At 33.3% G+C, this 60,948-nt stretch overlaps 6 protein-coding genes and 2 long non-coding RNA genes across 14 annotated transcripts; 2 read left to right on the forward strand and 6 right to left on the reverse strand.

The window, feature by feature from the left end:
• Nucleotides 1–4,812: 4,812 nt before the first annotated feature.
• Nucleotides 4,813–9,395, reverse strand: LOC105158483 (uncharacterized). Its single transcript, XM_011075268.3, has 2 exons — nt 8,609–9,395; nt 4,813–5,413 (listed from the first exon to the last, which is right to left on the reverse strand). The coding sequence occupies exons 1-2, from the start codon at nt 8,836–8,838 to the stop codon at nt 5,356–5,358; spliced, it is 288 nt and encodes a 95-aa protein (XP_011073570.1). The 5' UTR covers nt 8,839–9,395; the 3' UTR covers nt 4,813–5,355.
• Nucleotides 9,396–12,203: 2,808 nt separating this feature from the next.
• LOC105158539 (uncharacterized) lies at nt 12,204–15,071 on the reverse strand. Its single transcript, XM_088878144.1, has 2 exons — nt 13,919–15,071; nt 12,204–13,834 (listed from the first exon to the last, which is right to left on the reverse strand). Exons 1-2 carry the CDS (start codon nt 15,069–15,071, stop codon nt 12,204–12,206), a joined length of 2,784 nt encoding a protein of 927 aa, XP_088734270.1.
• Nucleotides 15,072–18,691: 3,620 nt separating this feature from the next.
• Nucleotides 18,692–21,964, forward strand: ARPC2B (actin-related protein C2B). 2 transcript variants are annotated; one of them, XM_020692841.2, is made up of 9 exons: nt 18,692–18,833; nt 19,755–19,962; nt 20,102–20,268; nt 20,646–20,723; nt 20,833–20,965; nt 21,052–21,143; nt 21,218–21,274; nt 21,423–21,477; nt 21,634–21,964. In XM_020692841.2, the coding sequence occupies exons 1-9, from the start codon at nt 18,708–18,710 to the stop codon at nt 21,819–21,821; spliced, it is 1,104 nt and encodes a 367-aa protein (XP_020548500.1). In that variant the 5' UTR covers nt 18,692–18,707; the 3' UTR covers nt 21,822–21,964. The 2 variants fall into 2 exon arrangements, with proteins under 2 accessions (XP_020548500.1, XP_088734392.1); XM_088878266.1 differs by having other exon boundaries at nt 21,423–21,486; nt 21,634–21,755.
• Nucleotides 21,965–23,265: 1,301 nt separating this feature from the next.
• LOC148788806 (uncharacterized) lies at nt 23,266–27,039 on the forward strand. The gene is made up of 3 exons (XR_016064457.1): nt 23,266–23,795; nt 24,576–25,719; nt 25,889–27,039. It is a non-coding gene; the product is annotated as an uncharacterized LOC148788806 (long non-coding RNA).
• A 972-nt stretch (nt 27,040–28,011) lies between these two features.
• On the reverse strand, nt 28,012–34,643 carry LSP1 (Eukaryotic initiation factor 4E protein). Its single transcript, XM_011075402.3, has 5 exons — nt 34,320–34,643; nt 29,701–29,869; nt 29,426–29,551; nt 28,501–28,566; nt 28,012–28,420 (listed from the first exon to the last, which is right to left on the reverse strand). The coding sequence occupies exons 1-5, from the start codon at nt 34,511–34,513 to the stop codon at nt 28,373–28,375; spliced, it is 603 nt and encodes a 200-aa protein (XP_011073704.1). The 5' UTR covers nt 34,514–34,643; the 3' UTR covers nt 28,012–28,372.
• Nucleotides 34,644–35,930: 1,287 nt separating this feature from the next.
• LOC148788807 (uncharacterized) lies at nt 35,931–38,212 on the reverse strand. The gene is made up of 2 exons (XR_016064469.1): nt 36,750–38,212; nt 35,931–36,623 (listed from the first exon to the last, which is right to left on the reverse strand). It is a non-coding gene; the product is annotated as an uncharacterized LOC148788807 (long non-coding RNA).
• A 766-nt stretch (nt 38,213–38,978) lies between these two features.
• LOC105158603 (uncharacterized) lies at nt 38,979–43,009 on the reverse strand. Of its 5 annotated transcripts, none has more exons than XM_011075406.3 (4): nt 42,548–43,008; nt 42,307–42,424; nt 39,582–41,423; nt 38,979–39,420 (listed from the first exon to the last, which is right to left on the reverse strand). In XM_011075406.3, the coding sequence occupies exons 3-4, from the start codon at nt 41,280–41,282 to the stop codon at nt 39,241–39,243; spliced, it is 1,881 nt and encodes a 626-aa protein (XP_011073708.1). In that variant the 5' UTR covers nt 41,283–41,423; nt 42,307–42,424; nt 42,548–43,008; the 3' UTR covers nt 38,979–39,240. The 5 variants fall into 5 exon arrangements, with proteins under 5 accessions (XP_011073708.1, XP_088734407.1, XP_011073711.1 ...); XM_088878281.1 differs by having other exon boundaries at nt 42,285–42,424; XM_011075409.3 differs by lacking the exon at nt 42,307–42,424 and having other exon boundaries at nt 39,582–41,416; nt 42,548–43,009.
• A 9,465-nt stretch (nt 43,010–52,474) lies between these two features.
• Nucleotides 52,475–60,028, reverse strand: LOC105158605 (uncharacterized). Of its 2 annotated transcripts, XM_088878977.1 has the most exons (6): nt 60,001–60,028; nt 59,709–59,821; nt 57,469–58,275; nt 57,058–57,243; nt 55,209–55,373; nt 52,475–52,819 (listed from the first exon to the last, which is right to left on the reverse strand). In XM_088878977.1, the coding sequence occupies exons 2-6, from the start codon at nt 59,751–59,753 to the stop codon at nt 52,721–52,723; spliced, it is 1,302 nt and encodes a 433-aa protein (XP_088735103.1). In that variant the 5' UTR covers nt 59,754–59,821; nt 60,001–60,028; the 3' UTR covers nt 52,475–52,720. The 2 variants fall into 2 exon arrangements, with proteins under 2 accessions (XP_088735103.1, XP_088735104.1); XM_088878978.1 differs by lacking the exons at nt 59,709–59,821; nt 60,001–60,028 and adding an exon at nt 58,369–58,498 and having other exon boundaries at nt 52,476–52,819.
• Nucleotides 60,029–60,948: the final 920 nt, after the last annotated feature.

The following is a 60,948-nucleotide window of genomic DNA, read 5'->3' on the forward strand; positions in this document are numbered from 1 at the left end:
AAGTTGAAATTATATAAATTTTTATCTCTTTTCTATTTTTTTTTAATTTTTCATTCAAAAATTTCACATAAATTTTTTTTTTTAAATTGAATTGGAAATAAGTTGAATGCAAGTTGGATGTGGGGCAGATGGAGTTGTGTTTGATTTGGGTGAATAATGTGCAGATGGAATTTGGCAAACGTGGTGGATTAGGGACCCTTCAAAATTCTTGGTTAGTATATGTGGGGCATGTAAATACACTACAACTTTCAAAATATTAATTACAATGATAAATTATAATAAATATTCTGACTATAGTTAAAACTATAATAAATATTGATGATAATAAATATTTTGAGCGTAGCTAAAATTATAATAAATTATAATAAATATTCTGACTATATATAGCTAAAATTAAGCTAAAACTGTAATAAATATTGACTATTAACCAAATAATAACTGGAACAAATATAAACCCTAATCATTCGACATCTTTCTAAAACTACCCGATCTCTTTCCTAGGCTAATTAAATCCAGAGTTGTTTGTCTTATTTCCGGTATCTGGAGGAAGAAATTTAAAATAGGCTAAAATGCATAAAACCCCCTTGTGTTTTAAAAAGTTAGCAAAAAACATCCTCTTGTTTTCAAAATAGGCTAAAAACTCCCTCATGTTTTATTTTAGTTAGCTCACTTGCCCTTTTCTTAAATTAGCATTGACGGCGTTATATTTTTCCCTGTTTGACCGTTATACCCCTTGAATTATTTACAAACTTTTGATTACTACAGTCAAAAAGTAAATCGAAGAGAGAGAAAAAAAAATTACAAAGAGAAGAGAGAAATTACTGTAGTAGAAAAATTAGGATTTTTTGGTTTGAGATTGGAGGGCGAAACCGAAGGGATTTGATCGAAAAACTTGATTTTTGTTTACTCTAAATAGAACAAAAAACATCAGTTTAGGATTCGTAGGTAGAGTTGGGGTTTGTGTTCGAGGAGAAGGTGAAGCTGCATAGAGGCCATTCGTGTTCTTGAAGAATAGTTGTTAAGTTTTTATTTGTTTTGAGAAAAATGTTGTGCTTCTTGTAAGAGTTTTGTGGTTTTTATTTGAAAATATGTAGGATTTTTATTTACATTTGATATAGTTACTTTTTTTACTATTTACTTTTTTTTTGCATATTTTGTTGTTTATTGGTTGTTTAATGTTTTTTTTTTGTATTCTGGTCCCACCTCCAATTTTTCTGCATTTTTCATCTCTCCCTGCCCCCCAATTTTGTTTATTACAGTTTCGGATTGTTTGGTTTTGTATTTTTTTTTATTGCTGCAAATGTTCAGATTTTTCTGGTTAATCATAGAAATATTTACAATTTCTGTAGTAATTCATTGTTAATTTTATGTGTTATGGCTAAGTTAGTTTCTTAATTAATTTACAAAGAATGCTTTTGGGACACCATGCAGACTTTTTGCGTGGTTTGGGTGGAGTTATACAATGGGCACCAACTATTAGGTAAGTTGGGGGGTATGAGGTCTTTTTTCCAGAAGTTGATAAAGAAAGATTATTAAAGTTGGGGGCAATATACACTAAAGTAAGGGGCAAGGGTAGTAATGTAGTAATCTATTATTCACTTCATCAACAAACATTACAGATGTCTATAAAAATTTTAGAAGGGGATGAGGGTATTAGAGAGTTTTTAAGAGACTATAAAGGTTGTAATGTTATATCAATTTACATTGAAGAAAAAATAGGCCCCTTGTTTCCTATAGATGCTAGTGGTAATATTCTTAATTATGAAGAACATGTACTACTGTTATAGCATAATGTTGAGAGTGTAGGAGATGAGGAAGGGATTGAGGCTTAGAATGAGATTGTAGGGGTTGACGAAGGGTTGAAAATGAGGGTGTAGGGGTTGAGGAAAGGGTTAAAGAAGGGCCTGAGGTTGAGAATGAGGGTGTAGGGGTGGAGGAAGGGACGAGAATGAGGGGATAGAGGCTGAGGCTGGGAATGTTGAGGAAGGGGTTGAGGTTGAGAATGAGGGTGCAGGGGCTAAGGCTGGGAATGTTAAGGAAGTAGGGAATGAGACAGGGGTGGAAATTGGGGTTGATGCAGAGGTTCAAACTGAGGTGGTAACTGGGGTTGATGCAGAGGTTCAAACTGGGGTTGAGGGTGAGGCGAGTAGTAAGGGAGATAGTCTGTGGTTTAGTGATTGTGAGATTGAAGAGTTAAAATCTGTTAGGGAGTCTGATGATGAGGGGGATGGGTGTCCAGAGTGGGATGAGAGGATGAATATGGGTGAAGTAGACTTTGCAGTGGGTATAAAGTTTGAGACAAGAGCCAAATTCAGGGATGTGATGAGGGATTGGGACTTGCAACTTGTAAAAATAAGTATAATTGGAAGTTGAGGGCATATTCAGTCGTGAAATCCACAACATTTCAGATAAAGTCTATTAAGGGATAACAAACTTGTGCACATAAAGTTAAAAATAAACAAGCCAATTACAAGTACATTGGTAAAAGACTTTAAAGCTTTGTAAGAAACATTCCAAATGAGTCTCTTCAATCATTAAAGAACAAAGTCAGAAGAGAATTGCAGATTAAAGTTTCAACTTATAAAGTGTATAGAGCCAAAAGATATGCTCTTGAATTGAAAAGAGGTGATGTGAAACAACAATATGCAAAACTTTATGATTACTGTCATACAGTAGTGAAACATAATCCTAGGAGCTTCCTAATAATGAAGTTGAACAAAGAAGTTAATTCACGTATTCTAGAAAGAATGTATTTTTGCCTGAGAGGGATAAGAGATGGTTTCGTTGAGGTGTGTATATCATTAATTGGGTTGGACGGGTGCTTTTTGAAGGACTTATTCAAAGGGCAGTTGTTGCTTGCTATTAGTAGGAATCCAAATGACAACATTTATCCAATTGCTGTTTTATATGTAGAGGTTGAGAAATATGATAGTTGTGAGTGGTTTCTGAACCTTCTGTCAAGGGAAATGGCAATTTTGGTAGTAAAAAACAACAAATATGGGGCCAAGGCAAGGAGGATCCCAACTGCATAGCCAGGATGTGAATCATGGAGCTAAAGGAGGGTAGTACCGGGCCCAAATACTTTCTCCGGGGCTTGCCATTTTCCTTGTAGACAACCCCATTTCCCATCTAATGTACTTCTGTAAGCATGTCCTAAAGGTCTAATAATAAGTGATAATATTATATACACAAAAACATTTGACATAAAAAGTTGTTCTTAATTGTTTCTATTTTAAGTCAAATTATTAACTATTTAATTTAAGTAGACTTTTTAGCTAGAATAACATCTCTATATCTTAGATATACATTTCTAATAGATCAAATTAAAGTATATGAATCCATTTTTCTGAAGAGTGGCCAAGGTTTATATATATATATATATATATATCTGAAGTTGGTCAATATTTTTTTTTAAAAAATATATCTGAGGTAGTCAACGAAATAATCTTTATTTTTTAGTATTTATCTAATATCTATTATACTATTCTATTACTTTAATTTTTAACTCGTGTATTGTATGGACATATAATTTTTGAATTTAAATTATTTAATATTTAATATTAATTATTTAAATTTATGTGAATTAACTAATATTAAGATATTAACTTAATTCACCTTTTATTTACAATTGAAATTGTTAACAAACTGTTTCTTGTGTTACCCATTATATATTAATGTCATAATTGTAATTATATCTTATTTTCTTTGTAACATTTGGATATACCAGAATTTTTTTTTTTACATAATGATAAATATCAAATAAAATAAAGTTGTAAATTACAACTAACTCCTCTAGATTTGGTAGAATATAAATAATCAGCCGTTGTTTGAATACCAACATCTCCCTAATTTTGGTGGTCGTCTAATATTAGCCCAATCTGTTAGTTTTCGTTAAGTTTTGATCAATTTTTTATGGTACACTAACTGAAATGCTTTTGTGGACTACGAACTATAATTTCACTTATTTTTCAATAATTTTTGAATTTTTTTATGGATTAAGTTGAGATATTTTTCTTTTTAACAATTTTTCAAATTTTTCCATTTGTATCGTTTGATTTTTTTCAATTTTTTAAAAAAATAAGAAAAAGAGTACGCAAAGTTGATAATTTCACACCTTTATTCAAGAATTATACAATTTTATCAAACATCAGAAGACGATATTTATAATTTTTTAAAATAACAAGGGGCTATTTATAACTATTTCAAAACCGCAGATGTGTATGATTATGCAGACAGTGAGCTCAAAACGACTTGGATTTTGAGGACGTTGAGATTAGTGATGAGTAGAAGAACGGCTAGAGCAGTGAAAGCGACAATGAAATGCCTCTCCAAGAACATCTTTCCATGGAAATCGAGTTCTGTGGGTAATGAAGTATTCACTGACTGAATGCCTGAAGGAAGAAACAGCACCCTGGAGCAACTTCTTGATTTACAGAAATGGAGCTGCAGGGATTGGAATCTTATAGTCGATACAAACAGCATAGACATGTAAACCCGCAATAGGAAATATAGGTGATGAACGGAAGACATATATACGCTCAAAACCAGTTTGAAAACAGAACTTTGAGACATGGAACACGTTGATCGACGATGCAATAGCACATGCCGTAAATCTGCTTTAGGTAGATTAAGTTACTCTCTCAATATTCTCTTATCAGGAAAGACAATCCCAATAAAGAATTCATGTATGAATATGAGGATCATGTCGTCGTTAGACTGATAATTCTATATCTAAGTTTACAAGCCAGAGATGTTGCTTGATCAAGATTCTATGAAGGTAAACCATAACGTTTAATAACTGGCCGAGGATGATAGATGTAATGGGCATTATATAGCTGGAAAAGAACAGAGAAACGTAAATCTTTACACGTATAGAAACATCAATCTTCTACTGATACAACAAGGAGTTCAAAATCTGTATTTTTTGCTTCAAAAAAAAAAGTTATATGTTCAGAGAAGCAAACTAAGTTTGATACACAAAACTGTCAATTTTGTGCAGATGTGGGAGAAGTGAAGTGAAGATACTTACCTGTGACTTCACTATATCACAATCTCGAGTTATCGTCTGTCTGATTGGTATCAAACGGCAAACACTATGATCGTCGTCATTTGATAAAAAGAAAAACTTCATATTGTATATTGGCAATCATGAGACTCCTGAAACTGTCGACGAGGTCTACTTCTTTGGTTTCTGGTACTGTGCAGTAAATTTGTCTTGCTGAGGATGCTGCATTAGGTGTAGGGATGTCGATCCAAGGAGGAAATTGATCCTGTGAATCTCATTTCCCCATGAAGACATTAACCTCTTACTAATCGACCAAATCCGTTGGTAGGAAATAGTCAAATGAATCTGATCTACATTATTCTACACATGCAAGAATCTGACTCTTCTTCGTCTGAGTCGCTCACGTCACTGCAAGCCAGAAAAAGATGTTACAATGTGTGAGAGGACGATAACAAGTAGAAATATATAAGTTAAAATGCTCTGCAGTCGACAACATTCACCGACCTCCAATAATTTGTCATAAGAGTTCTTTAGGCTAATATAGTTTTCACCTCTATGAAATGTAACTCTCTTTCGATACAGAACATAAACAGGAAAAAAGTTCGTTAAGTAGCGTTTTTATATCTTTTAGTCAATAGAAGAACATAACAAACCTGTCGAAGCAAGATTTAGATTGGAATAAATTATCTGAAAGAATATGGAGAACAGTTTGAATGTGACTATTGGAATCGCAGCTTCAAGTCACGAGCTGGGTGGGCCCAGGAATGATGCTGAGAAGAACTCAAAAACCATTTGAGTAGAATTCCTCTCTAGGAAATAATGTATAAGTTTTGGGAAGGAAGGGAAATCAAGAAACAAGAACAAGGATTCAATAGAGCTAATGACACTGCCGAAGTGTCAATAGAAGAACATAACAAACCTGTCGAAGCAAGATTTAGATTGGAATAAATTATCTGAAAGAATATGGAGAACAGTTTGAATGTGACTATTCGCAGCTTCAAGTCAGGAGCTGGGTGGGCCCAGGAATGATGCTGAGAAGAACTCAAAAACCATTTGAGTAGAATTCCTCTCTAGGAAATAATGTATAAGTTTTGGGAAGAAAGGGAAATCAAGAAACAAGAACAAGGATTCAATAGAGCTAATGACACTGCCGAAGTGATAAAGCAACCATATTTACAGGTATTTCAATTACAAAGAAGATCTGAGAAATTTAATTTGTGCCGAGGATTCATTGGATCTCTTTGGTAGTTAAGGTGAAAGGAGCTAGAAATAATTGGTCTATAGAACTAGAAATAATAATGTTTCCTTTGGCAGAATGAGAATGCCTTGAAAGAATGTTCGCAAGACCCACCATTTTGATTTGTAATCGACAAATGTTGATACATAAAAAAAAGAGACTCTGAGCTTATGCGGTCACAAATTCTAAGGATAAAAACCACACATGCTTCTGAATTACAAACATTATCAAACAAATTTTATGCATGCCTGCAAAGGAAGGATGTTTGGAGCTTGGATTACGCTGATAAAAACACTAAAGAAAGCATTTCCTCTGCTGGTTTTGAAGGAAGATGCAAATGAAGTGTTTATACGAATATAAATACTCCAGGGATTTATTTCTATTTACAACTATAAGTTTCTTTTTCATGATAATCAACTACAATCAAATGAATTTGTAAGTGGAACTTATTTTTGTCCCAAAGGGACACGTAGTGGAATTTAGTTTCAGTTCCTCTCCTTTCCACTTTCCTTACAAATTCAAGGTCCAAACACAACCTTACCAACATTGTTACTCGTTGCAGTATGACGATTAATACTTGGGTGCCAGGCCTTTGGCTGCACCTCCCAATAGCCATGAACTCTTAGGTCCCCACACACCATCCTTCAAAGATTTAACAGAAATTGTACTCAACGATACTTGAAATAATTTTAGAGTTCCCCTTCTCATTTGCGGCTGACGTTCTCACTTGCCAAGTTTCAGGCATTTCCTACAGGAACCTATCAGATGTAATAGGATATTCTCCCATTTTCTATACTCCTTTGTTACAGCATCAAGCTAACTGAAAGTTCATCTAATCCCAGAAGCCAAAGCAAGATCAAATAAAAACATGTTATGATAACATTCAAGGAGCAAGTAGATATCTACTTGCAGCATGGATGTTACACTTTTTTACTGCTGAGTCGAATGTAAAGCTAATTTCTTATTCATATTGGTAGATTGGCTTTTCAACTAATGAGGGAAACTAAGCTGTAGTTTAGACACACAACAAAATTTTAGATAAACGAGCTCCCATACAGTCAAATTTCAAGTAATCAGTTCTTCGAAAATGAACTAAATGCTTTGCCAGACTCCCCCAAAGCCATATCTAGAGTATCAAAATTGTGGATCATTTCCAGAGTGTCAAAATAATAGGGTAGCTAATGTTTCAAAACTCGCAATAACGCATTTTTTCAGCAAAAGAATTGGGACATCAAACTGATGCAACAACCAGCTTTGAGAAGTTCAATCCAAAGTAACCAAATCTTCTCAAATACTTTGGTAATTCTTTCTATTCAACAATGTTTCAGTAAAACCATAGAAAGTACAAATCAGAAATAAAAGGAAACAGTAGAAATAGCAATATTGACAGAAACTGATGCATGAGAGATCAACATAAATTAGTACATCTCTGTATGAGTGTTATGACTAGATAACAATGGGAGAAGGATACTACATCTAGAATGAAAAAGAAACAGTAGCACTGTAGCAAACACACAACCATCGTAACAACTCAAACCGTGCAGATACTTTCTGATACAAGAGATAACTGGACCATATTTTACTGAAACTCTTCAACCTGGATTCTATCATCAAGTTACCCTACGCATGAGAATCTAACAACGGAACATGACTATAATTCAACACAATGCATCTGCTTCAGAGTTACTTAAAGTATGGAAAAATGCTGTTACTCAAGTTTGCAGATATAATGCGAGCATAAGGTGGTATGTAGTGAAAAACATCCTCTGCCCCTTGACCTTTTCATATATTGAAACTCCCCGACAACTGTGGTCACAGTGCTGAAAACTATTGCTGTGCCGCTTGCGATGGGTACAGTTAAGCTAAAATGATATATTATTGTCCAAGACCCTATTGTTGAAATCCATACTTGAAGGTGGGATTTAAAATTAGGACATGCTACAGATCCTATCCTATTCTTCCAAACAGGATTCTTGAAGTTAGTGTTTGTCAGTTACATAAATTTACTAAATGATCTACGGAACAACACTAGAAACCTCAAACAAGATATGATTCAGCAATCAAAAATAGAAAACAAGAGGTGGAGACAATAAAGCAGCCAACAGCTCATCACTTAGCATTCTTGATATCTTCCATATTCAATGATCTCATTGTTCTTCGGATTCTAACTCAGGAAATACACACCTTTCTAAAATCATACGATTAATTCAATCCCGCAGTTGGATTCAACAAGAAAATCAATCATAAATGATCAAGATAAAACTAGTAAATATAACAACTTATACCAACAATTCACAACAACGAGAATCAAATTTCACAGGTAGACCAGAATCACGCAACATCAACAGCAAAAGTATCTCAATTACCTTGGTTGAAACTCCAGGATTTCTGCAAGCTTATCTCCATTCTTATCCAACCACTGCACACTCTTGCGCTTTTCTGAATCTTTTGACAACCCAACATCTTGGAAAGACAACAACGCCTGGGACTCATCATCCCTACCACTCTCCTCAATCACTACAACCGCTGGAGACTTCAAATTGCTGAAACCGTTATTACTTCTGTCGATCTTCACCCCTTTATGGTTCGTATCCATTTACAAAACTACACACTCAAATTTCACAAAAATTCAATGCACAGCCGTCAAGACTGGAGAAAGCGAAGATCTTTCATGGGCATCCACACCCTCACTCAAAACCCATTTATCAAAATCAATAATTTGAAACTAAACCTTGACGAGTCAATGGATATTCTTACAAACCCGGAAAAGGTCAACGCAGGCCTTGACCAGTGCAGCGATCAATATGTAGCCTGGTTGATCATTTACAGGCTCAGAAATTCCTGATAGCTTAATGGGTAGGCATTGAAAACATTATTGATTTAGAAGAAAGGGACCATGAAATTGAAAATTTTCTTCAGCTAAGAAATTAAAGTTCCCTATGAGTATACAAAATCAAGAATGTATAAACATGTATGTAATCTGGGATTCCCCAAAACCCAGTAATTTCATAACAACTTGCTTCAATTGCAATCTGGAACAATTTGAAGCCTGGAGAGAGAAATCAAACCCCTCACATAGAAAGGATTAGATTTTGAGAGAGAGAGAGAGAGAGAGAGAGAGTTCTTTTACTTTTGTCTTCCCGGTGAAGGCTTTTTGTGCAAAAAATTACAGCATTGTTAAAATACTTTGTTGCCATTTTTACGTATTGTTTTTATCGTCCTTGTTAATGAATGCATGGTAATCAAGTCGCCAAAAATGGCCGAAATTTTATGAGAATGACAAAAATCCAACGGCTGAAATTATCAACAGCCATTGGGTATTACTGAAGACGTTTCAATTTCCTCACACTTTCTGCGGTAGTTAGTTAATCTCGTTATCATTGAACATTCCAATATGTGTTGAGTATGTATTACGGAAGCATTTAATGATGTTAGCAATGAAAGCACAGAGGGTATGTGTCTATAATTTAAATATTTATTATATTTATTTAAAAAAATATAATTTATCTCTTGTAATATTCGGAATGAGTAAAATAATTTTTGTAAAAAAATTAAATAAATTATTCTCTATATTTTGAAAAATAAAGTAAATTATTCTCTATCTAAACTATTAATAGGGGATAATTTGTTTTATTTTCCGAACATAGGAGAGTAATTTACTAAAAATAAATTTACAGAATTTTTTTTCCTCATTGTACATATCACACTAGATAAATTGTATTTAACCCTATTCATTTAATTGAATGAAAAAGAAGAAAATTAAATTGACTAATAAAAAAAATTGTTTGTCAAGAGGAAAAGAAAAGTGAAAGGGACAGACAAGTTTGTTTCGAAGATGAGAAATTATATTTTTTTTAAAAAAAAATATTTGTTATGATTCATAAAAAAAAATGTTTGGTTTTAAACTTATTTAAAATATCTTCTAAAATTCTCTTTAAAAATTTATAAAATATTAAATTTTATTTTAAAGTTGAACTTTTAAAGCATGTGAATAAAATATAATTTTTCAAACTTATAAGATATTAATAACGATAATTTTACAATTAATATTATTAAATTATAGGAATTAGTTAACATGTTAAAAATAAGTTGGAAGCCCTTTATTATTTTTTTAAATGAAAACTTGTAACATTTTATACCGTAAAAAAGCTTATTTTTCTCAACTTACCCTAAACATTCTCCAAATCTCGAATTTAATTTTATAGAAAACTTTAAATTTCAAATTACTTCCAATGAATTGATAATATTAAACTTTAATTTCTTTTTAACAAAGTAAATAAAAATCAAAATAAGAAATTGTGTTCATAAATAATATAGTAATTTTTTTTGAAGTAAGAGCAATTAAATATTATTAATTAAAAATAAATTAACTACAATTATTTCTGTCGGATATTAATATATATCTAACATATTATTACAATAATTATACTCTGAAAGATCAAAATTATGAAATATCAAAAAATTATAAAACTTTTTTACAATCTTATAAGAATAAAGGATAAAAATATCAAAATGTCAAGATTACATGAACAAAAACATGCACTCAAGGAGTTGGGGCTCTTTATGCCAGAGGAAACTCGATGCAGGAGCCGGGATCAATCAACACTGACTCAAATCATACCCAATGCAAGGTCTATCCTGAATCAACTAGCTAGAGCATTGAGAGGACCGGTTCATAAGGCGAGAACGCATCGTGTCTCCCATCTTTTAGCTAAGGCATTTATGCAAATCTCGGCTTATCTTGGACTTATGTCGATATGCATCTTCCATCACACTATCATATCATATTTTGATAGAGAAAAGTGCAAGCAACCTCTTATGATATCGCAAATGAGCAAATTATCTCTATACGAAAAAATAAATAGTGCTTACCTCTCTGTATTTTTTAAAGAACAATAATTTACCCTCTATGAGTTTTAAAAAAGCAACAATTTACCTCCCTATATAAGGAGGTAAATTGCTTCATTTTAAAAAGTATAGAGGGATAAATTACTTTTTTCATAGGGGGATAAATTACTTTTCAATATCACAGGGAGATAGATTGCTATTCACTCTATTTTGATGTCATATCAATATATGATCAATGTGTTGTTCTTCTTAAAATTAAGAAAATGTATTTAAACTAAATTATAAAAATCAGACCAAATATATAATACACGCAAAAGTGTGACATCAACTGTATGACAGAAAAATAAGATATTATGATTTTTCTCGAAAAAATATTTATTAATTCACTCGTTGTATTTTTGTCAATAAGTCATTGACACTTAAAATAACATATTTAGGGGTATGAGATTTTTGTTAAAAGAAAGTGAATAGTTAATATCAAATATCAAACGATCAAGTTAAATTAGTAAAAATCAATCATTTCTATTACATTTATTGTTTTAATTTTCATTCTAAGTAATATTCTTTAGTGCAATACACTTATTTTCCAATAATTTATTTAAAAAAAATAAAAGGTGAAGTAATGTAAATATCATGGCTTCACCTGTTTTTTCTGAGTTAATTATTTTCTTATTATAAAAAAAATTTATTTTATTATAATTTTTTTTAAAATAATAACACAAACATGACGAGTCGCGATTTGAAATTGCGACTCGTCATTAAATTAATGCCAAAAAATGCAAAATTCCCCAAGTCGGGAAACAAAACCCCGACTTCAAGTCGGGATTTTGAATCCCGACTCCAAGTCGGGATTCTGAAACCCAACTTGGGAATTCTGCTTTTTTTTTTTCGTTTAAATTATTATTATATAATTTAATTTATATATAATTAATTTTAACAACATAATAAAATCCAAAATTAATAAAATTAACATTGCATTAACTTAAAAAATTACAATTAAGGGTACAAATGTAATAGTTATTTATTTTGTACAATTGTAAAAAATTACATTAAATGTATAAATGTAAAAGTGTATATTTTTGTACAATTGTAAAAAATACAAAAAATATACAATTAATCCTGACTACCCGGTACTGGCACATCCGATTGTGTTGAAGAATTTCTTTGTTGTGCTTGTTGTCGTGCACTCCTTTGCGCCCAATCCATCTCCTTGTGAATACGTGTTGTTTGATTTCGACCAGGGCGCGAAGAGATGCGAATAGTAGGATCGTGGACCAACTCAAATCCCGGTACATCCCAATAATCTTCGGAATGTACAGGTTCAAATGACTTAGAATATGTATTCTTATAACTCATTATATCGTAACAATCCTTCACCATTGATGCAGCATTAATCATGAATACAGCGCATACCTTTTGAGCGTGACTGCAAAGTATACCAAATTGAGTCCATTTGCCGCAAGAACATTCTCGGTTCGCAATTTTGACAACATGGGTGTTGACTCCATGTCCACCGTGACGTCTTATAACAACCGAGGTGGACTGTTGGAACTGATGGTATTTGGTGATGGTATGTTCAACAGAATTTTGATGCCAACGTGTGAACATCTTATATGCAAAATCCGTCCACAGTTGGTTGTTGGTCAACATTACAGTACTTCTTGCTAACCTCTCACGGAAATAATGGACACTTCGCTGAAACGTCATCTCAGCAATTGCTGTCAACGGTAGGCGGCGAGCCCCTTTCAATACTCCATTTATGCATTTCGACATATTTATCGTCAGAATTTCGCATCGCCATCCACCGTCATGTGATGCTGTCCATTTTTCCTTGTCGATCCTATCTAACCACTGAAACGCCTCGAGGGACTGGCTCTTTATCTCCTCCATAATGCGATTGAATTTTCTGATCTGATATTCAGAGCCAACTCTCCAACAAAGATCCTTCAACACAACATTTTTGTATTTACTATTGAAATTGGAACACACATGCCGTAAGCAATATCGGTGCACGCCGTTAGGTGGCATGAAATCTGGACATTCACGTACAGCTCTTGTGATACCAGCATGGCGGTCAGAAATAAGGCAGATACCCCGTCGCCCTCGTATAATGTGTCTGCTCAATTGTCTAAGAAACCACTTCCAAGATAAAAGTGATTCTTCATCGATAATAGCAAAAGCAAGATGAAGTACCTGTTGATTTCCATCCATGGCAGCAGCAATCAACATCTTGTGCTTGTACTTTGTGTATAGATGGGTCCCATCTACACTGATAAGGTTGTGACAATGTTGGAACCCTTCAATACACGGCTTGAACGCCCAAAATACGTACCCTATCACATATGCACCGGTTGATGTGTCGCGGGCTTTATGTTGCCATTCAACAATCGTTCCTGGATTATATTTTTGGAGAGCTCCCAAGTGTTTGGGTAGCTTTTGAACGGAGCTCTCCCATGTGCCATAAATCATCTCACGTGCCATTTTCAAACTGTACCATGCCTTTTGATATGCTATATCGTATCCGGTATGGTCTTTCACAGTCTGGATGACATGCTTGATTCCGTACGACGGGTTGCATTTTACATGTCCTAACAATAAAGAAGCAACATATACTCTATCTAAATTACCGTGTTCGAGGGACATTTGATTCAATATACATGTATGGTCCACTCCGTATTTTGTTATTGTCCACCTTCCCATTTTTGGTTTGTAAATGCCTCGCAGCTCCCATCTACACCGCATAGCTGAAAAAATAAACACGAATCAGTCGAATAATTTTGTATGCTTAGACATATACGACAAATATATATATATATATATATATATACCTTCGGTGGTATGCCTACACAATACTTTCCACTTGGTCTTTGAACTCTCAGGTACCCAGTACTCGCGTCGGGTATATCGTATTGAGTGATCTTTCACCGCCTCGATTAAAGCTTCTTTATTTTTGAAAAGCATTCCCGCATCAAGTCTGCCTTCGTTTTTGTCATAAAATTTTACATACCTTAAGTTCGGTACATCAATGGAATCCACTGGTACCTCCGGGAATGTTTGTTCAAAAAATGGTATGGAGCGGTAAAATGTTTCCTGAGAAGTTCGTTGTGGCGTAACCGGTTGAGAGGATGTTGACGTACCTTGTGCAACATTTTCGGCGACAACATTTATGTCAACATCTTCTATTCCATCCTCAGGTGGAATTGGGTAATCCACTTCATCCGGTTCGGAAGCTGCATCTGATTCATTAGCCAGGCTGTCCGCAATAGGGTCTTCTGGCTCAGCAATGTGTTGTGCAGAAGTTGATATAAAATGGGAGGTGGATGGAGTATGTGAGTGGGTGGGCTCTGTGTAATTAAGTTCAATATTATCGAGCCCTTGTGTGACAGACACCACATTCGGAGTATAACAATCTGTATCATAATTTGATGTGCCTGCACCAAAATCGGGGTTAGAAGTACCTGCATCGAAATTAGAGTTATAGGTACCTGTGAAATTTTCGTAGTTGGAGGATGACGGAAATCCTTGGCTCGATAACATCGCCATGTATTCCCCCCATTGTTGACTCATTTGTGAGTTGTCATCCACCAACTGTCGGGAATCGAAAGCTCCCCAACCTCGGCCAATTTGTGGAGCATCGTCGTGCTGGATTTCCACCATTTCGACAAATATTTCCATTAGTGGAAATCCAGCTGTAGGATCAGTAAAGAATGACAATGTATCGTCATCCTTTATTGGTATCAGTGTTTCCTTAATTCGCCCTAGGTATTGGCACGAATGTTTTGCAGAAACATTCAACGAAAATCGGGAGCTATCAACACCAATTTTTTTGTAGATTTTTGATAAAAATTTATCATAACTGGATGAACGAGGGATCCTCATCGCTGCAATGGGCGTCTGATCATATGTAACAGACCATCCATCGCTCGATAATTCACCACCAAAAAATAGGAAAATCTCAATGCGAGAAGATGAAGAAACCATTTTGTTGCAAGTTTGTACGTAAAAATGAGGAACAAGATATGAATATGTTGTAAGAAAAATCTCAATGCTTGAAACAAGATGACGGAAACAAGGGACGGATGCATATATATAGGCGGGTAGTAATGCATTTATTCAGATAGGTCGCCTACCTGCCTTTAAGAAGGCTGGTATGCGACCTATAAAGGCTGGTACCTACCAGCCTTTAAAGAGACATATATATATATGTACATATATAAATACATATTATATAAATATATATTATACAAATATAATATATATATTATATATAATAATATATAATATATAATAAATATATATATATATATATATAATATTATATTATATAAAATAAATATTTATATTATATAATATATATAATATATATATATATATTAAAGGGGGCTGGCAAAGGGCCAGCCCCCTTTAATGAGGGCTGGCTGGCGCTGCCAGCCCTCCTTTAATGAGGGCTGGCAGCGCCAGCCTTTGACCAAGGCTGGCGCTGCCAGCGGCCAGCCTTAATCAAGGGCTGATCGCTGTCAGCCTTAAAATTAAGGCTGGCCGTGCCAGCCTTTAACTTTTTTTAAATTTTTTTTAATTTTTTTAAAAAAAATTTCCACCACCCTCATCCACCATTATAAATTGGACGGATGAAGGGTGGTGGAAACTCACTTCATCCACCAGCATAAACGATCAGTTTTTTTTCCTCCACCCTCCTTCAATTTTCCCCCACCCTCCTTCAATTTTTTATTTCACACAAATGGATAGACGATCAGTTTACGGTCCTCGTGATAGTACTGTATTATCTCAACAAGCCCAACATAGGTCTGACGATATTCCAGAAGGTGACCTAGACGCCGTACTGATTTCACGGCGTGCGGATGGTAACTTTTGGAGCTACTTTAACCAAAATAATATGTCCGAGCGTGTACAAGAAATCCTACACCAAATAGAATTTTATGGAGTTTACAGGTGCGGACGCCTTCAATTAAATCAACACCTCATCACTGCATTAGTGGAGAGGTGGCGATCGGAGACGCACACTTTTCATTTTCATTTTTGTGGAGGTCATCCGTTCCGTTGATATTCTACGCAATAGTTGAAATGCATCGTCCTGAACGAGTTGTTCGCCAATTCGGGATGAGGCAGAATATACCAGAATCGACGGATATCCGTGATATGAGCCTCCATCAGATTTCCCGTAAAAATCACACGGGCGCAGATTGGTCTCTGCAACATATACAATACATCACTAGATGGCAAAGACGATATGACACGGTTGTACATAGGCCACTCATTTCTAATAGAAGGGAAACAGAACGAGGTTATTGGGAGTGGTACTACAACATAACAAGAAATTTCGTGTCGTCATCTATTGATAGACGTGTGGAAAGCGGGGTACCAACCTGGAGAAGCACCTATGTTGCAAGTTGTGGTACGTTATTATATAATATTACATGTTTTATTTTATATATATTTTTAACAACACAAGGCTAATTATTTTTCTACACTTTTCAGGCAAATGAGGTGAATGCCCTTGAAACTTTATGTCGATCTAGACCACCAAATATCGAAGGATATAGTCAATTGGTGGATAGATTTGAACATGGGTTACATATTATCAAGGAGGCTATAACCCAACAGCCACAAAAAATTGCTTCTCCATCCGATGATGCTCCCACAACATCCCACAGGCAAAGAAAAAGTTCTAGCCGAATGTCAACTGGTTCAGTTGAACGTCATGATATTGGGGTGGATATAGTTGGTCCTTCTACAGTATATCCACCTCAAGATTATTACGTACCCCAACCGCCTCAAGATTATTATATGCCTCAACCATCTCAAGGTGATTGGTTTCAATCGACTCCATATATGTCAAATCAAACACAAGATTTTTCTCTTGACCTTGGTCTTGGTTTTAATCAACCATATACACAAGGATATAATATTTCACCAATTCCATTTCCATCATTTGGTGCATATCGTGACAATGTGGAGTCAAGTTCTGAAACATCAAGTCGGTTTGTTGGTGAAGAAAATGAGGCGCAAAATGAGCCAGTTCAAAATGTGGGCGAGGAAATTAGAAGATCTCGACGTCAACGCCACAGACGACATTGTGGAACGGGTGGACATTTTTTATATTTGTAATTGTATACATTTAATGTAATTTTTTACAATTGTACAAAATAAATAACTATTACATTTGTACCCTTAATTGTAATTTTTTAAGTTAATGCAATGTTAATTTTATTAATTTTGGATTTTAGTATGTTGTTAAAATTAATTATATATAAATTAAATTATATAATAATAATTTAAACGAAAAAAAAAAAAGCAGAATTCCCAAGTCGGGATTCAAAATCCCGACTTGAAGTCGGGGTTTTGTTTCCCGACTTGGGGAATTTTGCATTTTTTGGCATTAATTTAATGACGAGTCGCAATTTCAAATCGCGACTCATCATGTTTATGTTATTATTTTAAAAAAATTATAATAAAAAAATAATTAACTCTGTTTTTTCTGAACTTTGACGTCACCATGTAAGTGGATGGGGCTATGTGTACGAGTGAGTAGTTCACCAGCCATCATAATTTCCTACCAAATGTTATTGTATGAATGAAAATATTAATAATAACAAATATATATATATATATATAAATTTTTAATTTTACCCCTCATTTAACATCTAGGTATAATATTTTTGTACTTATATGAAAAAAATAATAATATTAACCTCACTCCTAATATTATTGCATTTATCTCTTTATAAGTACAAAATATATATGAGAATGTTAAATGAGGAGCACAATAACAAATTTATGTAATTTTTTTATTAACGTCAACATTTATTCTTCAAACCCTAATGAAAAATTATATACACGGAGGAGGTGTAAGTGTAGCTTTAAAAGTTCAGAGAATGGGGTGTAATTACCCCTTTATAATAACAAACTTTGTTTATTTTCTTTCGCTAATTTTGTAATATAAAGTGTTTCAAATTTTTAAATTCCCATTTCGAGCTATATATATATATTGTGATATTGTAACCGACTTCAAATCCATCGCATTTGAAGTCATTTCAAATCTTTTCTACAAATTATTCCAAATTTAGCATTGGTAATTAGCTTATTACTTATGTATCAATGTGTATCGAAAAACTCGGCACAAAACATCTATACAATCCAATGAGCATGATTACGACTAAATACAAATTCCTACCTGAATCAGAATTCGATTAAACTAAAACTAATCAGATATATTTATGATATGATCAATGTACGGCTTAAAGAAAGTAACTATCGTGATATAACTAGTTTAAAAATGTAACAAAAACTTCATGTTGCAGCGTAGATTCAAGTTTCTACGGTAATATTTGAAAAAAAAAACACACACACACATGACCAAGAAATACATATACCAAGAAAATGAATCAGTATACTTTTGTTTGAAGCATTTGATCAGTTCTGCTTTCATGTTAAAGAGAAAGTGAAGAGAGTGACTCTGTGGTTGGTATATTGCTTCTAAGGTTGTCAACAATAATTGCAGCACAAGGACTTGCATTTTACTCAACAGAGAGGGTTCATTCATATCCCTGTCAGTTTCTACTCAAAACACACACTACACATACTGATTAACACAGAGAGATGGCATGCTTTGAGAGGGCATCACCAGCATTGAGGGAAATTCTCTTCAAGATACACGGAGCTGAGAGGCCATTGGAGATAGATCATCATGTGCATGAGTTTGGGTCTGTCCACTTCCATGTTCAGGTACAACTTTAAGCTATCTGTATCTAAAAGTTTAAAATGTTAGAAATGAGAGATAATTTAACAGTTAATATCTTCAAACACGCCCGCTATTTGCAGGCTGAATGCTTTCTGCACGGCCAAGAATGTAGACGTCTTTATGAATGTGTTGGACCTTATATTCCAGATTAAATGTAATTTCCGTCCAATATCTATATTAGCATTTTAGTCTTTTATCTTTTTATAAATAGATCTTGTAACTTTTTCATTTTTTGCGATTTTGGTCCTTCGGTTGCTAGAGTTTGCAAATATTGTCCGAAAAAAAACATGTGCTGGTTAATTTGGGGCTTTTATCCCATTTGGTCAATTTAATGGACCAAAATCACGAAAAGTTAAAAGTCACAGGACCTATTTGCTATCCTAGAAAGATAAAGGACTAAAACGTCAAGATGCAAAAAATACAAGGACCATAAATTTGCTTTCATGCTGACAGAAATTGACCAATGGGAAAAAAAAGGCCCAAATTAAAATACAAGACACATGCTTTTTTTCCCGACAACATTTGCAAACTCCGACAACAAAGAACCAAAATCGAGAGAAATAAAAAAAGTAGGTGACTTATTTGCTACCCTAGGAAGATAAAGAGATAAAGTGCCTAAATGCAAAACATACAGGACGAAAACTGCATTTAAGCCTTATATTCCTCGCAAAGCTTATGTTTCGGCTCTCAACATGTCGTCTGCAAGATAGGCATATTATCAGACAATGTCACACGAGCTAGGAATCAACGAAAACATCTTAACAAATAAAAGATCTGAGTTTGAGATATCATTTCATGATCCAAGTTACGCATACAGTTCTAGCATGCTTCTTTTTACCATTTTCTCATAAGTTAAGCGTTGAAATTTCAAAGATTTTCCAACTTTTACGTTGCATGTCCGACAGAGTTCAGCGTCGGATCAACCCTACACGTACTTATCAATATCAACACCTCTACTATCCCAAGGACACCCGATCTCATCAGAACTTCCACAACACACGCTAGAGATGGTTAGAGGAATTTGCCCTGATGTCGTGGAAATTGTCGAGCCTTCAAGAGAAGGGTATCAACTAACTTTGAAGATCAACCATGCAAGAATTCCACACAGTAAAGGTTAGTAAATTTTTATACCTAAAATAGTTCAACAATGTATTCAAATTCTTTAACAAACGAGGTGATATCTTTGTCGAACAGCAGAATAATTGATAGCTATCATATGATGATTTAGTGTTATTTGCATGTAATTATCCAGCCTCCACAAAGATGATTACAGACATATCCTCAGTTCAAGCAGTAATACTGAGCTCCCAGCTGAAAGAAATTCTAAGGAATGTTGATTCATACGAAATATCTTGTGGGTTATATAAACCAATCAAACTCATATACCATCCACGGGAACCATTCTTTGTCATCAAACAGGTACATTTATGTCAGCAAACATGTGTACTTACTATGAATGATCATCTCATCTAAACGTTTAAACTATTGGAGACAAGAATCATTTAATATTTAATATGCCTAGCACGTCGGTCACGCACAGCCGTTATACTTTTTTTGTCAAGCCTTGCACGTCAAACTTGTTAGGGCTGACTCTAATATCATGTTAAATTACCACCTCAGTACATCAGGACCAGAAACATAAATCATAGATCATTCGAATTTAAGGCAATACGGGTGAAACAATTAATCTGAAACTAGATTAAGGCCTATCTAAATCCAAGTAATATCAAAAACTCCACAGATTCAGGGGAGAATTCTTTCAGTTGCTCACCTAAAGTGGATTAACATCTTGACAGCCAGCAAAAATCACGGCAGTATTTCCAATGCGCTTCAAGGAAAAGGAAGATGTGATTATCGCTACAGCCTTTTTTCAGGTAACTCTAGATATACAAAGGGAAAGATTGAAAAGAAAAAAACAGAAAAACAGTTTTAGTGATAAGTGTCTTGTACCTCTGACTTTGGAGTATAAAAAATATATTCCAGGAACTCATGGATGTCGGAAGCTCAGGAGCATGCACCAAGGCTCCTCATTGCATATGGTCCCCTATTCCGCCTCCAGAATTAAGAGGAGAGCCCATTCAAGACCTTAGCACCAACTGTGGATTCGTCTCCTTTGGTACTAGTTAAACAAGATTTTTACATGATTTCATTCTTTTCAATGTCGAAGTTCCCCTCCACCTCATTCAATAACCATGTTTCCAGATATTACTTCCCGTCATGTGGAAGGCAAGAAACTAGACAAGACGGTGTGGAACTTACTGAACTTCTACGCATTTGTGAAGTACCATGTGAAGGTAGAGGGCACCTTCATAAGCTTTACATTACTAAAATTAGTTGCACGTTTGGAGCTGAACTAAGTCTTAAACAGAGTACGAGGGGTTTTATACAGAGAAGGATGAGAATGCGTCTTGAACGGTTGGTTCAGGTAATCAAGCTAACATCTCAAACTGAAGTATACTAATCGAAACATGGAATAGTTTATATTTCAAGTTGTAAATCTCAGAGTTCTGATATTTGAGATTCAGTTTTGTAAGATATAGCCCTCTAATGTGGTAACCCTGCTTGTGTTACAGCCCTTACAGACAGCAGAACCAGAAGAAGATCAACCGGTTAAAAAGAAAGCTAAAGGTACGTAAGGTATTATATAAAATAAATCACTGATATCGGCAACCACCGTTAATGCTACAGACTCTTCCAGCATTTTTTCCCCCTTTTCCCTGTTTTTCTCTTCTCCTTCCATCAGCTGGCTTTTCCTGAATGTTCGGGCTAAAATTTCTGGTCCAGGATGTCGACAAGTGAGAAAGTGGATAAGTGCCTCAAAGTCAAAAATCCTTAAAAGGAAGTATGACTTCACCAATAAAATTAAGAGGATTCGTTCCAGAATCAAAATACATGGCTTCGGCCGTTTTCGGAGACGGTGGCTGACAATGCCCAAGTTTTCTCCAGTGACAAGGTACATAAAGCTGGAGTAATCTTTTGTCCCTCAAGTAATATCAACAAGCAGCATATGATGTCTTGCAATCATCATACTCTATAAAGTGACAAGGTATACAAACTTAGACTGTAACTGTTTCTCCTATAATGCATGCAAGAAGCATTCAATGATTGCATCGGAGCGCTTCTCTTTTTCCAGTACTGTCGCGCTTTCGCCCTCTACCGAAATCTTTTGTTGTGCATATTACCTTTGCAAAGACACTTTAAATACACGGCTATTTCACAAGCATGAACATATCTATAAATGATTCCAGTTTGATGCCAGGTCACCCTGGCAACAGGCTCATTAACAGCATCACTACAACAATATAATTGAAAACTGTTAATTCTAGGAACAAATAACTCAGGTGTCGTAGTACATCAAAGTCAATGATGCAAGACTCAGGACCAGAAAGCTTTTTTGGTCCCAGCACACACACCAAACTTAAAAATGAAACTATGACAACATACATGATTGAGATTAATGTCTTTACAAGGACTGCTCCAAGAAGTTATTGCAACATCAAAGTCCTAACTCCAAATTACTTGAGAAAAATAATATTCAGCAACTATGATTTCGTTCAAATTGGCTACGCATTACTGGAAGGGTGAGTTCTGAAACATCAATTGCAAGCCAATTATCCAAGATTTACGACAAAAGTCAACTAATGTGTTTGAAAAAATAATACAACTGTTCTAAGATCTACAGATTGCTGATCTTAACTCGACATCTCATAACCGGAATTTCAGAGTACAAGAGGCTCAAAGAAATAATAAAAAACACATTCACACAAGACTTTGTAATCGATTAATTTCTGAAACAATAAGTTCATTTCTTCCTATGTTTGCATAGATTCCAATATATTGACTCCAGTGCACAACTTCTTGACTCCAGACTTTAAGTAACACTTAATTGGTGTACTCTAACCCGAGCTCTTAATATGACATTACATTCTTCAGCCCAAAAAACAGTAGATGTACTGGCTCGTATGTTGTAGTGTGGAGCACCCCAACATTACATTCAAGCCCCGTGACCGTGATTATTCTTACAGGCTTCCTAATATAAGTAGATGACAGGTGCCATATTAAGTAATTCACTCGAAACTATCTTAGTGGAAAACCAATTTCAAGCAGTAGGAAAATTCTCCAAACCACATAAGTGCACTTACCTTCTGTTCATATTTTTCTGTTTCTATACAAGTATACAGTCCAACTAAACTGAACTAACATCATATGGTCTGGTTTATGACCAGTAGGTCAGTTACTCTGGACCAATAATATGATAGGGTTGTTTGGCAGTAGGTTGAAAGGGTTGGAAGTCATTTTGTATAGATAAAAGTTTTTTGTGTATGATGAGTTATATTCAAGAGAGGTAGGCTTAGTAAAACATCCAAAGAAGGAGAACCTATTCATCTAGACCGCTTTCGACTACTGACAATCCTCCATCCCAGTATTCTAGTCTTTACATAATAAACAAAAGCCCATATCCACTTCTCAAACATAATACTAGGACTAGGAGGTAATGCTTCTCATATGTTTACTTCAATACATATGTAGAGCATCTTTGTCGTAATATTACCCAATCATGTAACTTAGAAGAGTTATCTGGTGGTTTAGGTTCCAGGGAAGAGTTGTCGGTGATTGGAGAAAGCCTAGTCTTAGACGGTGTGGAGAGTTCCATTTTCTTTTACTTTGTTTTGTTCCGCAATTTGAGGCTTCCCCTGACTTTGACCCTTTGATTGGTCAAGAATTATAGAGATACACCCAAAATCCAATGTTTATTACTAGACCAAGACAGTGTCTTTCCAAAATTGGTGAGGGGGTGGCGAAACAGGCGGGGGGGAGACGGAGTTGGAGAGGCGCAGCCGGGGAGGTGGAGGTGGAGGTGGAGGTGGAGGTGGAGGCGGAGAGGTTCGGTCGTGCATAACACCACTCAATTGAAGGGGGTAATTTGCCTATTTTTCATATCATAGGTTGGTAGTTAGCAATTTACCCATTAATAATATAATATGTATATTAAATTTGTAATATATGATTGATTTAAATTTGAACAAATTACATATTATATAAAAAAGGTTAATTACACTTAAACCCTTTCTGAAAATGTGGAATTATACTTTTTCCAAAAAAAAATTGAAATTTCACTTACACCCTTCTAAAAGTCAGCTAAATGCATAAAACTCCCATTTGTTTAAAAACGACTGTTAAAAACCCCCCCTTTTATTTTAAAAATAGGCAACAAACCCCTCTCTGTGTTCTTAAACGTAGCTCAATTGTCCCTCTCTGTTAAATCTATTTAACAACAATAACTTTTTATAAAATGATTGTTATATGCTTACTCAATATATAATATTTCTTATTTTAATAATAGATGGATCTTCTTTGATTGAATAATGATAATTAGATCTTATTAATTAATCTCAACAGTTAAACTTTAAGAAAATGAAAGGCTATTTGTAATCAATTAATTTAAGTGCTTAGTGTTTTTTACTTTTTTTTTAAAAAAAATGTCTTGCATTTGCAACTCATACTTTGCATTTACAATTTATACTTTTGAACTAATTAGGAAGTATCACATGCAACACATGTATAAAAATATATTTTTAAATGTGAATATAGAATTTATTAGTTACTAAAGATATTAAAAACTCATAGTTCTATTTATATTTCTATTATTGAATCTTTAATTTTATCTATTAAATGATGAGGAAACCATTTAATTTGTTATTTGTAACTGTTGTGCATAAAAATAGGTTGGCTCAAAGAGGTTCAAACGGCCCAAAAAAGAAGAAAGAAAATAGAGGCTCAGGACATCCATCGACACGTAAGCTCAAGGCCCCTGCCTCGGACCATGATCAAAACCCAACGAACCATTTGGTCCAAAAAGCCCACACACGTGGCACCCACTCTCCCACGTGACAGCTCATCAACCTAGGTGTCAGCAGCCAACTTGGACACAGCACTAGGAGGACCTCTTTGGCGGCTGGAACACCTTACAGACAAGGGGTCTTCCTAAACTAAAGAAGGCTCCTACTAAAGCACTCCTAGCTACAAATAAGGACAACTTATTCCTTATCCTAACCATCCCAACCAACTTCTGCAAAATTCTCAGGAGTAGAATACACCCTCAGCAGACGGGGGCACTCCTCTCTATAAATACAGGTTTACTTCATACAGGGGACACCCTTCTCACTCTCTGGACGACACCCCTCTGACGCCTCTCTTACCCTCTAAACATTCTTTGAGCACTTTACAAGCACGTTAGCACATGTTCTTATATTTTTCATCAACTCTATTCACCATTTCACGATTTTCAATCACATTTATTTATTTTTTGACTTCATTCAATTTCAAATCCAATACTAGCTTGGGCGCCGGAGTGCTAATGCCTTTTTTGCAGGTTCCTACTTCAGGATTTGCATTCGTTTTGGTCCAAATCTTGAATAATTGTCCAGATTCATTGGACCTGTATGTTTTTTAACGCATCATTAGCGTCGTCTGTGGGAACATAAATCTAATACGTGAGAACAATGGAAAGAGTACACACCTCCTCCGAGGACTCCCCAGAAGGATGATCCCCCTCACACTAGAGGACCTCTCACGCATGAATACTACCTCTTTTTAAGGCTCAACTTCAGCGACCCCATCATTATCATCATTTAATTATAATATTCCTACTAATTCAATTTTTAATATGCAGGACGTCCCCCTTGAGGACCAGGAGGGCATCTTTCTCTGAAAATAATCCCTACCCCAAAGGCAGGCATCCTTCTCAAAAAATAAGCACTACGCCCAAGCAGACATGCTCCTCAAAGATAGGCCCTAGGGGGGGTATTCTTCTCATAAGATAAGCCCTGCACCCCAGCAAACATCCTCCTTAGAAAATCATGGCCCCAGGTGGGTACCCTCCCTAAAAAAATAAGCCTTGCCCCTGAGCAAGCATCCCTCTCAATGAATAAATCTTCACATATAAGCTTCCCACATAGAGTATCTTTAATATTTTAATTTAATAATCTTGGAGGTTAATTTTACAACCTAAGATGTGCTAACATGTGCCTTCTTATAGGAATTTTACGAGGGAGGCATCCTTTTCAAACCTCTTGTAAAAAGCCATGTCTTCTACATAGGAACAGAGGCTCTTCTCCATGGAGGCACCCCAGCCCTCCTTTGGGTAGGTACTTACGTCTTTCTTTCGGGGACTTGTAAGTTCTATCTGTGCAGGCACCTAAGCCCTCCTCCGCAAAGGCATCTAAGCCCTGCTTCAGACGGACACCTTATTTTTCCTCCTGTAAGGTTTTCAAGGAGGCCCTGCTCAAATAACCCTCCTCTGAGGAGGAACAATAATTTTGCTTCGTGCTAGACCTATTCGTAATATGTGCATGTCTTTGTTATATAACATTCTCTTGTAAAAAAATAAAGTCCTACATCGTAGTAGGCACAAAAGGCGCCCGTTAAGCCCTCCTCCATGGAGGCACCTTCATGAAAAGACTTGCTCCTTACAGGCACAAAGTAAGTTCCTTTTTTTTTTTTTTTAAGGATGCTTATGCTACTAACATTCTTTGCAGGAATTGGAAAAAAAAAAAAAAAGGAATACAAAAAGGCTCTTTCTTCGGACCTCACCTCTAAAGACGTCTATTCCAACAAGTGTCAAAATCCCCACTTATTAAAGTGGGGAGGTACTGATATGCATAAAAATAGGCTAGCCCAAATGGACCAAAAAAGAAGAAAAAAATGGAAGGCCCAGGACATCCCCGCCTCGAAAGCCTAGGGTATCCCCCGACTCGGACCATGATCAAAGCTTGGCAAACCATTCCGTCCAAAAGGCCCACACACATGGCAGCCTATTCTCGCACGTAGAGCTCATTAACCCAGGTGTCAACAACTAACTTGGACCACATCAACCCTAGAAAGACCTCCCTAGTAACTGGGACACCATGCAGGCGAGGGGTCTCCGTAGACTGAAGAAGGCTCCTATTAAAGCACCCCTAGCTACAGATAAGGATGACTTATCCCTTATCCTAACCAACTTCCGCAAGATTCTCGAGCGTGCGACCCCCAGCAGATGGGGGCACTCCCTCTATAAATATAGATTTAATCCTCCATAGGACGGACACCCTTCTCACTCTCTGGACAACACCCCTCTGACACTTCTCTTACTTTCTAAATATTCTTTGAGCACTCTACAAGTACGTTATCACATGTTCTTATGCTTTTCATTGACTTTATCCACCATTTCACGATTTTCAATCACATTTATTTATCTTTTGATTTTATTCAATCTCAAATTTGATACTAAATTGAGCGTCAAAATACTAATGCCTTTTTTGCAGGTTCCCCCTCATGATTTGCATTCGTTTTGGACTAAGTTTTGAACGATTGTCCAAAATTCATTGAACCCATGTGTTTTTTGAACACATCAATAACCCACTTCTAAATTTAATTGATAATATTAAATAAAAAAGTTATTCCTTAAAATTGATATTATTATGTTTCATGATTTTGTATTAGAACATATTATTATAACAAAAGTAAAATATAATATATAAAAGATCCAATATTAAAAATACTTTTTTTTGCTTCGATAGAATTCGATTCTTATAACTAATTCTTATGTTGATATAATTATATTTCTACCCTGTAACCTATGGCTTGTTTATAGAAATCACCCATGTCGCTTTGATAATTACACATACACCACCAAAAATGTCAAAATTATTTACAATCGTTGCTTTTTAAAAAATTACACATACCAAGTCCAAATTCAATTGCCACCACTATTTGTAATCAATTAATTTAAGTGCTTAGTTTTTCTTTTTTTTTTTTTCTGAAAATAAGTGTCTTTCATTTGCAACTCATATCTTGCATTTTACAATTTATACTTTAGAAGTAATTAAATTAAGCTCACTTAAACTAAAAACCGAACCAACTTTTACAACCGCAGAGCTGACATATTTTACTTTTACCCAAAATACTCCAACTTCAACTTATTTTAAGATTTTTTTTGTTGTTGTCAAGCGATCCCAACTTTCTTACAAACTCTTTTACAGCTTATTCCAACCTCGAATGCAGATAATACTACAAACACCTCCCTGATTCGAAAGCTCCAAGTGCTTCTACATGAACTGTCGCAAACACTTGCTAGATCTTCGTCGAAGTATCAGAATTCCTAAACAAATCAAGATTTGACAATAATGCAAAACAAACCAACAGAATTGGCATTGAATTTAAATTAGGAAAGCAATGGAAAAGTATGAAGTTGGCTTTGTAGTACAGCAGGAGAAAAGTTCTCAAACACAGTACAGGAGATGAGAAGCTATGTAGTAGTATGAGAATCAAAAAATCTTTTTAAAATTGAGAAGAGTAAATGACCTATAAGCACCTTAAACAAACCAAACTACAGAACTCAGTTAAAAAATATGACAGCAACCATGGATACATGCGACAGACATACTAGTGACTAGCTTGTAAGAAAAAAGAGCATGCTGCGTAGTTTGCTTTCCAGTTTATCAAGTTCAGGAACTGACATGCTCAGCAATGTACTCTAGGATCCTCACACATTGTATCGACTTTTCGCCGATCTTTCCCTTCTGGAATCATCCTGTAACAATCCAGGAAGACAATAATATAAGAAGGCAAAGAAGAGCCTAAGACATTAGGAATAGCAAAAGAAAAGCGTACATGGAAGCTGTAAGAGATCTTATCAGTGACATCAATGATCTCCTTCCACTTCCTCCCAATGCCCATCTGCATTCCAAACATTGGATTAAATTAATTAATTTCAAAAAGGCTCATTATCACGTAAGCTCTGACTGCTAAAAATATAGTAAAAACAAATAGAAATCCAGGAGCCTAAGACTTCTTTGCATGGGAGTGGAGGCGAAAGGTGGTGTTGCTATTTCCTTTTGATGGAGTCATCTGCAACAGCCAAAATTTTGAACCTTAATCTTCAATGTCTCACATCGAGCAAAAAGTGGCTGTTGTTTAACGGTCTTTTAACACTAGCATTTTTCAGACAACATGGTTTCTTCTCCTCCGAAGCAGTTAATGTATATGGTTACTTTTGATAGATAGTTGTGCCTTTTCTTGAACTGAACCCTTTGATCAAATCCCAGATCCTTTCCTCAAACTTTTGACATTAGATCCTAAGTCCTTTCATCAAAATAGCATATATCTGGAGAACATTGTTATTTAACACAAAGCGATGTTAGATGAAATTTGGGACATCCTACTGCAATGAAATACAGTTGCTCTCTGTTCTCTAACTGACATATGCAGACCACCTCTACATATTAATGTTTAAATGAGCTAAGCTTAGTTATTTTTCTCATCAGGTCTTCTGCTGCATTTTACTAGGAACTAAAATAGATGCAGAGAAGAAAGATGCTTTCACGTTTAAATTTAATATTTTCGACAGGGTTTCATTTCAAATAATTGATAGGACAAGATAAGCCAGAATATGTCAAGAGCAAATAGCTCCAAACAACATTGAGAACTGAACGGTTGGCAATATTAACAATTGAGCTGATGGCATTATGTTCAACCCAGGCATCATAAATCAAAACCAGGAAATGGTTAGATTTGTAGCCATTACATAAAAAAATACCTGAGCTGCTTCATTGGCTGCAGTCTTGGTCCATAATGAGAGTTTGTCTTGCCTTTGGCGCACGCTGGCCACCACTCCACAGATCTCATCGGCCTCGTCAAACTGCTCCCCAATTAGAGCCATTAACTAAACAATAAGAACATACCAGCCAACATTACTTAGCAACCAGGGAAAAAAGGAAAGTCCCATATATTCATCTATCAAAACATCCCATGTTTCATGGAGCAAAGCATCAGAGACTTAGTGGCCAAGAGTGAACGATAAGGTTTTCTTACAGTTTCAAGCCACATGGTGTCAAGATTAGCCTTTTTACTGCTAGTAACAGTCCACTTGCCCCCATTCGTGCACTCAGGGTCTTCCCATTTGGGCTCGACTCCAGCTCTGAATAAGTGAAAGTCAGCATTTGCTGGGAATTTGCTGGGTCTGAATATCTGGTCATATAAACTGCAACAGAAATGACCACTTCACTTCACATATACTACATTATTTATGATAAGTCGACATAGTTCTAATAAGAAACGTGCAATAAATTGTATCCTTTATTTGACTTGAAGTCTTAAAACCTACACAACCACACTGTAATTCAGGAATAAAGAGCTCTTTCACAGGATATTTACTTTGTTGCAACCTCATTTTCAATTACACTTTGAAACTTATATTGCTGGCTAATAGGATATATTCTTTGAAGATCATGTGAAACAGCCAACCCCATCACACTCCAGTACACCAGATTTCTTTAATATCTTAAAACTGGCTTTCCCGTGGAGAGGTCCTCTTCAACAAGACAAGCATGTAGGTTCATCAGTGTGCTTCACTTCACCACTTAGTTTCAGTTTTTCAAGAACCAGATGAAGCACATGGATTTGCACCTATTATAAAGGCAAAACATGAAATTGGCATGCAACAAAGGCTGAAAAACAAACCTAGCTACCAAACCGAGCTTCAAGATCTTTCATCATTCGGTACTTTTGACTACAGTTGCTCGATAAAAGTTCATTCGAGCCCTAACATAATCAAACATGCTCAAGCATAATTAAACTTAATAGGATATTCAAACCAAGCTTTAGCAATAACATTTTTGGTTCAACTTGACTAGGCTTCATTCTTGCGCAATTCTTCATGGCAACAACATTTTTGGTTCAACTTGACTAGGCTTCATTCTTGCGCAATTGTCCATGCACCTTACTACTCTCAGTCTTTGAAATCATACTTGCATCATCATGATTCTCAAGATACCCTACAGGCTTATGAAACTGAACTGGGGCATCTGGACCAGAGTTAAAAGAATCACACACCATACGACATATACAAACTTTTCATCATTTTTCCAGAAACGGTGAAGGTAATTATCCTAATATATGTCACACTTCTGCAGTAATCTGCCACTAGTCTTAGATTAATGAGCGATTTAATAGGTGGTAAAGGTTTAGTGCTTTACAATTCTGACATTAGGAGAAAATCTTAGGATGAACATAAATATTAAGTATGAGTTGAATGAGTTGCGAGAACAACACGGGACATGGAGATTTCATTAAAGACAATGTACAAAAGTACAACCAATTTCAAAAAATGACCAGTCTCACAAGACTTTGTCCCACTGTCACTTAGTCCCTTGAATATTCCAAACTTCCTATAACAAACCTAAACAAGAAACAATAACCAGAAAGATTTTAAGTCATCATATTTCAAGCCTTTGCTAACAAATAAAGATTAATGCAACCTTCACATAACAAAAGAAATGTCTTGTAGTTAGGACCACATATGTCGCACACCTAGAACTATATGAAGCCTGTGAACTCCTATTTTCAGCTAAATTTTCAATTGGACCTATTAATGTTTATTATATTTTTTCCAGGGAAAAAAAAAAAAGCAAACAAGAAAGGAAAAATGAAGCACTTTCTGCTAGAATGCATCTTTTCCAAGAACTTATATCAGGTGATCTTCTCATGAAAAAGTATGGGGTTGAGACCTCCCAACACCTTCAACAAATGAACTGAGTGCTGCCTAAGGCTTAAGTACTATACCTAACAGCTACTACAAGTGACGAGCTGGTTGTGCATGTCACGCAACTATGCTACCAAAACCTCAGTGATTAGTTGTGAGCCTAAAACATCAACATACTGTTTGGATTTGTGTTTTGAGTGTTTTGTTTTGTGTTTTGGAGATAGAGAGAGAAAAATAAAGATAAGTGTATGTTTGAATTTGTGTTTTGAGGTAATTTAAAATATTTTAAAATAAGTGGTGTATGTTTGATATTGGGATTTGGAGACAAAAATCACTGTTGTTCATTGTCAAATCATATCTCTTTTATATATATTTTTGTATTAAATATGTATATATAATATGTTATATGTTTAATGTTGTATTTTTTGAAGACAAAAATCACTGTTTATTGTCAAATCATGTCTATTTTACATTTTATATATAAGTGTGTATATATATATTATATATAGAAAGTTGAAAAACAAAAAAACACACACATAAGGTGTAAAAACATAAAAACAAATATTGGGTATATTTTATCTTGTCTCAAAACATGCGAAAACATGAATCCAAACATAGTACAAGTTTTTGGGAAATTGGTTGTGGTTTAACAAAGATGGAATTTGTATTTTAAGAATCCTAACTAATAATAAAAGTCACCAAAACCAATTTCATTCTTCCTCTTAGCCAAAGTTTGGATAAGCGACCTGCTCTGCTTCAACTACAATTAAGGCAATGCCCATCCAAACAGATGAGCAGATAGATTCCTAAGACCAAGTAAAAGAAAGAAATAATGATATCATACTTAATTTTGGAAGCAATAAACATTAAGTGGCATTATACTAATAGAGCAGAAGACATTGTACAATTACAAATACAAAGGTGTTCTTCTAACCTAAACATCTAAAGTTTTTTACCCGACTTTGAGATGTTTGGCAGTATTTAGCCTACGTTAATATGGGAATTAGAGTTCAGGAGATTGCAACATTCTTCAACAAAATAAAGTGAGACTTCGATTCTTTTTCAAGTGTTCAAACAGTCCTTTAATTTGACATGTAAATGGCATGATTACCATCACTAAGTAACTAAAAACATCACAAACACTCTTAATACTTATTTTATCTGTACAATCTAAGAGTTTATTTTGCACATAGGATCAAATCTTAAAAAGCATTTCTCTATGAGTTATGACTATAAAATCGCTAAAATACTCTTTCAACTGCAATACTGCATTGATGAGAGTGAAATCCAAATCTTTAAATCCCTTGTCCATGTTGGCTTATGCGTAGCCCCCCCCCCCCCCCCTTGTGTTCTTACAATGTCCAGGTTAAGTCTCACTTTATTGAGGGATTTGATTTTAAGGAGCACCATAGGAGGGGAAACAATTTGTAGAAACCCCCTTTTCACTTTTGGGTACCAAGGAAAGAGACAGACTTAAAGCACACTCCAACTGCCAATGAATGAGCACTGCTCCTATGAAGGATTATGCAATCTGACCGTACAAAACCTTACCCAGTAGTGTTATCAAGAAAATAAACATCTCTTGATTAGTAATGACACCAGTACTCTGTGCTCAAGATAGGTTATCTTCAGCCGGATCAATGCATATAGAACGCAAAAAATATCATGAAGGTACACGTCTACTCTATACCCAGATTTTGTCGAGTTAGCTTTTTGGTAGGAAACGCAATCACAGGAAAATGTATCCTACCAATGAATGAATTGTATCTCACTAATGATTCTGCACGAAATGATTTGATCTCAGCTTGGACTCCTAAGCTGGAAAAACTACAAAGAGAAGAGAATGAAGTCTCACACAGAACCTGAAATGCCATGCTCAGCCATCTCAATAAAAGAATTATCCTCCTTCCTCATATGGAGTTCAGAACCAAAGGCAATCATTGAGTGAAATCTATCTCACTCAAAGGAATCGAGGCACGCTATGCAAGTATGAGAAGGCAGATAGAGTCAGTCAGGAAAAATGCTTTCCCACCCAACTGCCCAAAGCATTGGCTAATCTCTTCTTTTATACCAACCAGTTGGAGAAAAGACAGGTATGACCATAATCATTCTTCTCAAAACACTCTGGTATGATGATTTCGCTGCCCGACAGTATGGAGTACCTGAACGCACCAAGGGAACAGGCCCTGAAGCGAAGGACAGGAACAAGTAGAATCAATGTGTTCCAACTTGTAGCCTTGCAACAATCCAGTTGACCAGGATTATATGATCACTATTTTCTTCTAACAACTTCTTTCAAGTATAAACTAATAGTCACAAATTCTAATATTCAAAATCTCAATTTAGAATACTCTTATCCCATGCTGATCTGTAATCAGCTATCCTCCTGACTGCGGTTACATCAAGCACCTCCATGCCAATAATATCAATCCACAGAATCTGTCACTTCTACCCCACTTATACAATTCAGAAACATGCTCATTTCTTAATCTATCTATCTGTTGAAATCATATCCATCTTCCAACAATTAGCAGTCACCATAACCCACCCTGACTACCTTACTGGTCGGCCCAGTTCTAATTCGTTTTCTCATCTGATATATGTCTACCCTTGATTTGTATCTTAACTAACTTAATGTATGCCACCAGACACGATATCTGTAACGATTTCAATACCAACAAATAAGAATATTAAATCGGACAACGAAATTAGAACCAGAAGCCGCTAATACATACAATGGGGGCAAAAGAGAGAAGGACGAAGAAGAGGAAAGTCAGGTACAAGAAAGCAAACAGAAACCCCAGATCATAGAATTACAAAAAGAGAAAGACACTTGAGACGGGCTCTTCCCTTCAAAAAGCAAAAATCGATTCAACAAGCAAACCGTCAATTTAAGTAAAGCCAAACTGTTTACAAAACCAATCATTTCGTGTTATTTCTCATTACGTACCACCAAAATTCTTCGACGGTGTCGAAAGTATAGACCTTGCGAAGAGAAGTGCCCCACGCTGCGCCCTGTTTCGGTTTCGACTGATTGTCGAACCAAAACGTCCACTTCCTCTCCAGCTTGTGCGGCTGCTTCTCCGCCGTTGCCGGCACTCCCGCTGGAACCTCTGATGCAGCAGCCGCCACTTCACTAGCCATTCAACCAAATCAAAGTTCCGAGAAAAGGGGTTTTAGAGAGGGAAACAAAGGAGGTGGAGAGAGAGAGAGAGAGAGATTTGCCTGGGGCTTTTAGGGGGAGTGCTGGCCTGACTAGGGTTAGAGTTGAGTAGGCACCTAACTGGAGTTGGGTTGATGAAGCTCCCCTTGTTCATGAAATGGGTTCGGAGGGTTTGGTAAAGTTAGAAAAGAAAGGCAAAATTATATTTTTAGTCTTATAACTTTAGGTCGTTAGTACTTTTAGTTCTATAGCTTACTTTATTTATATATTTAGTTATTTTTTTATGAATTTAATTCTAAACATCTTATATTTGGTCTTTTTTTGATAAATTTAGTCATGTATTGACAATTTTGGTCTCCTCTTCGCATTAATAAATCTCATTTTTTATCTTATAATTGTGAGTCGTTAGGACCAAAATTATTGATACATGTCTAAAAGTGTGAAAATAAGACCAAATGTGAGATACTCAGTACTAAATTCGTAAAAAAAAATATTACAAGTGCAAATGGAATAAGTCATAGAACCAGCCAGAATAAGAAAGATTATTGTTTCTCACTACTATACTTTATGTTGATGACAAGTCAATAATCCTTCTACCCTAATAAACTGCCTTCTACTGTCGCACGCATACTTGCTGGCTTCGAGTTCTAATAAGTTGCCCTCTACTAGCGCATGCACATTTGCTGGCTTCGAGCAATAACAAGTCGCCCTCAGTTGGTGCATGCATACTTGCTGGTTTCGAGCCCTAATAAGCAGCCCTCGATCGAAGCACATACTCTCATTCATTTTTCTGTATCGACTGTGAACCATGATAAGTCGCCTCCTGCTGGTGCATTCTTGCTCATTTCATTGGCTATGAGTCACAATAAAGTTGCCTCTAGCAGGCATATTTGCTTGACCATTTTATGGTTAGCATGCATTCACTTGTTATGTTAAGTACTCTCGTATCTCCTAGTATTCCTGTACTTGCTTATTTCATAATGCAACAGGTCTATCTCTTCTACGCATTGACTATTATGCTTTGATCCTAAGTTAGAAAACTCTAAAGCGTACCGGGCCAAGTTATCCTATCAATAGGAAGAAACGAGGCTACCACCTTACAAAATTACTCACTCTTTACTTAAGAAGATGTTAGTTTTTATCATTTACAATTGCTATCTATAACAAAAGTCAAGATTTTCCCCTCCATTTATATCACTGACCACAGGTAGAAATAACCATGCAAGTATGTTGCAAGCACTAGGTTAAACCCAATATTCTATTTCAGCTTGCTGGAAAAACAAATATATTTGTACATCCATCTCTAACAGCTTACAGGAAAAGAAGTATGTTAAAAGTCAACAGCAAATAATCAAGCAAATTGCATATCATAAATAGCACAGAATGGGGAAGAGAGGATTGAATTCATGGCATCTAGTGCCAGCAAAAAAACCAATTCAAGCCCATATCTTCATTTCCAAAGCCTCACTTAGGAGGTACCCAAAACATAAAATTTTTCATTTGTGCAGAAAAAATAAATTACGTGTCAGCAGGAGGGGGTGCACTCTCATTAGCATTAGTTAGGGGCTCCATCATGAGGGGAAGGCCTCCTTGGAATTCTTTCCTCCTGCCCAGCTTGTAGAATGATCTCTGACAACTTGCAAGGGATCTCCTCATCCGGCTTAAGGGAATTAGCCAGCCCAGCATGGATATCCAGGAAAGAAGTAGGAGTGTTAGAAGGAGAATAGTCGACCTCAACAAACTGGAGGGTGTACATGATAGTAGTACTTCAGAGCACTGTGAGCTAGCAAGCTTTGGAACTCCAAAGACTTCTTGAACCCCTCCAACCTGTTGGACCACATGCCATCCAACACTTTCTCCCTCCTCAGACGAGGCATAATCACAGATAATCTCGTTCTGCTTCAAAACAACTTGTTCCAAGCGCTTATGGAGGTTGTTAATCTCATATTGCAAGTGGGAAAGCTTTGCTTTATGTGCCTGATCCTTCTCCTAGGTTGTTCTCTCCAACTCCTCAACTTTCTTCTTTGCCTCTTCCGTTGCTGGTCCTCATTACACCAACCAGTCAAGCAAGCCACCAGTTAGTACGGTAACCTGAACATTTAAATAGGTTAGCCACTCAGTTTGTCATCTATAATTACATTTTGAAAAACTATAAATGTTACTTAGTTTGCTAAGATGAGAAGCAAATAAGCTCAAGATCTAGAGACAAGGAAATACATCAATGTAGGTCCTATCCAAGAGCGAGGGGGCTCTCTTCAGAAACTCTGTTGCCCGGCTGCTATCACCTTCCTCTTGCAACAAGGAGTTGTCCTCCTCTGTAGCTTACTTTTTCTTTGTAGTTTTTCCTCATTGAATTTGGGAGTTCCAACTCGTGTAAGGACACAAGGAGCTAGAGAGCAACCTGACCTACCTGTAACTTGTTTTTTCTTTGTAGTTTTTTCCTCAATGGGTTTGGGAGTTCCAGCTCGTATAACAACATGAGGAGCTAAAAGAGCTAGAGAGCTACTTGACCCCTTACTCTGCTTGGTGGAGTGGGGATCGGGTCTGCTTGTCATTTACACTTTGGATCCCCCATGAACTAGCCGGAGGGCGGATTCTTTAGCAAAGAATGCTGGTATAGCAACTTGAACTAGGGGATTTCTCCTCTTTAATGACCTTGTCTTGAAGCAACTGGTTGAACATATTGATTACAACAAAACAGATATACTAATAGGTTACACAAACTAGCCAGACAGGGAGGACGAATTACAATATGAAGAACGCGAAAATTATACCAGTCGCACCATCCATGTTAGCATCTTTAGAACTTAGCTCAAAATTATGAAGAAGGGCTGGATGAACTAGCTTGTGATGATCCAAGTGGGAAGTATTTAAGTGATCCAACAAGAGCTGGAAGGTAGTCGAGCGAGTACAAACAGAATAACTAGGAAGCTCAGGGGGTGCAGTGATCCACACAGTCGAAAAACACCAAGGAGTGGAAGAATAAACAAAAAAGTAGTGGCGTTTCCACTCTTTCATAGTGTAGAATGAAGAAACTGGGCATCCCTCTTAGAGGTGAAATAGAATAGCCCTACACTGGCTCTCTTTAGATGAATGAAATTGGGTAGCAGATGGGGTCTCTCCTAAGATATGAAGAATTCGGCTAGCATACTGAAAGATTTGGGGACTAGCTAACTCAATAGATTTTTTAAAAATATTTTTAGATTAGATAAGTTTAATAAATTTATTTATACTTTTGATATTTTTTTGTCATTTTGCAAATGAAAAAAAAAAAGAGACTATTTTATATTAAGTTAAGCAATATGTTAATATTACGTTCACAAGAGTTCAAAATTTTTATTTTTCATACAAGATAATAACATCACGTCATATAACAATATAAAAAAAATGGTTTCCTTTCTAAAAAAGGACTACTTTGATAATTTTATAAATTTAAGTGACTAAAGTGATAAAATTAAATTTAAATACCATTTTACCCTCCAACAAGTACCGGCCACATTTTTGCTGAAAAATGGTTAGAGGGATCAAATTGGGACAAAAATTAAAATTTAGGGATGCTAAAGTCAATAAACGAACTTGAGGGACTAAAGTGATTTTAAACAAAAATTTAAGGGGCCAAATACAACATTTACCGTATATATATATATATATATATATATATAGAGAGAGAGAGAGAGAGAGAGAGAGAGAGAGTAAATTGCATTTTGTCATCCGAACGATGTCTGTTTTTACATTTTGGCATCTAAACTTTTCTTTGTGTCAACTTACATAACATATTTACGAAATTTGCACTTAGCATATACAATTTCATTTTGCTGATTTTTTTGTCGTATGTGAAAAATATCACATCACATACCTTTAAATATCATATATGCATTGCATGTGATGTGTTTTTTATTATTATTATTAAAAACTTGATGAAAAAATAGTTATAAATGGCAAAATACAAAATTTCGTAAACTTGAGCTGGTAAATTGATACAAAAAAAAATTTTAATGCCAAAATATAAAAACGATTATAGTTGAAATGATAAAATGTAATTAACCCATATATACGTATATACATATATATTATTTTATATGAAATAAAACTAATGTATGAATAGATATCTCGACCGCACATTTTGTTAAAACAAAACTATAGACCATAAATTTGTTAGGTTATTAAATCGTTAGACTAATTTGACAATTCCGGACCTTTAATTTGTATTACTTAAATATAAACCATTGATTCATATTAAGTTTATCTAACGATCAATAAATAAAAGTATTTTTGTCATTTTAGATGCCAAAAATTAAAACTCTACGCACAACAGGCGCGTGTACAACAAATCCAGCTCCGAGGAGGGTTTTCTACATATTTTCAGAAGGGGTTTTTTTTATCATTATTATTATGACTCAGGTTTTTTTTGAAAAAATTATGAATTTCTCAAAGAGTAAAATGCACTAAACCCAGAAAATAACTATTTGCATATACATGATATTTATGTGGTGGACTGGTTGAATAACAGGGCATGAGAAGAGGAAAAATTTAAGTTACAACTGCAAGAACGAACCTCCAAAACAGAGCATACTTTGGCAAACACCAGCAACCACTACCATGATGCAAGAATCAGCATCATAACATGTACATCAATTATGTAATTCGATGTAACTCCCATTTGCTACCTGTATTTATACAAACTAATTCCTCGTCGTGTCACTTCAACTCAACTCCTATACGCTTTGGGTCGAAGAAGAGGACTACGAGAATGAATAATTGCAGCAGCGATGGCGAACGACTGCAAAGTTGATAGAGTTGATTGGAAATTGATGTAGTACAAACCGTCGTGAATATTTACCATTTTCATGATTGGTAAATTTCGTCTCGAGCCCTGTAAAAGTAACAACTGGGGCAAGGTTACCTTGACACTTTAACAAGATAGGCCATGATCAGAAATTTACAATTGGAAGTGCTAAAGAATAATTATCGAAATGGTTGCTGAAACTTTGTTATGACTAAGAACTATAGCATATAGAACGGAAGGAACGAAAGGGGCAGTGTGCAGACCTGCATAAAGAGATCAATGGACTTGCATTCTCCAGAATTATAGGCCTGGGGTGAATATTCCCCGTTGCTTGACGTCATGTTGAGAATTGTTAGAGGGCAACCGATATCCCAGCCCCCACAGTCGCAGTGGCCCCCAGAGGTCCACCTTTCAATAAGGCTTGATGGGCCACCACTGACTCTGGTTCTTGGTGCACCATGAAAACCTGCCGGAATTAAAATGTCCATGCTAGTTGAACATTCCCCAGTATTTCGTGAGCGTTCAGGATGTATCGAGGAGTCTAGAGATGTATTATTTCCATGTCTTTTAAGAAACTTCAGTCCCCATCCCCCGAGTTCAGCCTCCTTAGAATTGTTGCAGATGTCTTTCACAATAATGGCAGCCAACTCAAGATTTGGGGAACATTTATTTTCTGCAAGGCCATTGTGTGGATCAAGATAACTATTACTCACACCTCTAGACGGGTCCCAAGGAGTGTCTTCAAAAATAGCACTTGATCCCCCCAGTTTCGACAAAGATCTCTGCTTATAAGAGTGACTTGGCCTGAAAACATCCACTACCTTTCTCGTCAATCTGTTATTCTTCCTGAGGGCATGATTTGAGGTTTGTGTTTCCCCTATACGGTTGTCACTGGAAACAGAGAGAATAAACTGAGTCTCACGAACTTCTGAATTATTAGATGAGAATGTTATTGCAGTAGACACTCGCATCTTGGCAATACTTTCCGACTCAAGCTCGTCCATATCACATTCTTTCTTGCCATTTCTTCTTGCAAGGAAAGTGTAGACATAATCCAAACCTTTATCATCTGAAGACTCAACCTTTGACAAGTTGGCCATGTAGACCTCCCGGTTATCGTCCACAGTGAAAACATGGTGCGGCAGCCCATCCTTCCATGTACACTGCAACATTCCTTGAAATGAGGTACCATACACAGAAGAAGATGACTGATCGGAGCAACTGGAGTTTGTGCTTGATGTAGAAGCGTCCCTTTTATGCACAGGTGACGATGCATATCTATGATCAAGAAATTTTACCTCCTTTAGTAGCTTAGTACGAGATAAGGCGCTGCTCGATTCTTGCGGAGAGTCACCAAAATAAGAATAAGATGGTTTGCTTCCATCAAGTAATTCTGTCCTTCCAAAATTGACATCACGGTCAAAGGAGCCGAATTGTTGAAGCAACGGGCTCGTCAAGATGTTGATTATACTTTGGCTACGAGAGACAGTGCCAATAGTCCAATCACCAGTAGTGTTCATGATGACCTCAGTTCCCCCAATAAATGGACGTTCAATAGCTAAACTAATACTATTCGAACTTCTATTCTTGATTTCTGCTAAATTACTCCCATCTTCAGGCAAAACACCCACTTTTGAGGTAAAACTCCAAGCTGCAGCTCTTAATGCACAATTACGTATCAGTTCAAGGCAACGAAGAACATACTTTTCGTCAGGAGTTGTAATATGCTTAGGGATGCTGTTACTCAAACCATGAACATTTTTAAGGAACAACTCTCTGCACCATGTACTTGCTCTTGACCTCCTAGCGTTTAATATCAGAGTTTTGCTAGGCTCTATCTTCTTTCTGCATCCTTTGGACACAAGATTGCCTCCTTTTGATTCGATACTCTCAATAGGATACTGTAATGTATTGTCTTGTTTTTTACCATCTTTCCCCGGGTTTTTATTTGGGGTTTCCATCATCCAGCTCCACAGGAAAAGAATACATTAATGGTAGGTGGAAAGTTCCTTATAACATGCAGCTTCTATTATGCTCATCTACTAAGGTATAAAACTTAGTACTTAGCTCTCCCGTGCAACTCTTAGACCACAGCAACCTGGAAACTGAATATAACCAAATGTTAGTAGAAGCAAACAAACAGGTTTTATATAGAAGACTATTATATAACAACAAATATTTGTGATCAACTACAACTGACAATTTCTCAAATGAAATCTTTGGACACATGGTTATCTGCATGAATTAGGTCAAAACAGCTAAAGGGGTCTGATAGCGGCGTCGGATTTAAGTAAACACAAATTGAAGAATTTCGATTCACTCATGTGCTGCAATCATATTACTTGAGAAAAGAAGGATTTGAATGAATTATAGATCACCGACATTGAGAATGTAAAATTCTTCACAACAGCAAACGATCGTAGATACTAAGCATGTATGATTCCTTACGAGGAGAAGAATCATGAACCAAGAGTTTGAATTCACATGAATTTCTTTACAACTTCAAGAAAATAATATACTAATTTTTCAATATCAACGAAATCAACAACAATAACTATCTAGTCTGGATATCAAAATAACCATGAAGGTAGTATTTCAGTGTATAGTTTGGCTACCTTCATTGGATCCCAGAAACTCATAAAGGCTCTTGATGTTCGAAAACAAATGATATTAACATTATAGCTAGCTAGGGAATATTTAAAGCAAGTCTTTCTATATTCTTGAATAAAAGATCAAAAGCCTTTCGATTGAATCCAACAAATACCAACATTTTTATCAATTTTTAGTTGATATCTAAGAGGATAAAGTTCTAAACCTTTCCAATCAGGTCAATTATCTTTGCTTAAATAATTCCTGAAGATGACTAATAACCATATGAAAAAACAGAAGCCAACAACCAAAAAAGCAGAAAAATCCAAGAATAAGTATAAACTTAATCACAAAGCAATTCAACACATCATACACACCCATATGAACTATTTTCTTCACCTAAGAATTGGATACACAGCTAAACCCGCACTTCAATCCAACACTTGAACCAGAGCTTCCTCAAATCCCCCTCCAAAAATAGCGAAAACCCATCAAAGGAAACTCTCAAAATCCATTTCTAAGCCATACCCCAAAGTAAAAACAAAAAATCACCACAAAGATGAAGAAAAAAGCACCCAAATGTTAGCTTAAAGTCAATTGGGAACCAAGAACATGGGCTTGGAAAAGGGAAAAACTTTACCAACTTTCACATGGAAGAAAGAGCTCCATCGCTCCAATCTTTTCGACCCACAACTAGAAATAACTGTCTTTACAGTTTCCGAGTCCTAGCTCTACAGTCTACACAAATACACCAAAGTAGTAAACTCAGGGCAGACACAAATATGTGTAAGCATACGTTGTAGGAAAATGAAAAATGAGGAACTCATCCGGATTAACACTAATGGTTAAAAATGGCGTAAGCCACGTTTAGTCTTTGGTAAATTTGCAGGGCAGGTCCCACATTTGGCCAATTCTTGAATTTTCATGGCCCAACAGAAGCTCTGACCCCCAATTTCCGCGGACATACCGATATAGCTCAGAATTTTATAATACTGGAAAAAACACGGAAAATGTCCACATATCGTGTGTGTATAGGATGTGAGAGAAAGTGAAGAGCGAGAGAGAGAGAGAGAGAGGAAGGTATATGAGCTGGTGCGCACGACAAGTACAGAAGTCATATGCCCACTAAGCGGCAAAAGGTGAGTGCATATGAACACAGAGACACATCAGCCATGAAAAAATAAACAATGGAAAGCCCACAAAGAAAGAAACTGTGGACCCTTTGCCATTATTTTCTGATTTTTCTCAAACATGTGAATATTTTTAATTTTTGTACTTACCATTAAAAAATTGCAGATGGGCTCTTCTTTGAAACTTAAATGTTGATTGTTCGTTGGCTTCTATATTGGATAAATTACGCATAGACCCCTATAATTTGTTTTAATTATAATTATAGTTTTATTATTTTAAAAAATTATTAATACTCTCTCATTTTAACGTTCGTCCAATATCGTATCCCTTTCTATTAGGATTTATTAGAAAGTCGATGAACTTTCAAAATCTCTTTTCATAGATGAGAAATGAATTTCACATAAAAACTTAAACAACAATGAAAAACATATTTTCCAGTGAAAACTGAACTGAAACGCAAACATTAGATCCAAAATATCCTATTTTGGGATCTTACAAGTTCTTATTAAAAAAAATGGCCAAACGACTTTTAATATTTGAAAATTATCTTATAAAATATTTTGAGAAGTTTTTAACCTCATCCAAACACCTGTCGTTTGCACTTTTATTTCTAGTTTCAGTTCTTGAAACAGTAATTAAATTGAAAACATGTTTGTTTATACGTATTTTCATTGAAAATGTATTAATTTGACACCACAGTTTAGTATAAGATACAACCTTATTAACTAATTTAAATATATTTTTATTTTACATGAAAACTTATACAAAATTAAAACACATATTTTCGAGGCAAAAGTCAAACTGATAATGAAAACAAAGACAAAGAATAGTTGAAAGATGCGTGTGCTGCCAACAATGGAAGAAAAATATAATCTTACTGTTAGAACCACTAATAAATAATCAATATAATTTAAATCTTATCACAAATCAACACTAAATACTAAACAAAATATTATTTTAGCCGGTTCAAAAAAGTACTATTTTAATTGAAAAGGAAAAATAACTATTTTATTTTTGGTTCTTGTCCTAATCTCGTACTGATTTCGTTAAATTAAGGGATAATTATACTCTCCTTCTTGACTCTGTTATAATTGCATATAAATTTTTTGTGATTTAGAAAATTATATTTAACACCTTTAAGGTTGGCTTCCGTTTAAAAAATAAGTCTTTCCGTTAGTCAAAATTCACCAAATTCGTTGATATTAACAAAAAATCTGAATGAAAAATGAATATTTACCCTCGATTGACTTATTACCGACTTATTGCAGGTTAAATAAAAAAAAAAATTCTGACTAAACTACTTTTATAACTGTGAAGATATACCTCCTCACATGCATTAACGCGTAAAGATGTATGCGGGTAATTTAATCATAAAAATATTTATTTGATTTGCAATAAATCAGTAATAAGTCAATCGGAGGTAAATATTGATTGATTTTTTTGTTAATATAAGTAAATTCGGTGAATTTTAACTAACGGAGGAACGTATTTGTTGGATAAAAGCAAACTTCAGATGTATTAGATGTAATTTCTCAAATTACAAAAAATTTATATGTAATTATACCAAATTTCAAAGAAGAAGAGTTTAATTATCCCTTAAACTAAATTGTTCTTTCAGAAGCGCATAAATGCATAATACCCTTAATAAATAGGAAAATAGTAAAGGGCACCTGAAATATATATTTATATATTTTTTTCATACTAAAATTAATAACATATAACAATGTATATACATAACTTCTACATATATAAGTTTATATATATGTATAAATACTATTTTATTTCAAGAAAAAATATATTTCATGTAAATACAATACGTATATATTTATATACAAAGTGTATACTTACATATATGTAAAACTAACACTAGAAAAAAAAAAAAAACTATTACCTACAATTTTATGTTTCGCATTTAGTTAATAATATATGTTATTTATATTGGAGGGACCGGAACATTAAATTTGTAGGTGTTATTTTTTGGTGGAATTGAAATTTCCATCACCAGATTTGATGAGCTGATGATGTGATATATAGAGCAACATAGATATAATGGGATGTTGTTAGAGATTTAAATTTTTAGAATATGGTATTGATTTAATTATTATATGATTTATAATATTTTTATAAAAATAGAAATACATATATATATATTTGGTCTTGGTAATAATTTATAAAGATATTGGTTTAATTACAAAAGAAAATTATACATCTATAGGAGATATAAAAATAAAAAGAAAAATTAAAGTTAGAAATTACCTATTATTTATAAAATGGTAAATGGTTATAGAAAATTTTTATTTTTATTATATACAGAAGTTAAATCATAGACCGAAAAATATACCTCAAAAACTTATTAAATTTAAGGATAATTATATTTACACCTCTTCGTATATGGTCTGTTTACATAAATTATTCTTATTTTTTAAATTATTACACATACACCAACCATAAACGTCAATATTCACTACAAGAAAATAGAACATTAGTCATAAAAAACCAGATGACAATTTTAATATTGTCACTTATTATATATATTCAATGACAAGACTGATTATTTTGTCACAATAAGAAATTTCATGATTTTAATATTTATTATTATTTTATAAAAATTGTTATTTAAAAGACCAAAAAATATGCACAAAATTATCAAAAAATATAATTAGTGACTCATTTATAGTAACGGTCTAGTAAAATTAACAAATAATAGTTGTCACAATAAAAAATTTCATGAATTGATTCTACGTATTCGATATTAATATAATTAACATATATCGATTATTGATAATTAAAATTTATGATATAATCATAATCGATGCAGTTATAGAAAAGAAGTCCAACTACGCAGTTTCATTCCTCCACAATTTTTATTTTCTTTTTTCTTTTAGGTTAACTAAACTTACTTAATTTCCATAGTATATCAGATTATATTTTATTACACACTACTATAGTATTTTTATACTGTTTTAAATTATGGTATAAAATATTTTCTTATATTTTATAAAATCAAATTTCCAACTGATTTCTTAAGTGCAATGGAAATTCAATATATAGAACAATATATTTTCAAAATTCCCTACATAAAAATTCAGATAATCTGCAAATATGTCCGATATATATTTATATATATATATATATATATATTTTTTTTTTTTCAAAATTTAAAAAAATTCAAATAATCTACAAAATTCAGTAATTCAATATATATGGCAATATATTTTCAAAATTTCCAACATCAAAATTTAAATAATCCACAAATATATATACATAGCGAAACGGTGGTTGACCGCGCAATTAGGTTATTTTTTTATCAAATATTAATTTTTGGTAATTTTTAAATTTTTTATTATTAAAAAAATCTCATATATATATTTTAAATTAAAAATAAGTTTGTGTTTATGTAAAAAATTCGATATTCAAGATTATGTTTATCTCTACTAGATTATACCATCAAAATTAGGATACGAATTTAATTTGTAATTATTTTAAACAAATTCAAATTTAGGATTATTCTTTTATTTTAAAAAAGTATTTATCTAATCACTAACCATTTATTTTCATTTTAATCATATACTTTTCAGTCACTAAACTTATACCAATCTCTTGGTATATATATCTTATTCAGTAAATTCTTAATTTAATTAATCATGTAAAATCATTATTTTTAACAATTTATATTTTTCATTAACATATATTTTTTGATAATTTTCTGTTGGTTCATTAATACTGATAAATTCGGTTTTTCATTCACTCAAAATTAATATTTCTTAATTTTTCATAGTTTTTTTTTTCTGATTGAATTTGATTTTTAATATTTCATCGTTATTGAGGTTTAAAAAAAATCATAATCCACTGCTTAATTTATTTAAAAATTTATGTTACAAAATACATTTTGTCATCTTCTCCCATATGAATATATTTTTTTCTTAGTGAAATAATTTTATGAACTCTGTCAAACTTTTAACATTAAATATATTGTAAAGTTCGTAAGTTTGAATTTATTACAATATATGTTTAAGCTTTTTTTTTTTAAAGAAATTGAGTTTGCTACAGGGTTTTACACTGTTTTTTCAGTAGTCATTTTTTTATTTTATTTTTATTCAATATTTTATTATTTCTTCAAAATCTAATAATTTTGTGATGGCGTTTGGGATGGATTTTTTAAAAATCATCCGTCGCAATTTTTGAAAAAGGGTAAATTACATAAAAACATGTGTTATGCAAAACTAATTAAAAACTCGATCCCCATGTTAATGAAATGGACAAAAACCCACTTGTGTGTTTCAAAATAATATATACTCTTTTTATACTGTTTGTTTCCCTTAACGGTGTTAAAGTTTTTAGTCTTTTACTCGTTATATCTTTATTTTAACAACCATAGATCATACAGGGTAAAAAATAAATTGTCTAAATTATTAAATAATTATATAATATATTTGTTATTTATATATATGATATATATAGTGTACATATATACAAAGGTGGTGGCTGCGATCTCTGGCCGATGTCGCCCAACTGCAAAAGGGGGTGATCGATCGCCCAAAATAAAAGCGCCACCTTGGGCGACGATGACTCTCCCGGGTTATTTTGGTGGCCGATGGCAAGGGGAGGGGAAGAACAAAAGAAAAAGTCAGAAGAAAAAAATTATATAATATTTTAATTTTTAAATTATTTTTCTAAAATCTAAAATTGAATAAAACATATTAATTTCTTATATACTGATAAATTTTAATATTAGTTTTTTATTTTAAATACCTATAATGATAAATTTGAATTTAAATTTTATTTATTATAAATAGTATAACTTAAAAACTTTTTATATTTAATTAATATACTCTATAAATAAATATAATTTATTAAAATATATTCAAACATAATAATAATTAAAATTTAGTTAATATTATATAATTATTATCTAACACCAAATTACAAGCTCCCACTTTTTTTTTCTTTTTTTGTGATAAAGTGTAATAAAGGACAAAAGGGGATATTTATTGCTATATAGCTTGAGAAGAAAACATCCATATTTGCATAACTGGCGTATGTAATGCACTATCAAAAAATAGTTTTCTTGCGACGAGCATGTGAATGTGTAATGGTCTTTGCTAGAAATCGCAAATCAGTTAGTCTCTGGGACGTATTTGAGACGGACTTTTGCAACGGGCCACATTTATCGTGATTTTGATATGGAATTTGCAAAGAGTTACAAAGGGACAATAGACAATATAGAAAATATTAAAAACCATCAAGAATCAAATAATGTCCCAAATTTAGGACGGCAATATTCCATCGCAAAATGCCATTGGAATTTATGGATGTCAAACCAATTGAGACGGACTTTTTGAATGTCATCAATAAGACTGACTCTACAATGACTTTTGCAATGATATATTTGTCGAAAAATTGAATTTTTGATACTAGTAGCATCATCTGTCCCAAGTCCGTCTCAAATTCCATCACTAATTGGGACGGAACTTTTCTGTTCGCAAACAACCCGTGGCAATAAATAATTTTTAACAGTGAGTAATCCCTAATCAGGAAAATTGAAACAAAACTCTCGTCTCTGCTAATTTTTTTAAAATTATATTCTAGCAAACAAAAACTGCTATAACTACATATGCATAGATAAATATATATTTATATAGTGATGATTTTAAAATATTATATAATATTTTATCATTAATATTATTTTTTTAAAGTACATAATAAAACATCAGTACAAAATCTAATATTAAAATATAATTTTTTTCCTGTATTTGTTGTGTTTGATGTTTTAGTACTTTATTTTTCTAGGATACCAAATAAGTTCTATAACTTTTTAATTTATTACAAATTCGATTATTCATAATAGTTGTCGAAAAAAACACATGCCCATCACGTTTAATTTGAGTCTGTTGTTCACATACTAAATATAAATATATATAATTAATAATAGTATTAAAATTGTCACTTAATATATCTTTCTTGTCGCTAAACTACGCATATTTTTCTTTTTAGTGTACTAAAATTATCTCACATGGGACTTCATTTAAAAAAAGAAAAAAATTCTTTACACGTCAAGTACATTGTATTCATCAATTATTAATTAAGTACAAGCAATAATTATCATATGATAAATTACCAAAAAAAAAAAAAAAACTGGGGAATAAAAGAAAGAAAAAAGAAACCCTAGATTTTTTATTAGGGTTTTGCTGAACCTTGGCCTTTTTACATAAACAAATTCTAAAAGAACCAAAAATGATTAAAGTCATACTACTCAAAAGTTACAAACAAAAGTAATCAACATTTTTGTTTGGTCAACAAAATCAAACACTTGCAGCCAAGAACATGAACATAAACATGTTACATATATAACATCATGTGGCTGTCACAAGATTCTTGAATGTAGACATCTTCTGGAACTGGACAAAAAATTCCAACATAAATTTGACAAGTAACATTAGTATAAATAGCACATAGATTTCCTAGTAACTTTTGTTGTTCTTTCTTTTGCTTTTGTTTTCTTCCTAATCCCTCATTGCATTCACATTAATTTCTCTTAACATACTAATAATATTATTTTTTGTCTGTTTTCTAACTGTAGTGTTTCTGTCTTTTCTGCTTGTTTTAAATGCCTTTTCCCTTATTCTCCTAGTTTTACTGATTGTTGGTTTGTGTCCGATAGTTATTTTTATGGTTGAGTCGCAATTGAAATAGGACACAGCTTGAATTAGTTCAATAAGTTCTAACTCAAATGACGAAACTGAGGTTCTATAATTTTAGAGGTTATGGGTTCGAACTCTACTATATGCGTGAGATGTTGTTCTACTGCATAATAGATGTTGTCTATTATAACAGGTGTTGTTTTAAATTTCATTTATCTGATATTGTTGATCAGAGTATAATTATTGTAATTATTTTTGTTAGGAAAAATAAAAACTTGAACTACTATATAGAGTTGAAATATTTGAGTTGTATCCTGGCTAACAATTATAACTTTTAATTGACTATTGGCGATTGTTGTTCGATCAAATAATTGGTACCGGAGTTAGGATAACGAATTTGATTCCCATTACAAAAGGGGATGTTGGTTTGTCTAGTAACAATTTACTCCCATAACGGGGGATTAAATACAATTTTTATCTTGTAACTTAGATCATTTAGCATTTTCGTCCTTTAACTTTTAAGAATAGTATTTTGTTCTTACAACTGTCATTTTGTTCTTCAGAGTTCACCTGCATTGGCGAAAAGGGCGGACTCCAGCAAAGGAAGAACTAAAATCATAAAAATTAAAAAGATTTTGGACCAAAATGTTACCCAAAAAATTAAAAGATAATACGTAAGAAGCACATGCATTTATGCTATTAGAATGGTAAACTTCGACAAAAAATGACTAAAATTAAAAATATGTAAAACCAAAATATTATTCAGGATTTAAAGAACAAAATATCAAATAACTAAATTACGAGACCAAAAATATATTTAAACCTGTAACGGGCCTACAGATGAACGTGGTAATTATACTATACAATTTGAATATTTGAACTGCCATTGCTGATAGCTATAACGTCATGAACTTGGACCAACAGTAATGTTCAAAATTTGCAAAATTAAAAAAGTTACGTATATTTTTATTTTCAAAAGGAGACTATTATCATAGTATATATGTTTGATTAATTATAAATCGAAATAAAATTTTATGAACTATTATCAAATTAAATAAACAATGAGCAATAACTCGACTCGACTCGAATTTGATTGAATCTCATGTTACATGCAATATATAGAGTTAAATGAACTATATATTATTTCTAGCTGACTAATTATAAACGTGTTGCTTCATATATATTATAAAATTAAAAAAATTAATTAATTTAATTCATAGATATAGCAGCAATAAATGAACATTAATTTCGAAGGGGGAATATTATATTTAATAGTTGAGTTCGTACGTTTGAATTATGTAATTTATAATATTGATTGATCTATAGGGATATAATTGAGCCGCCATACCAACGACCCTTGGAAAATATGAACCACCACTTTCTCTCAAAAGTCAGAAAATTTGAAAAAATAGCTATTAATTAATATTATAATTGTAATAATTTTGATTACTTTCTTTATAATTAGTTAAATAATTGCACCTTAATCTATAACCCTAGTTATTATTTATTATTATCTAGCTAGTATAATTACGTGGTCATGTGGACCATTTGAAAATTTGAAAAACACAGCATTTCTCTCGTGGAACTATACTATATATGACATCTATGGGGTCAAGTATAAATTAATATTTGATAATTAAATAAAGCCCTTAGTAATTTAAGAAATATATCTAATTAAGATGAGAATTCTTTTGATTTATAACCTAGATATTTCAAAAAAATATATATATATTAGACATCTGGACGTCAATTCATAAATTGCTTGATGTAACTCAGTGTCCATCTTATTATGATATGATTGATTGGTTTAGATATATTTTTGATTCTGTAATTCTCCGTCCATATTGCAAAAAAACCCAATCAAAACAAAAATTTCAATTTAAATGAACCACGTGAGGCGCACATGAGTTATTCCGATGACTTTTGCAAAATTCGACAACGAAAAAACCAAAATTGCGAAATGTCAAAAAGTTACAAAACTATTTTGCGACCTTAGAAATACCAAATTACGGAAATTCTAGAACAAAAAATGTATGTAAGCCTGATTGGTTCAAATGAAATACTAGTCATTATTCAAATATGTTGCCTTGTTTAGAAACTCACTGATTTTGAACACTAAAGGTCATTTTTTGGAACTAAGCCCAGCAACCCCTCATAGCTACAAACTCATATGATCAGCAATGATCTTTTGGTGATCAAGAAAGGTTGATGTTGTCCATGCGGATTTATACTCCCATGGGTCCTCACTACTGTATCAATTATAATTACACTATCACAGACTGATTCAACGATGTACATTTTATATGAATATAAATTCACATGGACAACATTAAATTTTCGTGTTTATGTAGATTTTTATATAATGGAAGCACACTATTGGATTAATTATCACTAGGAAAAATGAAGCAATTTACCTCCAGGTAAATTGTTGTATTTTAAAAAATACAAGGAGATAAATCGCTATTTATTTTTTCGTAAAGGGGTAATTTGCGATATCACAAAGGGGATGTTTGCATTTTTTCCTAAAAAAAAATCGTAATTATTTCGAATTGACTAATCAAGATGCACGAAGCCCAAATATAGTATGGACTTATTACGAACTTTCCTATTTAAAAAATATTATAAAGTTCTAATTTGTTACGAACGTTAATTCAAAATTCAATTATTAATTAATTTATTTAAAATTCTACTCTATATTTTTTGAAAATAGATAAATTGATGTCGACAGCTACATATAAATAATATTTTGGGGCAGCCATTCGATAAATTTACAACAATTTTTACTATTTCCAAATCGAAATTCTACCAAATTAATTGCTAAAATTTTACACAATGACAATCACATTATGGTACATACAATAATTAGATTTTAATTCAAGAACTACATAACTATTATCAAAATACCAATTAAGGTAACCAAAAAAAAAAAAAAAAGAGAAATAAATCCACCCATATGTTAGTGTCCTTCTTCTAAAATTCAGGATAATATTAATTGTTTCTGATTCAAAAATTGGGTGAAAGGGGTTCACCAGAAACTAAGGTCAAATCCAAGATTGGATGGGGTAATTGCATTTGAAGGAATTTACTCCACTTATGTGTGCAAATATATCTGACCCCTCTATCTCTTCTTCTTCTTTAACCTGAAATTTTTAAAAAATAATAATATTATAATCAATTATTTAATAGAAGGAAAGTCATAATAATATCCTAAAATGTAGAGTTTGGACTTTTTTTTACTACAAAATGTATAGTGTCGTATCCCGTATTTATTTTAATATGTAGACACATTATATATATATTTATATTAAAATAATTACCTCATTTAAGAAGTTAAATTATTAAAAAAATAATTTAATATTAATATTTTAATGATATAATATTTTCTGAATGACAGAAATTTCATTCACATGACTGATACTCTTCATGTATGTCATGCATTTATAAATGGGTACGTATAATAAGTTGGCTATGAATTATTACATTATGCATAATCATGTGAATGATTATAAGTACATTATAGAGGTTGCAGTTATAATTACAAATATATTATTTGATATTACTACTATAATTACAAGAACATTTATTAATATTTTAGTGGTAAAAATTTACACGAGCATACCTGAGGTATATTACACTAATGCTCCCTTAAGGAGTAGATGTAATTTTGTGAAGAACAGAGGGTTTTGTATATCTGAATCTAATTTTAAGAGGCGTTAATATAATTAAGGATAATTATATATTTAAATCCCCTAACTTATGGTCTGTTACACAAACTACCCATATTTTTGGCATAATTACAGAAACCACCCCTGACAAAAAAAAAAAGGAGTAATGTGTAATGATGTTGACATTTTTTTTAGGGTGTATATGTAATTTTTCAAAATACACGAGCGATTCGTATAGTTGATGTTGGCGTTTATGGTGAGTGTATGTGTAATTATACGAAAAGCATTGGTAATATATGTAACAAACATAGGGATGCATCTGCAATTATACAAAAAGCATTAATGATTTATGTAGAAAGACCGTAGATCGCGGGTGTAAATGTAATTATCTCTACAATTTATCCTTAAGAAAAATTACATATAAGATAAAAATTACCCCTCTTGCTTTGAATTAATATATTATTCTCAACAACATCAAATTATTTTTTAATTATTTTTATTTGATAAAGAAAGAATATAAATTGAAAATGGAGCATAAATTAATATATATAATCAAAAATTAATATATGCTTTTTTTTTAAAAAAAAATGACAAATATATACTTAACCAAAAGTTAAATATTTTTAGAAAAAAATGAATAAATATAAATATAAATATTTTATCATATTTTTTTAAAGAATATATTAAAAAATCATTTAATTACTCATTTTTATCTAAATAGTTAATAACTTAATTTTGTTATCCAATTAATTAAATATTTTCATGATTTTTTTTGTATATTTTTTTATTCGCATTCATTACTTAACTTTGAGTTTATAAAATATAATAAAGCTCAAATTATTTAATCACTAATATATATCACTTATTATAATTAAAAGATATTTTTTTCAATTAGTTTTTTAAATTAAACTTAAAATGAAAAATTGTTAGAAAAATAAATTGTTTGAACTATATATATATATATATATAATATAAGAGTAATATTGTCTAAAAATTTAATTATAGGGAGCAAGTGCTACGTTTATTAGTTTAGAGAAAATATTTTACATCAAAAATAGTTCAGGGTTCAAAGTATATTTTACCCTTGAATTTTCAAATATGGATAAATATAACATAAAACAACTCATATACAATTTGTTAGTCTAATTTAATATTAATCCAAATATATTTTTTATTTTCAATCAAATTATAAAAAAATATCTAATTGTATAATTTCCAACACATATTATTTTAAACCGTTTATCTTCAAATCAACATCTACACTAATATAAAAAAGCAAGGCCCTCGATACTTATAAATTACGGTTAATAACACTGCTATACTAATTTTTAAATATAATAATTATATCCCTAATCAGATAATTTAAAAAATTAATTGTAATTACTTTTTTTAATAATAGTATTTCACCTCATTTAACATTGCTATACAATTTTTTGTGGTGTCTATAATAATTTAAGTTGTTTTTTTGTTTGTTTCTTTTCTTTTTCTAAAATATAATTTGTTGGTTTATATATTTTATTTTAGCTAGGATGAATAACAATTTATCCCCTTTTGATATTACAAACGAGCAATTTATCTCTTATAAAAAATAAAAAAAATAGCAATTCATCATATGTGCTTTTTAAAATGAAGCAATTTACCTTCTCGACTAAAAAGGTAAATTCCTTCATTCTTAAAAATATAGACAGATAACTTGTTATTTTTTTTTATAAAATATAGTTTACTCATTTACAATATCAAAAAGATTGCTTGTATTTTTTTTTATTATTTATAATATATTTTAAAATATAAAATATTATTTATTATATATATATATATATAAATAACATGTTATAAGGACCAGTATATATAGAGAGATTTATACCTTGTGGTGATGGTCGTGAGGTATGGTAGCGTTGGAAAACAGGGTGACATCCTCGTCCGTGTCGTCTTCGTGGTTGGCAGCAGATGTTCTTCCGAGTTCCTCGTTCTTCGCGAACCGCCCTCTAACTCGGGGCCTGCTGTCTGCAAGTGTTTTCCGACAAGCGTACTGCATTTTTTCATATAAATAATTAAATCCACCTCCATTAATTAATATTTATTAAACCAAAATATATATCCCTAAAATAATTATTCTAATTGACAAAATACGTATAAAATAAAACTGTTTTAAATATACTTCTTTCTCTTGAAATATGACCACCCATTTAATCAGTTGATTTTATAAATTTTGATTGATTATTTTTCTTTACTTTTTAATTCAATCAGATATATTTAATAAAAACTTAAATCATACACATGCATCGAGTGTAATTTAACTGCTAACTTTACTGAAAGATTTTATCCCGAGGCCTAACGCTAATTTCATCTGAATTAAGAAGTTGGCCTCGACTATTTTGTATATTTTAAAAATACCCCATCCCACAATAATTAAACACTATCTTTTTTTTTTTTTTAAATAAGATTAGGTTCATTACATCATTCAATACATTAAAACTCAAAATTCTAATGCAACACATTGATATAATATTCTTTTTTTTATTATTTGGATCAACAAAAATATTCAAAGTAAATAAAGAAACAAGAAACTATTATGTAGACTAAGAACTATAATTTTATTTATTTTTTAAATTTTATAGATAAAATGGATAAATTTTTCATCCATCCGTTTCAATTTTTCTATAAGTTGTTTTTTTTTTTAAAAAAGTTACAGTAAGGACAAAATTGACAGTCTCATATCTTCATTCAAGAATTATATAATTTATCAATCATTAGGGAGATATTTGTAATTTTTTCAAATGATAAATATTTATTATTATGCTAAATTTTAGTTGAAGGTTATTGTAATTTATTTAGCAAAAAAAAAAAAAAAAAAAGAAACTATCACAAGGCCGTGAATATAAAAATACGAAACATATTGTGTGTATCTATCAAATCTTGAACATTCTCTCATCTGCATACGTATAGAAGGATTTGTTCCTTTTGTTTCGACAGAGACACCCTTATTACCTTTCGCATCGCATGCTTTTCAACGTGTAAGATTAATAGTCACAAAAATGTATGTGACCCCGACGTTTTTACCTTGTTTTTATTTAATTTAATGCAAGTCCATTCATAGGCACAAAACACTTACAAAATGTCAAAGATGCTGATTAGAGTTTATATTTTAAATTTTATTTAATGTATATACATCACGTTTATGGAGGTTATCTCATTTGTTTTAGTTATAAAGAAATTATATCAATGTTGCACGTATATACTAAATTAAAAAAAAAAATACAATATAATTTTGAATAGAAAATTCAGTCCACCAACGGGCGTCACGCACATGCAATCGGGGAAAGAATTGCAGTTTGTATACGACAAATTAGTGTTTTAATTTGCAATTTTGATTTCATTATTTTGAACTCACCGCATTGCATCCCATAACTCCGAAAAGTTTATAATTTTAGTCCCAAGCTTTAATTTTGTTAAATTTATTACGGAAACAATACCTGCATGACACGGGCCCTGTAATTTTGACAGGAATTAAAAATGTTTCCCTCATAAATTTAACTAAATTAATGTTTGAGACTAAAATAATAAATTTTGATGGGGTCATGAGATGCAATGTGGTGGGTTAAAAAATAACGGGACCAAAATCATAAAAAAAAAAATTAATTTACTTATGGTACGTAAAATGTAATTTTCTTTATGCAAATTGCAATGGAAAGAGAGAGAGAGAGAGAGGGAACCTTGATTTTCTTGCTAAAATTCCTTTCATTTCTCTTCTTCAAGTATCTATGGATCTTTCTTTTCCTTTCTTCAACAGAGAGTTTGCCCACCTTAAAGGCAGCAGGATCTTCCAGGCTTGATATCTCTGACGCCAGACTTGACCCTCCACTCCCATGCACCAGATGTTGGCTCTCACTGCTAAGTGCCTTCATCAATCCACAATATTAACAATTTATTCAATTTTTTTTTCCAAAAAAAATAAAAAAAACACACACACACAATGCATTCAAAATTATAATAATCAATATTATTAATTACACCCAAACAAAACCTTAATTTTTATGTAACTTTCATAAAAATAAAGTAAAAAATTATGTGTAGCAATACTTAGTATAATTCTTGTGTTCTATATATGTGTATATATATTGTACCTGAAGATCACCGGTGGAGCAACTAAAGACTCTTGCCATGGAATCAGGGAGGAAAAGTCCACAATTACCACCCTGGAATTCCAACTCCTGGCTTGACATATCAGTTCCCAGAAAAAACCCCGAATTATCAGCAGAAAATGGAGCACTCATGCTGCCCGTAGGCAAGTACGGCCCGATCATCGGATCGAGAAGCCCCGAGCAGGCAGGCGAAGTGCTGGAATTCCTCAGGCGCATGTAACTAGTCTGTCCCACAGAAGGCAGGCAATCCTCTTCCAGGCTCGCCGGAAGTGGTGGCCCTAAGACCTGCGACACCACCATCGGCCGCCGCTCGACTGCTGGGTACAGCGACCCGTCCACCGCGTCGCCCAGCGACGAAATCTGGTTGTTCAGGGAAGCCATGCTGAATGGTTCTTGATTGCTGTTGCTGTTGCCGAAGTACTGCTGATGAGGGACTGAGAAGGATGGAGAAGGTGTGAAGTCTATGGACGCCGATATGTCGTTTTCTATCTGATCCTCCAAGAACGTCGACAGGTTGCTGCTGCAGGTGCCGGTGGCCACGGAGGGCGGAGTACAGGGGCCGGCGGTGCCTGTCGTGGCCGCCTGGTTGACGATGTCGACGTTGTCTAATGTACCAGTACTACTGTTGTATTTGTTCATATCTGTGGGGAGATGTGTTGGATTGGAAGAGTGCTCTTCATAGCAGCCATTTGAAGTCGAGGTAGCTTCGGAATTTTGAAGCGTTTCGGGAAACAACTCCGACTCGCAAAACTCGAAAATTTGAGCTCCGAGGGGGCTCGTGAGTTCTTCCTGGCAAGAATTAAGACAATCAGTTTATAATTATTACAACTCGGATCATGATCATTGCAAGAGCACGACAAAAGTTCTGTTAAATGCCTTTACATTGATCAATCATACGTGCATGATTGGTAGTAATATTGTCATAAAAGTGGTTTTCGGACGAATTTAGTTACAAACATTCCGCTAATGATGTTTTCTGGTGACAAAGAAATTGAGAACAGATAATCTGAACCGAAATGAATAAATTTTTGCAGAAAATAGAAATGGTTTGTGGATTTGTGTTGGAACGAGCATGTGACGTGTGGGAAGGTGTATATGGAAACAAAATGTGAATGGCATAGACAAAGATGGAAACTTCACACTATTTGAACTTGTAAGAACGGAAAATTCTGATCCAGAACGAGTTTAATTGGTTGGATTTGAACTGATTATATATATGATAAGTATAATATATTTTCGATGTGATTGATATATAATTAAGAAGAAGTGGTCAATTACATGACAAGTATATCAAACTTGGTCTGTGATTGATCAGTTTGGACTGAACCTCGTTTGAATAAAAAAAATTATTTGTAAGAAGATAGGGTAATGTCCAATTTGGGAGAAACAATGGGAACTTTGAGCCATAACAATCTATTCTCTATCATGCATGTGAAGTGCTTCCATTGAATTAAAGCTCCCTTCTTAGTGCAATGTGAATATATAAAAAGAATCAAGATTAGAAAAACTTGTGCTATAAGCTTGGAAAAGCCAAATATTCCACTATTGTTTGAAAAGTACTTAAATAAAAAAATTACTATTTTAGTCCTGTTAATATATATGAAATAAATATAATGAGAAATTTATGATGATGCACTATATATATATATATATATGAATGATGAAGTTGTCGATACGACATTTGTTCTCGATTATGGATGTTTATGTAGCTGAATTTACATAGTCTCGCAGATTTTAAACTTTTAGTTATATATAATTCGAATTTGTAGATAATATATAATGTACTTTTTATATACATATATACTCATATGTGTGTGTATATATATTTCATTTTCGAGTTAGTTTAGGATTAATAGAGTTGGTGTTTTTGAGATATTGGTTTTAGAGAATTCTGGATTGTATGGAGAAGAATGTATCATAATTATGGTTGTTCTTGTTCAAGTTTTCAAATGATTTAAACATTTGAACAAAATCAAAGGTAAATTAAACTAAAAAAAGACAGCTAGTCATGTCCTAATTAAGATTGTTCTTGTCTCAAGATTTTTGCCCTAATCCTCAGTATGATACCTAATTATTTCCAGATGCCAAGATGTGTAGGAAGATTTGAATCAAGAAAAAAAACGTTAATTAATTAAATAAAAAGTGCATAATCATCCACTTTTTTTTAAAAAAAAAATTAAAAAAAAGACGATTAAAAAACAAGAATTAAATGTAATAATTACAATGGGAAGCTGGTCTTGATGAGGGTGAACCATGTTCTGCATCATAATTCTTTCCCACCTACTCCAACAAAAGAATTCACTGGTCCTGTTTGACAAACCACAAAGAGCACCTTCTGGAACAAGGCAAGAAAATTACAAAATTATATATACACATATATACATACATACGTAAATAAGCTAACTGTGTTTCTCTCATATCACTTTCTTGAACATGCTCCTTTGTTTATTTTTCTTTTGTGTTTGAGGGGTGAAGAGAGAGAAAGCTTAGAGAGAGAGAGAGGGGAAAACTCACTGTAATAAGATTGGGGGTGGTCGTTATTTCGCCGTTAACTTAAACATCAAAGTTTGAAAACAAAGAGTTGGTTATATAGCATTGAGGATGTCCGAACGTTGCGAGTCAAACCGATATTGTCGGCGGGCCACACGTTCACAATTTACATGTCTTTTGTTATTATTATTATTATTATTATTATTATTATTTCAAGAAATTAATGTTTGCTTGAATTGATCGAATATTTGATGTTATATTACATAATAAATTTTATTATAAATTGTTGGATGATCTCATGTTCGATATGGAAAACATCCTCTATATGTGGACTTTTTTAGTTCGATTTGAGAAAGACGTCACAAGATAACTGTTAATTGCACGTTTAACTCAAATATGTTTGTCTTATTATGTAGTACATTTGTTATTAATCAATTGATTGAGTTGACATTATTTCTGTTTTAGAAAAAAAAAAAAAAGATTTGAATTTATACCCAAATGTCTCAACCTCATTGTGATAAAGGATTAAAACTCTAAAATGCAAAAGTTTCAGGACAAAAAATTTGCTTCTATGCTAGCAGAAACTTACTATGTAGGAACAAAAGCCCCAAATTAAAAATCTCACATGCGGGGTACATATTTTTTTCTAATAATATTTGTAAATTCCGTAGACTGAAGGATTAAATTATGAAAAACTAAAAAGTTACAAGACCTATTTGCTATTTTAAATAGATAAAGGATTAAAATACTAAAGTGCAAAAAATACAGGACGAAAATTGCATTTAAGCCTTACAAGTTAATATCTCAATAATACATCGACTTGATCATAATACAACAATATAACAAAGAATATAGAAATTACAACAAATTCATTTAAAGAGATATAAATACTTACACAACCGATGGGACTCAACCCAAAAACTTCAATCTTGTTCGCCGTAACCACTAAAGAAAAAAGGGAGAAGATTAGTG

The sequence above is a fragment of the Sesamum indicum genome, linkage group LG3 (genome assembly GCF_026168435.1).
Source record: "Sesamum indicum cultivar Baizhima isolate 11 linkage group LG3, ASM2616843v1, whole genome shotgun sequence".
Lineage (NCBI taxonomy): Eukaryota > Viridiplantae > Streptophyta > Magnoliopsida > Lamiales > Pedaliaceae > Sesamum > Sesamum indicum.

Bases quoted from the DNA above. Each gene is read 5' to 3' on its own strand.
- LOC105158483 (XM_011075268.3), bottom strand. From the start codon at position 8,838: ATGGATACGAACCATAAAGGGGTGAAGATCGACAGAAGTAATAACGGT. The intron at 5,414-8,608 runs GTAATTGAGATA...TCTGGCTTGCAG, and splicing joins ATCCTGGAGTTTCAACCAAG to TGACGTGAGCGACTCAGACG.
- LOC105158539 (XM_088878144.1), bottom strand. From the start codon at position 15,071: ATGGTTTCTTCATCTTCTCGCATTGAGATTTTCCTATTTTTTGGTGGT. The intron at 13,835-13,918 runs GTATATATATAT...TTATTTTTTCAG, and splicing joins GTGTAGGCATACCACCGAAG to CTATGCGGTGTAGATGGGAG.
- ARPC2B (XM_020692841.2), top strand. From the start codon at position 18,708: ATGGCATGCTTTGAGAGGGCATCACCAGCATTGAGGGAAATTCTCTTC. The intron at 19,963-20,101 runs GTTAGTAAATTT...GTAATTATCCAG, and splicing joins AAGAATTCCACACAGTAAAG to CCTCCACAAAGATGATTACA. The intron at 21,478-21,633 runs GTACGTAAGGTA...TTTCTGGTCCAG, and splicing joins GGTTAAAAAGAAAGCTAAAG to GATGTCGACAAGTGAGAAAG.
- LSP1 (XM_011075402.3), bottom strand. From the start codon at position 34,513: ATGGCTAGTGAAGTGGCGGCTGCTGCATCAGAGGTTCCAGCGGGAGTG. The intron at 29,552-29,700 runs GTAAGAAAACCT...CTTATTGTTTAG, and splicing joins ACACCATGTGGCTTGAAACT to TTAATGGCTCTAATTGGGGA. The intron at 28,567-29,425 runs GTATTTTTTTAT...TTTGGAATGCAG, and splicing joins CAGCCAATGAAGCAGCTCAG to ATGGGCATTGGGAGGAAGTG.
- LOC105158603 (XM_011075409.3), bottom strand. From the start codon at position 41,282: ATGATGGAAACCCCAAATAAAAACCCGGGGAAAGATGGTAAAAAACAA. The intron at 39,421-39,581 runs GTCTGCACACTG...ACCTTGCCCCAG, and splicing joins CCATTGATCTCTTTATGCAG to TTGTTACTTTTACAGGGCTC.
- LOC105158605 (XM_088878977.1), bottom strand. From the start codon at position 59,753: ATGATGCAGAACATGGTTCACCCTCATCAAGACCAGCTTCCCATT. The intron at 55,374-57,057 runs GTTCCCTCTCTC...GAAAAAATGCAG, and splicing joins ATTTTAGCAAGAAAATCAAG to TACGCTTGTCGGAAAACACT. The intron at 52,820-55,208 runs GTATAAATCTCT...TAAAAATTTCAG, and splicing joins CTCACGACCATCACCACAAG to GTTAAAGAAGAAGAAGAGAT.